Consider the following 72,089-nt stretch of genomic DNA (forward strand, 5'->3'; position numbering starts at 1 on the left):
AAGAGTTGCAACGATAGAATAGATAGTCCGTCACTCAATGCGTGAGTGGCCATCTGCATAAATATCAGTGTATTTAAAAAAGCAAGTGCCTGTTTTTTGGGTAGATTGTTATCTTCGAATAGGAAGGAAGAAAGTATGTCCTTAAAATTTAATTGAGAAATTATTCATGATTAACTTAAAATTTTCTTAAACAATTTCTTGTAAATGTAAATCATCAATGTAATAAATCATCATTTAATTAGATACATCAATCAAACGTCTTTAAAATTGCTTGCATTTATGAACTTGTCAATAAAAATGAAACACCTTATTTGTGCAAAACCACCAAATGGCTTGTGTTATGTTTGTTTTTATTTAAAATGTTTGCTTTTGTCTACCTTGCTATTAGTTAGTGATCAATCTTTTAGATACATCCGAACCACTGTAGTATAAGTACGAACATTTTAGACACATTTTTTGCTATTTCAATGGAGTTCAAGGAGTCGATTTGTTTTAATGCTACTAATTTTTTCATACCGTATCTTTGTATTGTGGTGGAAATGAACGCGTTTTTTCATACATCATTTCATGTACAGTTTAAGTGCCAAAGTTTCTTTGCTATCTACAGAGAAAACCTTTTATTTTATTTTGTTCGCTCATGACTGGTCCGTTTTCTGTGCACAACATATAGCATACTGTACTTGCGTGTATGCATAAACTCTATGCGCTATTTTTCGTTCGAAACAATTGTTGCTCATTGGCTTATAAATGAAATGTTAGTTTTTTGCAGTTTGTTCCAATGATTGACAATAAAACTAAACATCGATCAGTGATCATTGATCGCTACAGCTAATCACAGGGCAATCGTGCTATCGAATTGATCTTCTCTTCTTGCATGCATTAACTTTTGTTTTTGTATTTTTGGTTAATTTAGTCAAAACGTTACACAGTAAGTGTTAGTTTACGCTTTGTTTTTTTTTTTAAATCAGATTGAAAAAAGTCAATCTACTATTTGTTGAAAGGTTTGGAACTGTTTCAGTTTGGAACACAACGTTCAGTTGTATTATATTCCTTATTTTGTTTGTTTGTTTTTTCATCAGTAAAACTTTTTGCATGTGTGATTTTGGAGAACATCAACATGTATAAAAAAGGAATCTATTTTCGCTACACTTTCATTTCAACGTTACGCTCGGCGAGAGCGGTCTGTAGAAGGACACGACGTTTAGCTATGCTTGTAACATTATTTGTTTCCTTTTGAAAATCTGCTACGTCTTTCTCATGTGCAAAAGATAGCTAGATAAAGATAAAAAGTCGAGTAATTTGTTAACAATGCCTTTCCATAACGATACTGCTAATGCGTTGAGTGGTCGCCAACAGAGTATTGTGGCAATCTTCATCATAAAACGTCTAAAACTATACAATCCCTGTGACGATACTATGATACAGTAACAGTTTGTATGATGATGGTGCTTCTCATTGCAACCTATGGATTTTACTTGCAAGCAGGTTCTTTCTATCCCTTAGCGTATCGGCATTTCTCTATGTGAAACGTATCCAAATTTAACAATCTTTTCTTTACAGTATTAAGCTGGCTTCCCGTTGAAAACAAACTGTTAGCAATCTTTCGTCAAGTACGTAACGTCCTTCAAATACAAACATAACGAATCCTGTTTTCCCTCTGGCCCCCGGCATCCCATTCGCTATCCTAACGAAATCTTTAAACTCTACATTTTTGCGTTTTAGTTTTAGCTTCACAGCTGCACACCTTCAAACGCCTAGACATGCTCCATAAGTGCCGTATTACACCGCATGTCAATCGGTGCGCTGCATCACACATACTGTTCCGGTGCTTCTTCATCCTTGATCGTGGTGTAGTGCACCTTCTTCGAGACGGAATCGACGACCGGTGTCAATACGCCGCGCAACTTATCCTTGCTAACGTACAGCAGTCCCCCGATGAGTGCCAGCAACACACAGCTCAAGCATACGAGCACAAACACGAGCGTAGTGGTGTGGCCAGTTGCGCTTCCACCACCACCAGATGACGACACCTGCTTCCGGCAGCGTCCAACGTTCAGTGTGCGGATCGGTTCCCGTACCTGACGATTACGCAAGCACACCAACCCGTCCCGATTGCGTACGGTAACGTTCGTCCGATCGAGCCAATCGAACAGCGGATAGAGACCACAATCGCACACGAACGGATTGTACGTAAAATCAACCGTGAGCGGAGTGGTGCGGCCTGGCTGTGCCTGAACCGCATCAAGCAGGCTGAGATCCCGCGCCCGCACGGACTCGAAACGGTTCCGCTCGAGATCCAGGAAACGTAACCGGGGCATACAGCTGAGATTGAAGTTAAGCTCGGTCAGCAGATTATCCCCGAGGTGCAGATCGAGTAGCGACGGTAAATCGCAAAACACACGCTTGTCATTAAACTGCACGATCTCGTTCTGTTCCAGGTGCAGCTTGACCAGCTTGGTAAGGTTGCTGTTGACAAAGATGTCGTGCAGATCGGCCGACAGCTCGGCCGACGTGTTGTCCGCGAACGCGTTCGTCAGATGCAGCTCCTGCAGGTTGATGAAGTTCGAAAACACCCGCGGATGGTGATGGTTAAACTCTTCGTCGTCGTACCGGGAGATGCTGAGGTTGTTGTGGTTCAGTATCAGGCGCCGCACGTTCGGAACGTGATGGTACGATTTGCCGCGGATCTCGTGGATGTGGTTGTTGCTCATGTCGACGATGGTCAGGTTGGCGAGATCGTTCAGTGCGCCGAACACGTTCCACGGTAGCTCTTTGACGTAGTTCCCGTTGAAGATGACGACCTCGGTTTGCAGCGGCAACCGCTCGAGCACGAGCGTGTCCCGGAAGCCCGTGTTGGTACAGTTCACGACGTACTGTGTGCGGTAGTTGTACATCTGAAAACCACAGCTACATTTGCCCTGGAAATCACGTCCACAGTCGTCCGCTACGGTGAGCGTAGTCAGGAGGGCTACTAGTAGAGGAACAAGCAGCGTTCGTATCCTTCGGAGTTGCGCCATCTACAATGATAAACAATTGATGTAACATAAGAAATGGCATTGGAAGCAATAATCGCATACAATTAACACTTTTGTGATAGCGGCGGGTGTCCACCACCATCATGCCTAAATGTAGGCATAGGTTAGGTTAGGTTTATAAATAAGATTTTGTAATTTTAAACAGCAATTAGTGGAAACACTTTTTAATCGTAGCATCTACCCATTGTCTGTAATTTAGCCGAAGAACCCCTCAAAAAAGCTGCAAAGAGTTATACAAGATCAATAACATAAGGACGAAAACATATTCCACAATAGCCGGATTGTAATGCTCCCAAAAACCAAAAAAAAAGACATCCATATACCAGAATAAGCAAACCACCATTCCAAGTACGCCATCGGTTTCGCGGTTAAACCATTAGACACATCCTGTGAAACTTCCGGCCATCGATAGGCGTTCTGTGTTAATCCGTTATTACTCTGAGCGACGTAACGGGAGCTAAATGACAATAATTAACATGTTCCCATTTGCGAAGGCATTTAGGGCAATCAGTGCAAATTGCGTGCCAAAATGAGCTAAACAACTGTTCGCACTGCTGACAAGCCTCTCATTGTGTTCAAGTCATGAAAGTCGTAGAAGTGGTTCGATAACGACGATTTTCAGTTGGTAGTAAAACTTTTATGTCTTTGAACGTCATAACGGTTTTAAAGCAATACCATTATGTGCATAATGCTAAAAAATTTGCTATATTGCTAATAAAACACTTTATCTAAAAAAAAAACGGTTCCAAAATGGTCTTTATCGCAGAACATGTTATAGATGGTTTATTGATATGATAGATGAATATTTTTATAGAAGATAACAACATCAGTAAAAAAAAAGCTATTAGGATCGTTCCCCCGAAGGAAGGGGATGATAAAATTAAATCTGAAATTATTGGAAAACAATTTTTGGCAAAAACTTCTGTTCCATTATGGTGAACATAGTTGTTTTATATAACTAAACAACTTCATTAGAATTATTTCATATTTGGTACGGTTTCATTCGCTTAAATCAGTATCTACTTTTTTTGTATTGGTTAGAACATCATAATGTTCAATGAAGAGAACTTCTCGAAAGCTGATTAACATTAGCTGGAATGAAATCCAGAAGCCGTAAAATTTAAAAAAAACCATTACTCAATCGCCGATACTAATCGATACTAATAGTATCAACACATCCGATTAACTGTCAATTAATCATGACTGGTTGGCTAATTGAAAAAAGGGAAACTAGTTTACAAAATTCACAAATCCTTTCCCCTCGTTTGCGGTCATGTATTGCACGTCCATAGTGTTTTGCGCGCATTTCTTTCTACCTCACCTCATAATTACCGGCAATTTGTGCAAACTCGTTCATCGACATTGGCCACCAAACAGCAAGCTAATCAGACAAATCAGGCCATCGATCGTTCGCACTGTTCGGGTCGTACGCTGAATGAAACACCACCGCAGTTGCCTAATTTGATGGAATTTTGATTCAAACTCCCGCTACGTGGGTTTTGGCGTGTGATAAATGTTTGGCCGGTCAAAACCGATCGGTGGATGTGTGCGCTGTCGGTAATGAATTTTTCATGCGAATTATCCCACAAAACCTTTTACCCGCACCCGGTAAAAGTTGCGAGTAAAATGACTAACCTCGGGTCGAGCGGTGCTATCTTTTAGCAGTTTTGAGTGCCGAGAACCCATCGGTGAATATTTTAAGATTGGGGCTCTATATTGGTGCCGTGACGATGAGAATGGGGAGGCACTACTGGCAAAATAATTTTCTTCCACCATTATCGTTTCGAGCCCGCAAAACTAGACCGCGTGTTGTTTGTGTTTGCGGTACAACCTTCAAAGCTGGAATATGATTGCTTACCAGCCTGACGTGTTCTTATGCATAGTTTAGCGTCATAACTATTTGCTAGCCGCAGGTTCGCCGCTCAAGGTTAATTAAAATAACAATATCGCAACACTGTTGGGTCGACTTTCGGCAAACCCCACGTCGAGACAAAACACGTGCTCGCGAGCTTCATAAAAACCGTTCCGTGTACTTCATTTCATTACTCGGTCGTTTATAAGGGCGATAAACCAACAGGACGATAGAACCCTTTGTGGAAAAAGACAAAAAATAAGATTATTCCGGGAAGGATGGATGGAAAATTTGAAACTGTTTCACAGCTTCACTGACAACAGAAAAATGATGCACAAGAAGCACCTCGTTCATCATAGTGGAGCACCACATATGGTATACGACGCCTGAACACAGCACAAAACAACCTCACCCACACCGGCCAATAGACACACACAAACGTTTAAACTCTCAAGAAAGGCACTTCCCTGCAGCAAGAGCGCAACCGTACGAAGGGTTTCTTAAAGATGCGGAAGGAGTTAAAGTTTATTAAAGAACATACATGTTTCAAGTTTAATTGGCAAAATTCGGAACAGAAAGGGTACCGAACGCGCCGTCACACTGCTGGCGCCATTTTCCCATGTGGGTGATCATCGCATATTGTGTTAGGGAATTGTGGGGCACAAGCGCGGGAGGAGGGAAGGTTAAGGAAAAATGGTCGTGGTCGATGGTGCCAACGTACGATGATGAAGGTGATGACGGTTGATGATGATGATGTAGGTTGGTGTGTTGCTTTTTGTTCGCTTCTTTGCTTGTAGAGTAAGCAAAGGTTAAAACACTTTGATGTGAAGCTCCCCCCCCAAGCTTCAGTATATGTGTCCTCTGTTCGATGGGGCGTTTGTTGTTTTTTTTTCAGAAGGGCGTTATACTAACACAATGGGTTGAAAGTATTAGAGGCTTCGTAATCTATCTCCAAGGTATAGTTTTTCATTGGATTTGGCAAACATCTTTTACACGCTTTGCACATGAAAGTATTAACGCTTTGTCTGATGATTTGAGACACACGGGATGTCCATTGCAGAAGTACTGTGAGTGAGTATAATTATTTTATTACAATCTAACATCTAAGGGGTCTATAAGGGATATTGGGTATGTATAAGGTACTGATCTCGTAACAAAATGATTTTGATACCTGTTGTATTGTTGTTTGTGTTTTAGGATTCAACTTACAATATCAGAACCGTTTTTGCTAAAAGCTATGCAAACTTAACCGGCTGTACGGAACAAATTATTATTATTATATTTAAATTGGTGTTGCTTGCTCAATGGGCTACAAAATATTATACATTCCACTGAATAATAAATAAGTTGAAGAATCGAAATCCACGTACTGGACTAGGGGATTGATCCTCCACTGACTACTGGACAAGTGAAATATGATAGCACGTAGCTTTTCAGTATGCAGCAATAAATCTGAACGAATATACTTCATAGCTCACACTCATTGCATAGTAGTTGACAGTTTAATAATTAAAAAAGGGAATTTTAAATCAATTTTTTAAAATTAGAATAAAATCGAATAAACGCAAAATTTCATAATCGTATTTTAAAAACAATAACGGACATGCACTTTTCACGTATTGTAATGCTCGCAAGACACCACGTACACTAAGCATTCATAGAAAAAAAACGATGAACAATGTCACTGAAATTGAAGAGTTGTTAATTTCTTGAACGTTCAGAAAAAATGAAAAAATGGCTAAAAGCAATCTATCAAGGCATAACAATAAACATCAGCAGATCGATTAAAGCAACGAAACAAAACAATCAACGGAAATCATTGCTTCTTCGAAAGTAAATCAAACAGCTCCTATCATATCCAAAAGATGATGAAAAGATACTGTTTTCTATAAATATATTCGCCTCAAATAAACAAGGATCAGATCGTTAGCAGAATGATGAACCATTTGAACCAATCCCAGATTCTGCTTGCCACTCTCGAAATGGTTGCGGAGGGATACAAGCCAATGCCAACTGCAACGGCCGCCGTGCTCATCCGTGCTAACGTGTTGTAAGCACAATTTCCTTTTCCACCGTTAGCAAGCTTGCTACTACGTATCCGTCAATGCGAAAACATTTCAACGGTCGATTCAATGGATGAAAAGTTTGCCGCAAACTTCGCTAGAGTAAACAGACCAGTTGGTACTGGATCTTTTTTTTATTGGTTTTGTTGTACCGAAGAAGAATAAATTTCGCTACAGCAACCAACAGCTTCCAAAATGGTGCGCATGGCTGCATGCGTTAGCACCGAAGTTGTAATTGGCGTTACTGCGCGCGATACATTTTACCGACAAGTGTTATTTTTATACATTGACGTGTTGCTTTTTTTAATTTAAATGGGATCTTAATTGTTAAAAAAAATTGTCCAGTGAGAATCTTTTTGACGACTAATATAAATGTATAAATATAAATGGGAGAAAATTATGAGCCGACCATAAAAACATTACTCAACATAAATGACCAGCACAAAAGCAATTTTAATGACTGTTGTTATAAAAGCTGGTCATCATGAACTACATAACTGTAGGATGAGTATTTAAATGAAAATATCCTCTACGTAACGAATTAGTGAGATTTCAATAATATTATTTGGTACCGGTACAATTGAATTGTTAATCTGACACAATTTACTAATCCACCTTTTTATGGTAAATAAGTCGACCTGCTATACATGGCCCAACCAAGCAAAGCGTTGCGGCTTATGGGATTTTGAATTTTTCACCAAGCCAAAAAAAATAACATTCAGAAGCCCACCGATGACTCGCAGGGAAATGTGTAAAGTTAGGTTCATTGTAGTGTCTAGGAATACATCTTCCCACAACCCAACGTCCAACGACCCTCCCCGCAACACTACACCGCGGAAGTAACCCTTTGTACCAACAACCGGAGGCTCTTCAATGGGCAACCGATGGAGGAACATTTCATTCGAAGGCGTGTGGCCGTGACCGTGGTGGAATGGTAAACCATGCACCCAGCACTATGGCAAAGTCCTGTTTGAAACTTTAATGAAAACCGGAAAACAATGCCGGATCTAATAGTGGGAGAATCGTGGCAAAGCATCCTGAAGAAGTCGTACAAACTTTCGCCCAGTTTCGTACGGTACCGTACCCAAAAATAGTGAACCTAGTGAGCAGCAGTGAGGTATAATGGTTGGTGGTTTAGCGTCGTTTTCAGGCATTGGGATATCCGTACATACCCAATCCCCGGTCCCGTGCATAAATCTCAACTTTCACATCAAACTGCTGCTGCAGCCCGAAACCAACAGCAGCCGAGCAAAATGGGTTGCCATCTTCATACCAACGCCATAAGGTGTGGTGCTCTTCCTTTTCTGCTGCTGGAACATGAAGTGTTCCGGTGGGTGGCCGGTATTTAGCAATGCAAACTACAACGGAATAATGTAAATGAAGAGAACATCTCGCACAACCGGTTGTGCGGGAAAGGTAGGTCCGTTTGGATAGCTTGAAATGTACATTCTTTCGGTGTTTTTCATACGGTCCCAACGCCAGATGGCGCTGGGGATGCAAAAACCCTAGAAAGGTGAAATTTGTTTTCCGGTTCAAAATCTATACGCTTCGTGAATCCGAATGGCAACGGTAGGCTGAAAGTGTTCAGACGATCCAAATGTGTTCCAACAAGAAAGGTTCTTCCGTCTTTTGTGATTGTACTTGATTTCTATGTTGGTTTTTCCTGTTTTTTTTTTTCCTCACCTTTTTTAATTTGTTTCCTTGCAGGTGAAAGAACAAGGTAAAGATGCGCACGGAACAATCCCACCAAAGTTAGCCAACGAACCAGGTACGGAAAGAGTGACAACAAAACAAAGGAATAATAACCCTTTTGCTCTCGAAAAGAAAGTTCAAACAGGATAAGAAAACAACCAAATCAAGTTTACTTTGAAACATTTCACGAACCGGATGGAGGCGCATGGTGCTTTGTACGTTTGCACGTGCTTGCATTCATAACACAGAGGGGATACACACAACCGTTCCCAAAAATCTCTCCCCAATGCAAAGGGCGATGTGTACCGGTGGTACTGACGCTAGTGCGTGGTTGTGGTTGGTTGTATGACGTAGTTTAGGTTGTTTAGGAATGTTTCTACAAATTCTACCTTGAAGGACTAAAAAAGGGATCTTTACCCAGCTCCTTTTTGGCATACCGCCGGAGTGATAATGCAGGTCAGTATGAAAGAAGCGCACTAACTTTATAAAAACCCGGGTATGTATGTGTATGTGGTTGTTGGTATGCAATGGTGCCGAATGATATGTAGCAATGGAAAGTGCCAACCCAAAGCGTGGGGGTTAGGTTTAAAAATCCCGTACAGTGGTTAGCTGATGGGGAAGGACGTCATTTGCCTTCCGGTCTGTTTTGCTCACGCCAGTCATGAAATTACCGGCCGGAAATTTGCTAGAACGGAAATTAGATAGATTAAGTGGTGAAGGGAAAGAACGAATCTTCGAAAGATGGAGCAAAATGTTAATGTAGGCAAATGGGAAGGTCGGACCGTGGGCGGACGCATTGGCAATGGTAATGAAAATCAGCTCAACGATCTGTTGCTCCCGCTGGAAATCAGATGTGTAGGTGGAGAATATTAGAATCATTTGGGTAGATATAAAAAGGTTTATTAATATAACAAAATAAAAATATGTTTTATTTTAAGAAAGGAATAGCATTTGACATTTTTTCAAAACAAGATTGCCAAATATTTATATAATATACTATCCCTATTTCCTAATAAATTTCCATATTTTTAGAATTAAAATAGCTTGTTGACAGATGTTGCTAGACCTGTTATGTGACACTTTGCTCGAACATTGAGTCGATAACCTTTGATTTTTATCAACACATGAAAATTAATCAAGATGCTAACTTTATAGTGATCAAAACACCAAAATTGCAAAGAAAGTTGTTTTAAAATTAGAATTTTATAACATTTCAATTTATATTATTTTTTTATGTTTGAAACAAACCTACATCAATAACAAAACTTTAGCGGTCATGTCGGGCCTCTTTTCAAATCGCAGTGGAATACGCAGAGGTAGATGTTGAATCTCTCAACTTTAAACGAGTTTTTGCAAGATGACATCGTCCCGATGGACAGCTTTCGTTTGAACTTGAACTCGAAAATACTGTAATTAGCAATACAATGATCAAAACAAGTCTAGAGATGACTAAATCGGTAAAACTACATTTCACCTGTGTTGTATATGTGCTCAAGTTCGTTTAATGCAGTTCAAAGAGAATTTTAAAATGAAATTTTGAGGAAAAAAAACTACTACACGCCATTCAAGTGCTTGTTCTCCAAACCATCTCTACCACGACTTTGATGGCTTTCTTGCGCACCAGGAACCAGCGCTAATGTGAAAAATTCACTTCGGTAGCAATAAATGCCTTATCCTACTACTCATTCAGGGATCTAATAAATGGTCCCCACCGAAAGGAGAGTGCAGAGAAGGAGAAGGGAGTGAGAGCCTTCAACTAAATGAAAACACGTCGATTACTCTTCAGCGACGTGACGCGTCGACCCGTGACGACAAAATTACACCACCCACCGCTGGTAGTCTTCGGAAAATCCTCACACACATACCCTCGCACAGTCACTGGTGCGGCCGGGGTCACCCATTTCGAAAGGGCACGGCAGCGTTTCAACTAATCGACCCAGCGTAAACGTACCGTAGCCTCTTCGGTGTACCCAAGCCGTTAGTCAAGATGCAGTTCGATGTTGAAGGACGCCCGCTTGGGTCTTTCGTCTACCATCAGTCTCCTTGCGGTCGGGAACGTAGCTGTCTATGTGCCACAGCCGGTACCAGCTTCCACAGATTTACCCGAGCGGCAATGGTCCGAAACGAATTATGGTGACGCCGGAGCAGAACTGTGTTCGCGTTTTTAATTCCGGTCGTGCACATCTGGTAGCCTATGGAAGGGTGTTAAATTATACCAAACGGTGGGTGCGTGGGTGTGTGTGTCGGGCAAAGTGTGTGTCATGGATAAGTTACAAACCCTCCGGAAAATTGGTTAATTTTTCATACGCTATTAAGAGATGCTGTATCGCATTCGCAGCAAGATAAATGCTTATTTTGCAGCGGATGCTTGAAGAACTCGCGTTATGTCGAACCGTTCCGCTGTCACGGTAATATCACTCTAACTGATCAGACTACAGACGCTACCGAGTTTTGATTTAAGGAAACCTAATAAGCTAATAATTCATATCTGACTCATAATGGATTGCAGGAGCTTTAGTTTTTGGTACGCATCGAGAAAGTAAAATCATTGCTTACTCGATACTATGGAATCAGTTCTTAGAATACGAGAATACGGTGTTCAATACGACCAAGCACACTTTCTAAATATAATATATAATATTTAAAAAAAATTTTAATATTCGTTTTTTATTTTACCGGGATCGAGTTATTGGAAGCTAGGTTTCAAATGAATATTTACAACTATTTTCTTGCAATAACTCTCTCTTTGTACCTCTTCACGACCTTCAAACGTTTATCAATCGCGTCGCCCCAAATGTTTTGGCTGGTATTTTAATAATTTAAGGAAAGCTAATAATAAACTAAATGCCAATAATAATTACCAAATTTGCCATTTTCTTCAAAATACATGGAAAAGATACTCAGAACCAATAGTTACGGACGAATAAATTCCGCAAATCCAGCAATCACTTCCTGCAGAAAGACTGAAATAGAATACCACAAACAGGAAATAATAAAGACAATTGTTATAAGCCAATAGCAAAAGACCATCCGAATGATAATAATCGTTATTTATGTCCAATATTGTGTAATCAAAAAGCCTACTACATCTTTCCAGAATTACAGGTAGAAAAAAACACGCAAACCTTTACCTCTTTCTCTCGTGACCTATACCATGTAATTACCTACACAGCTCTTCCTTACACTTTGCGGCAATAAATTCTTAAAGCACTCCTCCTTCCCTCGTTTACAAAAAAAACCATATGGCGTGCTGGACAAAATGGCCAAATGTTCAATGTTCCTTATCGCTGCACAATTCCACAACCGGTCCAATAAGCGTAAGCGTCCCCGGGGCACGATTAGGTCTCCTTAATGATGGAGTTCCCCTTCACCTTTACTCTTCCTCGCTTCCATTCCCCGCATCCTCATGCCGTTCCCTGCTCTTCACCGTGCTCTGCCGGGAATCCCGCTTCAAACGCGCCCAATGTGTAGCATTCTCTATTGACTCTGGGAAAACAATTCCATGCCTTTTCACTAACAAACCATTACCAGGCAGAGTGCCGAGTGGACGCAAAAGCAGAAGTATATTTGTAATGCCACGAACAAACCGTTCGAGGCCCAACCGTTCCGTTGCCTTACTGTCTCTTTTTGTTCGCCTACACTAGCGCTCTCCCTGTAGTTGACTTTGTTGTCCCTCTCCCAGCCGGTGACGCTCGTCGTCTGCTCCGCCATCCATGTTTGGGTGCCATTTGTTGAGTGTTTTTATTTTCCGTACGCGTGACAGAATTTCCCATTCCAAGGGGCATCGGACTTTGCATGGGACAAGATCGGGCCCGGGGTCGGAAAGCTAAAATGCGGATTACAAAATACTGACTTTCCATTTATTTCTCATTCTCGGTGCATGTTGATGTAGCTTCAGCATACGCAAACACACGCATGGCTTTAGACAAAACGCTACCAAGAGACCAACGCCGGGATGGAAAGGTCCCTCACACGAGCCCAGCATACGGTTGCCATCTCGCATGTGCCCCGATTCGTGCCGGAAAAGTTGTGGAAGGATTTTAACATTCTCCCGGGTATCTTTTTCCCTTCCAACTACTATTGGGTGGTTTGTTGGGTCGTCTGGCAGCGGACGCCATTAGCATATCGGAGGGAATTGTGTTCACGCCTATGCGCCCCTCGGATCCATGATTTCCAAAAGGGGTTAGTTTGGGTGCCATTTTAAAAGAGCATTAATTTAGACTCCATCGGTGGTTTGACGGTGGGTGCCGACTTGCCCATTCACAGTTCTGGTTTCGTGCCGGCAGGAAAAGTCGTCCTACAATTGAATGAAGCGTACCGTGTTCCGGTGCGCCATTTGCTTATTGTGCGAATCCCGATGCATACGTGCTTTCCGGTAGCTGTAATGCTGTTGCTTAGTGAATGTACCGCTAATGAACAATCGTGTCCCAAGAAGCTTATTGTACGATTGGGAACAGCATCATCCAGGGTTTTTCAATTAAACACGTTTAGTAATTTTTATCAAACAAATAAGTTATGCATATTTTATTATTTTGAAATTGCAAATATTTAAATATGTCAAAAATAGTACATTATCCAACATCCGAGACCAAACAAATAAAAAACATTAACCAATAAAATATAAAATTGCAACTGCGACTAGACATTTTTTATTCACGTCCATCCATTCACGGCAATATTTGTTAACACTGCTTTGTCTTTTATAGTAGCAAATTCACTCAACCAACTCTAATTGCTCGACCTGTAATTATGAAGTAATTGAAGTTCATTTTTCTCCCCCAACCTAACCTCCATCCCAAGGGAGAGTTTTCTTCCCATTTTGACCAAGCTAACAGTGGTCCCTTGGTGGTCTGGAAAATGGCTAACCGGAAGCATTAGAAACCGATTTTCCGACCAAAATCCCTGATGTGCTGGCAAAATCTCGAAGGACCACACGACTGGGGTCTCGAAGGCTGGTGCAAGAGTGTTTTGCATTGGAAGGAACAGCACCTACAAATACCTGCAAATTCGCTTAAGAACGTAATACCAAGGATAGTCACGCTAGCTACGAAGAATGGAGTCACTGAAGGTGAGCCTAGTAGTGAAACTCCACATAGTCGAGGTGACGCTTTTGTGTTTGACCGACCCGACACATACCGGGGGATCGGGGGGATTATAATTGAATTTTGTAGAGAAAATTAATTCTAAGACCGGAACACACGCTTCCGTGCGGATGAGAGAAACCCGGCAGCCGCGGTGGCAAGTGAAACATCAGCATGCAGAGACGGAACCGTCTACGGCAAGGGTCATACAAGGTTCACCATGTTGGCCTTGTACGGTGGGAAAATGGAAACGAATTAACAAATGCTTCCGGGCGCAACCGTGTGGACCACCCGGGGAAGGGCGGTGAGTCCTTCCGAGGACTCTGTATATGTTGCGATTTAAGTGATTTATTCATCGCTTGTACATTCCTCAGCGGACATTGAGATTATGTTTTCATTGTGTTCATCGTTTGTGCCCGAACGGTCAGCTGGAGAGGGTGGCGATATTTTTCGCCTACCGTTGCCATGGCTTTCTATTATTATTATTATTATTATTTATTCTTAAATTGTCTGCCTCTGAGGTTGCACAATGTATTCTTAAAACTAGGGAAGGGGGAAACAGGAAAAGGGACGAAATACCAGGGGAGGGGGTAGGTTAGGATAATTAGGAGAATTGGTCATTGGTATCTCGTAACCGAGTGCGGAAAAGGGAAATGGGAAGGTTGAAATCGAACAGTTGGTGCACGAAATTGAATTTGGAGCATGCTCTAAGCCAGGGATCGTTCTGACCGAAAACCGAATGGCGGGAAGGGATAAAGATAGGAGGTCTGTCACGGAGTCGACGAGAAGGAACATAAAGAGGTAATGAAGAAAGAAGAGAGGGGACATCGAATTCCGAGGAAAGTAAACAGGCGATGAAGTAGGACTGCGCATGCGAATGGCGGGATTCAATATCAGTTAAACCCAACATTCGGCAGCGGAGAGAATAAGAGGGCATAGGGACGGAATATCCCCGAAGAAATCTACGGACCGCGAGTCGCGTAAACTTCCGCTGTACCCTCTCTAATCTCTGCATACCGGTCACTCCGGCTGGTGTCCAAATTACACTAGCATAGTCCAAAGTGGAACGAACCCAACAACAGTACAGTGCCTTTAAACATAAAGGATCTCGTATTTCCGAGGCCAGACGAGTGATGAGGCCTAACGCACGGTTCGCTTTATTGACAACATGGTCAATATGAGCGTTGAACGAAAGACAATCATCGAGCCAAACCCCAAGATCTTTCACGGTAGATTCTCTGCTTATCTGGGTACCACATAAGGAGTAATCCCATGTCAGCCGACCCACAGAGGACCTACCGAACGACACTACACAACATTTCGGGGGACAGAGTACCAACCCATTTTTTAGACACCAAACAGAAAAATCATCCAGAGAACGTTGGAGAGATTGACAGTCAGCGGACGAGGAAACAGGAACAAATATTTTTATGTCGTCAGCGAAAAGAAGGTGTCCATCAGTCGGTAAAACATTGATGCAGTCATTAATAAAAAGAACAAAAAGGATGGGACTAAGAGCACTTCCCTGCGGAACACCAGACAAGCCCACAAATGAAGAGGAAAGGCAGTTCTCTAATCTGACTGAATATGACCGATTCGAGAGAAAAGACCAAATCCAGGACAGAAAAGGACTACCGAACCCGAGTTTCTCTAATTTTAACAAAAATAAAACATGAGGCAAGCTATCGAAAGCAGCTTTAAAATCAGTATAAATCGTATCCACTTGACGTTTACCAACGATATTGGACATGACAAAAGACACAAAACACATGAGATTTGTCGAAGTGGAACGTTTGGGCATAAAACCATGCTGATTCGGGGAAATGTACTTGGATACTATAGGAAGGACAAAGGATTGAACAACGGATTCACACACTTTTGACATAGAACAGAGTATGGCGACACCACGAAAGTTGGATGCTACTGAACGATCTCCCTTTTTAAATATAGGGCAGATCCAGGAAGTTTTCCAGAGAGTTGGAAAACTGCCCTCTTTGAAAGATCGTGAGAAAAGACGAAACAAGATTGGGACAAAAATATCACTACGCTGCTTTAAGACACAAGATGGTATGCCATCAGGTCCAGGTGAGAAAGATAGTTTTAATTTTTTTAGAGCTATGGCAACATCATTTTCGCTAAAATATATTGTATTACAATTAAACACGTTGCTTGGTGTGTAGTCCAAACCTTCAGAGAGAGACACTGTACTGCAGCATGGATCAACGAACACACTCGAAAAATGCTTCGCAAACAATTCACAACAACCGGATGGCGTATCAGCCACATCATCGCCAAGGGAAATTGAGGAAGGAATGCTATTGGATTTACGTCGGGCATTTGCAAAACGCCAGAACGATCGAGGTTCAGTTGTAAGCCTGGATTGAAGGCGCAAAAGGTATGACCTATAGCATGCCCTGTTATAGATACGGTATGCAGTGGAGGCGTACCTGTATACTCGAACTGCATGCGAGGAACGGACCCGTCTTAAGGTACGGAGTGCACGCTTCTTATCAGCTTTTAGAGCTTTAAGAGTTCTGTTGGACCAAACCGGATTGCGAGGGGGAGGTAGGAGAGGACAGCACGAGGAAAAGGATGAAAGGATTACATTGTTCAGTTGAGATACAGCGATGTCAATTGAAGAAGCAGCTTCGATGAAGTTAAGGTCCGAGTTCTCTAGAATTCGTTGTAGTCCAATGTAGTCAAGTCTTCGAAAATTGTAACGTCTGCCTTCATTTCTAATCGGAGTCCGATGACTGCGGCCGTTTGAAGTCGGTTTGATAGCTGGGACGTGCAGTGTCGCGTCGATTGCCGGGTGAAAATTGTCCAAATTGAGCAACGGAGTCGAGGATTCAGTAACAGAGCATAATGTTTTCGCCATAGGATTGGCAAAAACTAAGTCGAGTTGTCGGTTCATAAAATTTTTCACACCCGAAATCTGCGACAATCCGTTAAGAGTCATGCCGTCAGTAAGCATCCCATCGTTAACGGATATTATGCTGGGAGTAAAGCAGTTTGCATCTGTTAGGGACGCGACCCAGGAGAGAGAAGGAGTGTTGAAATCGCCAAACAGCAACAGCAAATCAGAAGGTTTCATCCTATCCAGGATCACGCTTACGCTCTCGTGCAAGGCATGCAGGATAGACTCACGGTTACTTCGATAAGGCGGCACATATATGACACCGATGAACATCGATACTTGGTTGACCTTCAAGCGTACCCAACTCAGTTCAAGAGATGGGAAGGTGTGTGTAACATTTGAAGTGTTAAGCTTAGCGGAGCAAGCGATCAGTACTCCACCACCACGAGAACAATTACTATTATCAATATTTCGATCGCAGCGGTAGATAATATACGAGTTGTCTGTGAAGAACGAGGATGGAATAGAGTCATCAAGCCAGGTTTCCGTTAGTACGATCACATCATAGTCGGACTCGACAATAGCCATACGGAGATCGACGAGTTTAGTGCGCAATCCTCTTACGTTTTGGTATAACACGTGTAAAGGAGTGGATACAGGTGCTTGGCTTAATGTGGGTGTGTTGATGATGACGTCTGTGGTTCGGTGTGTGATGTGGGATCGGTGTGTACTTTCACATGTGCTTTGGTGAGTGCTGGATTGTCGGCATGAGGTTGTGTTGAGTGCTGTGGGTTCACCAGTCTGGTGTCTGGACCGGTCTGGAGCAGTGGACCCAAATCCACGGGTGTATCGCAAGGATGAGTAATAGTTGCAGGATACCAAAAATTTGGCACATTTGTGCGTCGATCGGTGAATTCACGGTATACTAAACCGGAAGGCCAGGTTGAAGGATCCAATGCCTTGCTTTTGAGCGTAGACGACAAACCCACCTTGAAGGAGATAAAGGTGAGAGTGCTTATATCGCGATCCTTAGGCGATTCTGGGCTGGCGCATCGGAAGGGAATAATTTTCATTTGCTAGCGAAGTGCTAGCGAGAATGGATGAACCGGAAAATGGTCGTTCCTGGTGCTTCGAGCACCATTCGAGATTCGAGCAAGGTTTGAGAGTAATTTATGAGAAAATACGTTTACTGGAAGTATTTCCGACATGGAGACCAAGTGGTATCACTACAACTATTGGCGCATGTTTTGGTTTCACTTTGAAGTCAATATATCTAGTGAGTTTAAATAAAACTTCTAAGATATATTTACGTTGTACTATTGTATTAAAAGTTGTAAAAGATTTTATAAGTTCAAAGCCATAAACATTCAGCTCACACCGATCGTTCATATGGCTAGAGAAGGATTAATATAACCAAATTGAGGAGAGATTATCTTCGGTAGTTTAGATTGGTTGTAGCGATTGATAAATAGATGTTAACTATCGCATTACCGTCAACGCCATCATTTTACTTCCATTTAATCTTTTTTTTAATCTTAGGGGCTGGGTCGTACAGTGTCATTCTAATGACGTGACCAACCCACCGTACTCTGGCGAGTTTAATTCACCATTCACCATTTCACCATTAACGAACTATTTGGGAGTGCATGGCACAGAAAGACCTGTCAACAGATTTTTATTGAAGAGGCTTTGCAAAACCTTCCTACTGTTGGTGCTCTACAGTTAGAAATAGCTTCGGTCAGTGATAATTGAAACACGAAATTGAGCTCTGTTAAAAAAACGAATCGTACAGAGAGCTGCCAATGAAAAAGTAAACGAATCGGCAACATTTGAATATCGTCGTTTGTAACGTGTTGTTCTATTTTAAGAATTTCGAAACATAACAAAGTGACATTTTTATGACTTGTGAAGTGAAGTAAAAAAAAAACTAGTATGAAACAATATAAATAGAATAACGGTTGGCGATTGTAATGGAATTGTTTTTAGTTTACTCTGTCAGCAACTATCCGACACTAAGCGAAATGTTGTATTTAAATTAAACCATAATTGATGTTGATTTCAAAAATGTGTCGAACAGAATCGTTAACATATTTCCATAAAAAAATGCATATGCGACAAAAACAGGTTATGATTTGCTAAATCAGAACATAGAAAAAAACAATTGCAGTGCATGTTTCGTGTTGCTAGTGAAGTGGATAGAATCGAACCGATTTTTCATCACGGAACAAACGAATAGAACTAGTAAAGATGAGAAGACCAAGAAAAAAATAGAGAAATACATAAAAAAATGAAACCAAGAGAAGAAAAATTGAAAAACCTCTCACCGTGAAAATGACAGTTTAGCGAAACTGAAACGAACGAACAGGTCTACCCGTTGCTAACAACGACAGTCGACAGATAGCAAACAACGTTTCCCCCCACCACCGTCTAGCTGGGGATGCCAAAGGATGAAAAAATGAAAAACCAATAAACCAATGGCCACGGGGACCGCAGTGTGCACTTGAGCATGCATAGCAAATGAGCAGTCAAAGCGCATGCTGCGCAGCACAGAAGACCATCGGGCCGTGTGACTAATGTTAACGGACCCGTGCTAAACCGAATCATCATCATCATATCAGCTGGCGCACTAATTGGACAGATGTGTCGCCTCTGGTGTGGTGGTCTCGAGTTGAGCAGCGAAAAGATAATAGCTGAAAGTGGTTTGCTGACCTCCCCCATGGGCCAGCGAGAGCGGAAAAAGTTTTAAAGTTTTGAAACCATACCCAACCGAACCGAACCGCCTCTAATAGTGGCCATAATGGTATTGATGTGCAGCGCTGCCATACACTGCCTGGTCAATTTTGTCATCTATTCGTTAACCATTTTTAAACATGGCTATGGTTGTGTGGTTTAAAAAATGTCATTCTCTCTCCCGCTCTGTCGAATGCTGTGACTGGGATGCACTCGAAGTTTTTTGCAATGCAAATGCAAATATATCAACCGAGGAGGAAAAACGATTGCCATTATGCTCCCCCTAAAAAAAAAATGGGAGGGAAATTGCACTTTCCACGAATGCTGCCGAATGGGTCAAATTATGTTTAGCTCAATGCATAACGATTGCTCGGTGGGTGGAAAAAATATGAATTGCTCTCGCTGCTGAGATTTGGATGGATGGATGACAAACAGCTTGGCATAATATTTATTCGGTGCAGTTATTTGCATTACAATCGAACGTTCCACCCTTTGCAGTGGAATGCGAATTTCCATATTCCAAACAGTGGCAAGCGATGTTGCAACAATTTACCGGCGGAAACATATTCGCAGAGTGTTTTATTAGGTCAGTGAAACGTGAACTATAACGAATGAAAGAATGTGGGAATTCGATTCGATTTAAATGTAGAAACACAAAGTGTTAAACTGATTAATCGCGTAAAAGTTACAAAAAAGGTGATTGAATGTTTAAAGTTCAATTTAAGCAAAATAGAGATTCCAAAAGTCTTTTGAATATTAAAAAATTACAATAAAACATAAAAGACAGATAACCAAAGAGAAATTACAGCGTAAATGAACTAATCGATATAAAAACATCGACATGAACAATAAACCACAACAGATTTCACTAAGTAAAACAATACAATTGAGACATCCTTACTGTGCATACCTTTGTCCAAAAACCTGCTGCTATTGCACAGCTGTGTGACTTCTGTGGAACCAGTGCATTTAACCCCCCGTAAAACCCATTGAAACATAATAGAACATGCCGATGACTGGCACGTACGGCACAACTAAAACGCCCCATTTACGGTCACGATGCACACGCGTATGTTGCCAACGTGCCGTGCATACGTTGCATGCTGGCCATTTGTGTCTGCCTGTGGGCTCCGATTTCGGTTTCGGGTTTGTGTTTGGTCCGTGCTGTTTTTTTGTTGTTGTTTTTGGCCGCAACCTTTCATGAGATGCAACCAACAAATGGAGTTTATTTTTTGTTTTCTTGTTTCATTTTTCTCCACCGGTTAACGCCATCGCACGGTTCATCAGCCTTGTCCGTAACGTTATACGGTACCCGATGGGTTGATGGATAGTAGTAGTTCATGATGCCATCAGCCGGCATTTTTCTCGTTTTAAGAAATATAGTATAAATTGAACTGTTGGATGAAGTATGTTTCAGCATGATTTTCCAACACCTGGGGAGTGTTTAGCTTTGATGGATGCGATTTTAATAGGAAAATTACTACCACCAACGTTAGTGAACAATCTTCAAAACTCATACATTTTGAAATCGCAGAAAATAATTAAAATCAAAATAAAAACGAGTTTTTTGGACAGCGTAAAATTGAGAACATCCACGTAACCTCTAGTTTACCGCATGAAAGAAAAAGCATTACGCAACCCACAATCCTTCCAATTTTTCGGGTCTAAAACGACCTCGAAATCTGTTAAAATGATCTATGCTGAAAAAGATTCATGCATTGCATTCATCCAAGAGATCTCAAATGCTTTACTTATTAAATAGAGGTGCTAGATACGGTTCTAGACCTAGCAATCAGTAAAGAATATGTATTCATAGATTTTAAATTTTTTTAGTAAAACATTAAAAGCAGTTTTGTGAGAAATATTAAGCAATAGAATAACAAAAAAATCGTCTGATGAATGCAACACCCATATGGTGAAATGATTTTTTTTTTTGCATTCAAACTGATCTTCCAGAAGGTTTCTACACGAAATCCAGTCCGCGCGTTAAAACGAGTTTGACAACACTGCTACACAGCACCATTAAAAAAATTAGCTATTTATGGGTTTTAATTAGGCTTCTAAAGGCTCCTTGATGTACAATTTAAACTTCTATGTATAAAACCAACTTGAAACAGCCATCATCAACTTCACAGCGCAGGCAGGTATTTAGCCATGCTTGCAAAATAAAGTACAACTTCACATCACATCAATGAGATCATGCAAATGTTGGTTTCATCCACGGTAACAGAGCGTAAAACAAATAGCATAACAACGTAGCTTCGCTCACTAAACCATCAAATCAAAAGACTTCCCAGCTGCCCACCAGATGTGCCGCTGCTGCGGTGCGTGAAAGCCAACGCTGTAAATGCTGTTTACCCAAAAACTGCACCATCCTACACACAGGGTGCCCTTTTTTTTCGCTGGCGTTGGTCGAAGCGTTCCTGTAAATGCGCTCACGTCCGCGTATGCAGGTGGTGGTGGTTCTTGTACGGGTCACAGCACAGAAAAACCGGCTCGCCCACGACCCCACCAATGGCTCTCCGCAAAAAAAAAAACAAACGGCTCTACCCTTGCAAGCGAACCACCAGCCAGAAGAAAACACCTAACTTGGGCTTCAAAAAACATGCTCCTCATTAGCGAGCGGGTGGTGTGTGCTTGCAAATTTACTTTATGTTGGCAGAAATTTGAGTATGCTCAGTGAATTGCAATGGAATTTTGTGCGCGTATGCGAGTGTGTGTATGTCGTTGAACAAAAAATAAATAAAAAAAACCCTCATCAAAGGCGAAATATGCTACCATTAAAATCAAACAAAAAGCACGAAGAACGCAATAAGTTCAATGCAGAAATAAAAGACATTAATATGGAAAACTCACCATTTTCATACAATTTGTTTACACTGGTAAGACAACGCGACGTCACGGGGGTTTCTTTCCTGTTTCCGTCAAGCGAGCGATGCGATCTTTCGTTTCTGCTTCTGCTTAAGCTGCTTCGACAAGCAAACGATCGACACCCGGGCAGGTATCGTGTTGCTATCCGCAGAGAACGGGTGCGGTACTTCCGAATGGTGTCACACCACAAACCAAGATGAATAAAATCACTAACCCGATCCCCCTGAAAATGCACTGACGACACTGTTTACTTTGCTTTCGATGGAGCAGCCTCGGTGATCATCATTCTCGCACTTCCACACTGTACCACCGTGTTTTGTGATGAATGGCGTCGATAAAACCAGCAGAAACCACCATAGACAAACTTGATTATCTACATGCAAACAAGCTTAGCACGCAGTCTGTGTTTTGGGGTAGGAAGTTTTGAGCCACCCTTTATTTGGCTAAAGCTTCCAAGCGCAACATACACACTGGCGCTGCACCTCTGCACACTCCAGTCAGGTGATGCTTTTGGTGGAGTTTCTTTCTCTCTATTTTGTCTTAAAATATTAACACCACTGCTGACACTTTGATCAAATTGTGCACGGATGAAAGAAACTTCAAACCGTATGACGCACGCACGCACAGGCAACTTTGCAGACAGACGCGAGTTGTTCTCCGATGGTGCGATCGAAAGCTGCTTTGCGTGTGAGCACACCTTACCGAGCAATCCGACAGACACGGTCCGACAAACCCAACGTGTTACTGCCAGCACCACACACACAACCACGGTGTACGGTCCATCTTTACGCACCCACGTTACGTTTGTGCGGCACGGTGTTGCTGATCGTGGCTCGAACCTCACAAACTTGTATGCGTACCGTCGTAGGGGTTGAGGGTAGTTCTCAGCGCGCTGATAGTGCCAATGATGATGATGATGATGTTCACTACCACCACCAGCGAGCGGTACGGTTTCGGGTTCGTCCGGTTCGAGCTAGCAACGGCCACGAACTGCGACACGGCGAGACTCCTGCCAAGCACCACAACGCAACATCAGGGGTCGCGCTTTGGACGCGGCGAGATACGTTGCTTTCTCTCCACATGGCACGCTCATTCTCTTGTTTCCCGCGTTTTTTTCTTCGTACGTTGCATGCTCTCCGCTCTGTATGCCCGCGAGAGGGAAAACCGGTTTTCCATACAGTCGGCGAAACCCCGTGTGGAAACGTGGATGCTCAACTGCACCGGCAAAGATGAAACATAAATGTATGCTCTCTCGATCATATGTTTTGTCTCGCCTGCTTTGATGCTGTGCAAACAACTTTTAGGGAAAAAAAGGAACAGAAAGGAAAACACAGCACCACAAACAGGAGAAGAAAATGATGCTGCACGTGATTGCCGAGTAAATTCCACAGAAACGCTTCTCAACGGGACAGGGTTACTCCGTTCGTTTTATCCATTGCGTTTATACATGTGTTGCTCTTTATTGTGGTGAGAACTGATATCACAAAAGTACAAGTGTGTTTGCTTACAGGTGTTTTTTTCTGTTATACGGTAAGATCCTTAAGAAATATACGTACTAGTGCTGGTTACGGGAGAATATTTAACCATGAAACAATATAAAGTTGACTTAGTTACAGGCAGAAGTAGGTAAACATCACTATCAAAATAGGAGAAATTACTTATAAGTAATTGCAGGGCATTTAAAAACATCAAACAATAGCTCAAATAAAAGACAATAAATGATTTGGAAACATAAAACGAAGATAGGCTCAACTATTCAGTGATTCTAATTTGTCTCCACACTCCAATCGATTCCTTAACTCTCCCATCGTTTCCATCGTACGTTTCACCTAACCAGGTTTTCCCCCGTTTGTGGCACGTGGTTGTGGTGTGTTCTTACTGCTATACCCTACCTAGCGTTTGGTGCAAAACTCGCTCAAAAACCAGCACAGTAAGTGTTAAAAGTTTGGTGCGTGCAAAACTTCTCCTTAACATGGTTCATGGTGGTCGCCATTTTCTGCTCCATTAAGCATGCATAACATATTGTTGTTTTTTTTGTTCCTTACCAGACGACAGGCTTAAAGTAAATACGAATATGGCTATTAACGACGTCTCTGTTGAGGTTTCCCTATGACTTCATGGTTTTGGTTCTACTCCATATCGTTCTCTCTTCATTAAATACGCTCCAGGACGCTATCACATAACACCCGACCCGAGAGTACATATTACGAAATTGTTTGCATTTATTTGTTCAGGAAAATACAGCAAATTTCCCAAACAAAACAAATGTGAGAAAATGGGGAATGATACAAATTATATTATTCTATACACATCACTCGAAATTGGTTTACGTTCGGGGCATTTTGTTTGCTTTAGATCCATTAAGATAGGTTTGATATTCGATCACTAGTCCTTTCAGCTAAGTGTTAAATATGTTTTCAATTTTCCACACACTAACTGTCATCCAAATCCTCACTTTTCATCATTTCATTTCGATTCAGGTATGGGCATTCCTTTTTATTTCATCCTAAACCGCCACATTTGTGCTGCTCCGGTGACGGGTGTCCAAAAACACACACACACACACGAACACACCATTACTTCGTCCTATGCGTAATGCACCTGGAGCCGGAATTTTAGTTCATAAATCCTTTGGGGCGTATTGCATTCACCGCTTGTGTTTTGTTGCCTTTCCAATTCGTTAATATTTGCTTTTGATTCCGAAATTTGATAGCCTACTCGCACGTGGACACTAAATGTTCTCTATCCTACCGAGCAGAGATTTGAGCATGAAAATAATGTTAAAGATAAGGAGATAAATCTGTAAGCTTTAAATTCTCATCCAAACTCTTTGCCTAGGATGCAGTGCGGTAAGATATTGTGTTGTGTGGATTGGAGCAAATTTGTTTAAACTGTAAGATCGATTGCAAAGTCAGTGTGTCGCGTGGGGCATTACTAGCATTTTGTTAACCATAGATCATGATCAGGATGGATCGTGCTGCTGCTGATGTGTTATTACATACCTTGTAGTTATCATGTGTTACACGTGGATACTGTTTGATTTATGTTTGATACTCGTTTTGCTGTGTGCTATTTTTTTCCTATTTCACTTACTTCGTTACTTTGTTTGGTATTACTACGCCGCTTAGACATTTTGTTTGTTTTCTTTGTTATATTTATATTGCATCTTGAAATTCCGGTTCGACTGTAAAATAAAAAATAAGCCTTTTAAGCCTTAAATAAGGTACTTGACACAAGGTGATAAGTTGTTGAAACAATTGTTTCGTGATGTTCCACGATTTGGGTTAATATTTGAGCCATTTACAAAAGAAATACCTTCCTTCTGAATGTGTAAAATATTTTTATGGATAACTAACAGATAAACTTATGGTATAATATAGTTGAACGATTTTTCATTACGCGTGCTTTACTTGTTCTACAGCTTGGACAAGAAATTATTGATCTGGATTAGCATCGAATACGATAATTTAGTCCGAGCATGGTTGAACGATAAAACTCCTACAACAAAAAACATGTGTTCTTTCGTTGGCATTCTCAGTAGTGCTTAAAAAACTAAATCTGAAGGATTGAGATAGCTTCTTCAACGATATATACAAAACTTATTTACGTATGTATTTCTCCTAATACTCCCTCCGCGCTCACAATTGCAAAAAGGTGTCCTTCTTGCATACAATAGTGTCGAATTATTCGTTCTTCATCGACATGCCAGAACGAGCACATTAACAAAACTTGTTTTAATCTTTTTTTTTTAAACAAAGTTCGGAATTCAGTAATTACTTCAATCAAGAATTACAGCGTTCAACGAATCGAACCATTAGAAAAGTGGAATTTCAAATGGAACGCAATTCATCTGTGGATGTGAACGATAGTATCTATTTTGAACCAATTTTTCGCATTTGTTTTTAAAACGTGGTTTGTCACTCTTATGTTGGTTTTTCATCGTTTTGCCTCAGCAGCTTAAAATGAACTTCACGTAAACGGTATTGCAACAGCGCATATATATCGCAAACTAAATTAGTCAATAAATTGAAACAACCTTTATAATTTGCATTCTACTAATGATGCGAAAAGATTTTTTCGTTCTACCTCGAATTCAGATACCGCAGACCGCACACAACACAGTTGATGGACAAATGGAGCGAAAAAAATGTTAAAAACTGTTTAATTTACACTCAGATTCATTTCTAAGACAGAATTCGATGATTTTGCCCACGAATCCCCTCTACAGGTGTAACGCTACGGCTAGGCAAGTCTAGGAGACGATGCTAAAAAAAACAAACAAAAGGTACAAGATTCCCTGTCTTATAAGAACTGTCAGCAATGGCCAAAACTAGGTTATATCTCTCACCTACAACAAGGTACTTGCTACAATGTGTCCTCGTGCAATTGATTAAATGTCAATTAGCACAGGTTGTGTCGTCGACCCTTAACGCGACTGACGAGATTGATGATTTTTAGTGCCGGTCCCAGCTTTAATCCCATATATTTCATCATCATATCGCTGTTCAGCAGCAGCAGTGCTTTACCGTCAATTTCCTGGAAGAACACCCAAACATATTAATATTGCGATTAGTTTGATTGTTCCAAAGCTCAATCAACAGTCTTCGGTACGACCGAAACACTTACATGCTTCCGAAATAGGTCCGCATGGATAGCGAGTGACGGATCCTGTACAGCAATAAATTGTATCACATCCTCAATCGTCCAGTCGGTCGTCTGTCCGCGGGGCATCTGTGGCATTGCAGGACTAACGGATGGCACTAAAGGCATCATGCCCGAGGGTGAAGCGTTAAAATAATTACCCACTCCACCCGTATTAGCACAAGCGTGTGGTCCAACTGCATTTGCCATCGTTTGATACGGATTCGATGACGTTGCTGCCACCACAGGTATTAGTGAACCCGGCACAGAAGTCATTGCAACTGCTGGTCCTAGCGTACATGCTCCCGGTATCATCGGTGAGATGATCGGTGCAGGATGGTACGGTACGGCGGCAGCAGCAGCAGGGATTGTTACGGCGGATGTCGCTGCAACGGCGGCAGTTGCTTGGGCCGCCCCGACAGGTGCCACGTGGCCAGATTGCACTTCGATTTTAATCGCCATCGTACCGGTTGTGGTTATTGGCTTGCCACTGCCGCTGGTCGTCGACACGGTGGTCGGCGATGTAGGCTGACTGACCGGGGTAGCAGCGGTAGACGATTTGTGTTGATTCGTCGTGGACGATGTGGCCACTGTCGTAACGGTCGATGAGCTAGATGTAAGCGTTTGATTTGCTCCTAAAATAAACGAAAGAAATAATATTATTCCAAACATGCACACACTTCTTTTGCTTATTTCACAATCACAAAACATACCGGACGTGTCCACTTTAGCAGATCTATTGCCCGCGGCTGGTTTAGACGCTAGTTTCGCGTTCATTGTTGTGGTGGTCACCGATGAGCTTGGCTCATTGCGCTCCTTCTTGGCGGGCAGCGACGATGTACTGGTGGGAGCCTTCCGTTCTTCCTGAGCGTTCCGATCAGCACCCTTCTGCTCGCTGCTACTTGTCACAGCACGACGTTTCGGCGAAGGACTCCGTAAATGTGATTCCTTATCCTTCGTAGACTCTTTCGCCGGTCGCAGCTCATGGCCTCCAGCGCTGGTTCTTCCCGTGGCGGATGCTTTCGGTGAGGATGCAGCCGTCGGTGGTGGACTGGCAGCCGCCGTTGCCCGTGGTTCCGTTTTGATCGTACGCTTCAAGGGTGATGAATGGATCAAACAGTCTTCACACTGTTCCGGACCCGGCTCAAGTGTGATGAGCTTTGGACACGCCTGACAAGCAGAACAAAGCGTCTCCAAGAACTCTGAAACGCCCGCGTTTGCCTTCTGTTTGATATAGGCTGGTATTTTGACCGTAAAATTCTTACCAGCCGCCGTTACGATATGCACATCTCCATCGAGCCCGAACAGCAGCGGCGATAGCAGCGAGTGATCATGCGAAGCCGCCAGCACTTCCTGCAAACACAGCTTGGCCAGCGTCTGGTGGTTCGGTGCGGTAACCATCGACGGTAGCTTTGAGCTGTTAATGTGTGGCCCACCGCGACATCTGCTGTGAAAATGGGCTGTTACTAGCGTGACAGGTTGCATCGTATCGGGCGATGATTCAGACACCATCGCAAACGACGATCGGCCAGTTTTGGATCGATGACCGCTTCCGTCCAGCTTATTCTTCTGCCCGGGTGGTTGCATCGGATGGCAGCTTGTCGCACACCAGCCGACCGGAAAGATGTCGCGGGAATCATATCTGCACCAGTAATCGAACGCACCCCTCCACCCATCGAACGTTACGTGGATCTGATCCTCCTTTACCTCATTGACGGTAGCGCAACAGATCAGCTGCGGATTCTTCTTGTCCACCGCTTCCAGCTTTTGTCCGACCTGAAACAGGTTACATTTCGGGGTCGGTGGTTCCGGTACGAAAATATAATCCGGTGCCATCACGGCACCGTTTAAAGTTTTCGACAGGAACGTCGGCCAACTGCTGGCGTTCAGCCGGAATCCTAGCGGGGGTTTTAACATCTCGCCCGACTTTTCACAGTGCCCAATCGGATGGATTTCGTTCGAGTCGACCAACCGCCAAAAATCGTTCTTGTTATCGCCCCCATCCAGCCGCAAACGAAGTCTCGATCCGAGCACACCCACGACGGTCGCGATACAGGTCGAGGTGATATTACGCGGATCGAGCGCTTCCAGCTTCATGCCGATTTTGAACTCATTCTTCGGTGGACCTAGCGCCTGTTTGAAACATTCCGTCGGTGCCGGCACGCTGCCCGATTCTCGCAGATACTCCGACCAGTCGAACACGTGAAAGCTTTCATACTGAAAAGCACCGGCCTGGGTGGTAGTGATCGGGCTAATGCGTGTCGTTGATTGACCGCCTGATCGTCCTGGTGATACATTGCCTCCACCACCCTGACTTCGACGCCCATTGCTACCGTTACTGTTAGGGCTGTTGTTGTGATTATGGCTATTTGTGTTGTTGTTATTGTTGCTTCCGTTCATTTTCAGTTCATCAACCGGGTGCATTAGGCTGGGAGATCGTTTTTTCTGATACTTCTTCAAGCAGAAGGTTGAACAGAAATTGGGATTGGGAGCGTTCGCCCGCACAACGTTATCGCACTGTACGCACGTCCGCTGACCGTTCTTTCGAAACTCCGTAATGCACGACTCCGAGCAGAACGCTCGTGTATTACCATCCATCGGTAGGATGTAGTTCAACGGATTCTTCTCCTCCAGACAGATGCCACATTTTTGGGCGCCTTTCAATCCATTGCTACTGCCCGCAGATTGTTTGCGATCTTCTGTTTTGCAAACATCACCACTAGTGCTGGTGGCAGCTGAAGCATTTCCGGTGTTTCCGTCCGACAACCGTTTCAGGGTTCTGGTACTAGCAGCATTGCTGATACTACCGTCGTCGGAACCACTGTTTACCTTTTTCCTATCGTGCGTTTCATTCGACTTGGATGAACTGGAGCTGACCGCAGATGATTTTCCTCTCTCATCCGGCTCACTGTTGGTACTGCTCAAAGCAGTAGAACTGTTACCACTCGAAGAAGCGGATTCGGCACCTTTCCTATCCGCAGCGGATTTTTCGGGCGTTTCAGCAGCACCAGCCATGGTGCAGTGAACTCGTACGTGTACACAAAACTCAACCACCTTCCGACAGGGAAGTGAGGCTGGAAATCGATAAAAGCGACACTTTACGCTCGACAGGACCACAAAACACCACTTCACCAGCACCAATGCCACAGCATGTAGTTTCTTTTTAAAGGCCCGCAGAGTTCAACCAGCCCTCATTGTGGCATTCGCAGGATATTTCCTTTTGTCTACCAAACAAACATGCACCAACCGGCGCACTGATGGCGACCTAAATAATGGCTCTCTTCACGAGCAAACCGCAATCGTGCATAAAATGGTTGCGATCGCGAATTATATCCGCGCGATTATCGCACCACCGCTGCACCACTTTTCCGCGTCGCAAATGCAAACCCTACGCTCCTCTGTGTGTAAGCGACCGGGATGACGCGCGCTCTTCTATCGCTGAATCAGGATCGTTGTTGTGCCGCGATGATTAAACGTTTCTCGGACGATACCTTTCGGTAAACTCCTTTAGCACCGTTCACTGGCGTAAATGTGCCATTGTTTGAATTGTTATTTCAATATTGCGCACGGAAATTTGTTGCCAATAACTTGCACGACCGAAAACGCAAGCCTTTTTTTCTGTTGCTATTGTTTTTGAACTAGTGATGGGTGCGGTAGACCGCCATTTTGTACCTGCAGTTTTAAAGGAAAATAATTTTATGTTTTCCATTTTTATATCGTAGCAGAGCTAATGAAAGACTATTTCCTTTTCAAATGTACAAAGATGATTATTAAAACAATGTGTAAAATAAAACGCAATTAATTAATATTATTCTAGGCGCACCAACAATAAAAAAGTTTGCCCATCACCACATTGGATCGATGATACCAAACAGACGCTGTCACCTCTTTTGCGAGAATAAGAGCGAGATAGTCATACTCAAAGAAATGAAAGAGAAGTTGCAAGGCAAAACATTTGGTTTATAAGATTAGGTTCAGATGTGGAATGAATGGTGAGGTTCAGTGTCTGTTCGAAATTTTATTAGTTTTTGTTCTTACTTGTTCAAACATTTCATTATTGCACAAAAATCAACCTAAATGTTCAAACCTGTATCTTTGAAACATTTTTAATTGATCCTGGTAGTTAAATAAGAGTAGTGCAACGCGAAAAATATACAGCTATCATTATTTTTACCAACTACCCTGTGATGATGAAAAGTGTTGAATTAATTTATGAAAGTGGCGTTAATCGTTAATCGGCGTAGAAACGATTTCAACAATAAGGATCATTCAATAAAGAATATTCCTGAAAATTTAGTTGGTTTCAAAACAATTCTTTGCACCACAAATTGAACAAGGAACATCTCTAAGCTTATCAAAGCAGCAAAGCATAACTGCTGTTTTGATTAAAAAATTACATTTCGAATAATTAATCGCAATTAGCAATATGTTTCATAATCTATCGACGAAAGCAAGTGTTAAACTGGTTTTTAGTATAGAAAACATTGGAATCAACATATCTTATGGGTAGAATAACAACATTTTTCATTAAACAAATGCTTCCCGCGTGTTTGAGAGCATTCGTGGCAGTTTAGTAGCAAGCTTCCGTATCTTTCATCCCGAAAGCACCCGAAACGCGTAGGTGTACTCACTCCACGGTGTCACTGTATGTGTGGCCGTTTCCGGTCGTGTCCATCGTCGGCGTCGTCGTCATCGTTGTCGTCATCGTCGTTATCGGCCCGAGTCGTCGAGTCTGCTGGCGGGATGGAACCCGCTGCCAGAGGCCAAACGTTTATAAAAAGGGTATCCACGATGTGGCAGTCCTCGATTTGCTGGAAGAACGTCGTGGAAATAACACTTGTTGAACCTGGAGGGAGTTCCAGACTCGCCACTCGACCGTTCGTGCGCTCGCTTCGGTGGCGAATTCTAACGGTGTAATTTTCAAAAAAGTCAACTTTCCGCACGCCATTTCTGTACGGCCACGTGAGAAAATACGCATTGAAAGGGCCTGCAGAAAAGTGATTAGATTCGGGCTGAAACGTGCATTATTAAAAGAAATCAGGAAATACGCTTTTGTGGAATTTGCAAACGGTGCAACTTGTGCTATGCTTAACTCGCTTCCTGATTAACCGATTTTTTGTTTGTGAATAGCTTAAAAAACTCCGACCGTTAAACAAACTTCTGCAACGTACTACAGCCACTAGTACATAAGCATCCACACCTGTTTTCCCGATCTGTTTGCACCGCATAATCTTCCTTTTAGCAACATTCCGACGGTATAAAGTCCGATACTTTAAATTCCATCCCCCAAGACCACGTGGGTGCTCTGCTGCAGCATTGTTTCGGTGTTGTTACGGTGGGGATCTCCAAGCGCCCGGTTGTGTAAAACAGTTTGTCAAACTTTTGTTGTGCAAAATACAGCAAAAAGTACGAGAAAAATACCTTTACGTGAAGTTTATAATAAGTGTGGAAGCAGTTTCATTTAACCCAGCAAACAAATATTGGAAGTTTTATAGTGTTTGAGAACAACTAAACCGGTGAAGTAAGTATAGATATGAAAATAGGATAATATTTTATAGTGAGCATAAATTAATAACATGAGAATGAACAGAATATTGAGGAGATAGTACTTTTGGAAAAAAAGACCATGGACCGATAGCAATCGTAAGCTCGAATATAAAAATAATCATTTATTACTCATTTTCAACCCTTATTATAAAATTTATTTTATAAAAAACTTAACTACTAACAACACGTTTAGTTAAGCTTTACTTTTTTGTTTTATAACATCGCCTTAGTTTGGGACATGGAAATGCGATTAAAGTAATAAATAAAATCTAATAATAAAGATGAGATAAAAGCAATAAATTAAAGTAATAAATTTGCCTATTCTGCGCCAAATTCTTCAAAATGAGAAAAAAAGTTCAAATGAAGAATTTTGATCGAGCGCTCAAAGAAAGTGTTTTAATGCAGAGTGTTGTACTTAAAAGTTACATGACATTAACCAACAAATCCTACAAGAAAAAAACCACATTGAGGTGACGTAAATATCAACACTAACTAAATCTATTTCGAAAAGGATGTGAATACTACGAATGAAGTAATTACTTATTATTCATTTGATATAAGCACATTCAGCATATTTTCCGTCGGTAAGACACTTGTTATGATTTTTTTACCATAATTCAACTCAATGTTAAAAATTTAATATGTTAAAGGAGTATAGGGTAGACAAATTTGCCTCTAACCTATTACTTTTCGATGCTCATGCAAAATTCTTTACCTTTGCCACCATTTTTTTTTTCTCAAAACACATAACTTTGCGTTTTGCGTTCACTAGAGGTTTAAACTTTTACTACATTCGTATTTTATAAATTCAAACATAAAAAAATAAAGATGAAGAGAGAGAGAGAGAGAGAGAAAAAAAACAAGAGGACGAAAGAAAAAGAGAGAGAGAGAGAGAGAGAGAGAGAAACAGAGGGAAAAAGCAAGACACGAATTACCAAAAAGCTCGATTGTGGAGAATGTTTACATTCTTTTTGGGCAAATATTTCCACTACAGAACGCTGATGGTAAATGTAGCCTGGCTAATAAAACATTCCGATCGTGTGGCAGAAAATTCGGTACGTTCGATGGTTTGGGTTGAGCCATTTTCCCTTTTCATCTTTTTACTTTTTCACCTTATCGGAATGCTGACCAAAAACAATAAGCCAGCACCATGCCGGGCAGATAGGCATGGGGAGGAGATATTTTAGTAAAGTGCACCACAAATTAATACCACTTCAAATTGCCCACGCTAGTGGAATGTAAAGTGCGGATAGGGCAAAATTGTATACGTGTATAGAGGAAAGATAACGAGAACTAATTTTGGACTAATTTTCTGATAAAATTTCAAGAAAAATGGCGAGAAATGCTCAAACAATTGTATTTATCGTTTAATAAAAACCGACATTCGGGTAGAAATTTCATCCCTTCATTAGTGGCGGCTTAAATCTCTCTCAGATCCTAATAGAAAATATTATTTGTTTGGGAAATGTGGATCTCTTTCACTCACAAACCCCTCCAAATGGAAGTTATCGTGCGTGTGAATAGTATTTTTTCTCCCAAACCCCCAACTTCCGTCCTGCTCATGGGAAAGATTTACATACCGGCACGTCGGCATGTGTGGCATCTTGGACGAGGTTCGTGTCTGAAATATGTTACCCCTGGAAGCAACCACCCTTCGATGTGGTTTACCAAGGTAAGAAATTATTCCCGTGCTAGAAAACTAGCGTTCACTTACTGCCCAGGTCACGGCACGGTGGCATTTTCCCGGCGGGTCAGCTAGGTGCGTACGTTTGGAATTTGATTTGCGGCTGTACTAAGCTACCGCCCCAGGTAGCTGTGGATGGCCGAGGGTGCAAGTGGGACGCTTCTATCAACCGGTTTATTTAAGGTTGGAACGTGCACAAACCAAATGGTGGGGCGAAATCGTTGGCGAGCAGATGCAAGACGTCCAAAAATGTGAATACCAAGCCGTATCGATTGATCGTATGTTGACAGCTTGTGGTCAACCGAGCTTGCGGACCGCAAACACTAAACAAGCAAACCAGGAAATATGAAGGTTACTCTGTTAAGTAAGGAAAAAAAACGCCAACAAAAAGAAAAACAAAACCCAAATTTTTCCTAGAGCGAAAATTTGGCGCTAAATTAATTTACGACACCGGCAATTGCTGTTACCGTTTTGCTTCCCATTTGCACAAAACGATCCAAAAATATCATCATTGGGTGCGTGTCACGATGTCAAATCGGGGTGTTTCCATAGCAGTCTTTGCGAGGAAAATGTGATACACGTGAAACACTTTGACAACAATCAAGGCACAAGCGAAACAAGGTGCGAACGAGGTTCCAGCGGGTGGAACTAAAATGTCATTTAGGTACTGCTATAATAAGAGTGATGAAAAAGGGGATTCAAAATCATTTATAAAAATCATACGTACTTATTGTACTTGTATTTCTATGTTTGAAGAAGTTTGTATTTATTAATTGCACATCTGTATAGTATATTGTGAATCGACCATAAGGATATGAAAGAGGTATAGATTGTCGATCATATACCACCAGACAATTAAAATACGGTCTGTTCTTACCTTGTGGTTGAAGTAAAATTCACCTCTACTGATCGTATGTATCTCGTATCTCGTAGCTTAATTTTAAGCTGCAAAGTTAAGGTAAAACCAATTAGCTCAATAATGTAAATAATGCCTCTCATTGAGATTCTACAATGGAGTTGTTTCAAAGATATGCTTCATTTTATACCTATTGCCGTGTGATCGGCTTCATGGAAAAGATACTTATTCCTTGCTGCTAATTGTGTATTGTCTGGCTAAGATACTTATTCCGGGCTCAGAAATGCTAAATCCTATATAACCGAGTCTCAATGTTGTACATTGAATTGCATTCTCGTAAGAGCATTATTAAAGCATTTGATTGGGTTAAAACAGCTCCTAATGCCCAACCTGAGCAATGTTGAACATATTATATCAATTTCTGAGAAATATTTTCTCTCTTTTTATTTTAAACAACCTCATAAAGCTACAGAACATTTATAGTCTATCGCTATTTGACTGAAGAAACGATATTGCGGCCGGCGCCTTTTTTTTTATCCAATTTATTCAAGTATAGTAACTTGTGTTTACAAATCTTTTCACTATTACATATAGGATATACGACCGTAATAATAAACTTAGCTACGACTTCAACCGATCCTGTTCCGTTGTGTTAAAACAACAACACAGTGAACCTTTTCGTGTCTTATACTAGACATGCCAAATGGTTACACATACATACAAATGGATACACTTTTTCACCGAGTCATTTAAATCAAAAACTCAAAATACAACATCATCAACTCATATAATGTGTGACAAACAACACCGATGTTTCATCTAGATTCTGGTTCGTGAATAGCATAGCAATGCCAGTGCTAAAACCAACACGACCATTTAGTACGCATCTTGCATACCGAGTCAGTCTAATCGAGATTTATTTATAAACTCCCTTCGGTTAGCCTACGGAGCAGTAATTGAAGTATAAAACTTCCCGACCTCCGTCGGACCATTTTTCCCACCTGGCCTGCCTATTTTTCACACGCAAAAGCCTTCCTGGTGGTGGTCCGGTCGCTGTGCATTAGACTCGATGAGGTGAAACTTTTAAGCGAACTTCTCCACAGAAAGCGTGAGATGATTATGAAAATCGATTTCAATATCCCAGCTCTCTCCCGAGGGCTTAAATATTGCTGCTCCCGGTTTTAGACCGTAAATCAACTGGTTTTGATTGATTTCATGACGCTTTAGTAAATCTTTATGGAAAAAACACACACACACAAATCTGTCCCATTATGCACACAATTTCCTTTTGCTGAAACTTGTAATGGTAAAGTTTCCTCACGGGTTTTGAAGCATCGAACGAGCGAATCTTTCGTTCAGAAATTTCCCAATATCATCTATTGCGCCCGGCGGTGACGCAGAGATAGTTCGCGCGAGTCATAAAGTTTAATGAAACGAACCCGCGGGCACTTTAATCCACGACACCCGAAATCATCGACCCGAAACGATACTTCCGAATGGTGCCGGAAGGAAATACTTCTTCGGTTGATGAAACTGAACCCGTCTTGTAACCGGTCATCCAGTGTTCCAGGTTGCTGAAGAGCCGTGTTAATCACAGGCATGCTGCCTTCACAACCACGGTGTAAACAATTTTCACCGTGTGCTGCAACGGTGATTCAATTTTCCTCCCATTACAGTCCGGCTCGGCGAAATGTCACACTTACGCTAGAACGGTTCGTTAACGTGGCTGCGGCCGTTAGACGCGCTAAAGAGTTAAGCGATGATTTAAAAGGGACCGTGTACACACGGCCCAGGATGGCAAATTTCGGTAATGGATGGTAGCTTCGATGAACCGATAAAAGGTCGCCCGGAATATGGACAATTTGCATAGGTACGTCATTGATTTTTTTTATCGAAGACATCTATCAGGACTCACTAATCGGCCAATGGATTGAATAAAACTCAACACACCGGACTTCTTATGCCTTTTCATTGCCGATTAAATTAACGTCCTTACGCTCTCAAATATGGAAGACCGACAGGGTTTTGCAGTTTATATTTTAAGATCAATCAATGATGCGCATGAACGCTTATAGATTGAGGAAATTCAATATTTGAAGATAGGTGAATATATTTTATTGGATAATGATTTTAATATTTATTGCTGTTTGTTAAAATGCTTAAAATAAATATAAAATGTTGAGATTTTTCTATGGCCAAACTTTACATATTTACTTCGCATGTTGGTTAATGCTTTAAAAGAAGCTAACGAAATGAACTTTCATATCCTTCCGGAAATGTGACATCATAATATTGATATTTTTGAAGAAAATGTTCAATATCGAATGCTAAAAGGCTTCTGTAAATATCAAAGAAATATTATTTATTGTTTTTAAATCTATTACATGCTAATAAATACATAAAAAGGAGAATTTAGCTGCAGGTCAATTTCCTACGCTTTCCAAGCGCACTTTCACTGAAGAAGCAGCTATTCCTCAGAAGCCTTAATTCCACAGGTGTCGCATTAAAAGATTATCCCTTTGCTCGTAAATTTTCCTAGGCGATGAACATTAAAAAAATAAAAGGAATATAAAAAGAGCCACCATCCTACGCTACACAAACAGTTATCGGCTTAGTGGCCGCTAACAAATAGATAGGACGGAAAAGCAGCCCTGCTATGGGTGACTTGCTGTTAGAGAAAAAAAGGCATGAACAAAATAAATGGGTTAAGCTGGCGGAATCCAGAGGAAAGGCGTAAAATTCTTCTCCATTTTCTTCACTTTTAGATAGTTCATAATCTCAAGGGAAGAATACGCTTATGCCAATTCACATTAACGGATATTACAAGAGGAAAAAACTGCAAAAAACGAATGAACTGTGAAAAAACACCTCCACGAAATTCTCAAGGACACAGCCACCGCAAAGCGAGAGAGTGTAACAAACACAAAAGTGGATCATTACATTGCTTTGCACCGTTGAGTTATCGGTATAACTTGAGCATATGATAGAGAAATGAAAATTTTCACCTTTTCACCGGACAAGACACTGGGGTTGCAACTGCTGGCAAAAAGTATACGTTTGGAATGTGCAATTGCATTCAAGAATTTAAAAGTTCAACAGTCTATGACAGTGAATTGTTAGATTAATTTCCTTTTCAGCGTCTAGTATTATTTATGTTATGATTGCACAATTTCAATTTTATTTTAGAGGCATGTAAATCCAGTGAACATTTCCTTCTAGTTACTTATCATCGTTAAAAACATCCGGTAATATTAAAAAAAATCGTATATTTTGGGTTGAATTTAAATCTGTTCTACTGTGTTATAGCAACGTTAATTTATATTAACGTTACATTTATTATTATTTTATATAATTGATCATTATTGAAATTTATTTATTTATGTGATATGGTGACTAAATGATTGTTTACCATCACGATGTCGATGGAGACGCCTGGTGGATCATGAATGTACCACATGTTATTGAATGAGTAAAATAGGAAAATATACTTATTTGTTAATAAAAGTTAATTACTACTGTCCATGGAGATATCATTAATAAAATATAAGGTGCATAATCGATTTGTATTGTCTTATGTTTGCATACAGTTGGGCGCAATTTAATAGTAAATTCTTCCTTTCAAGAAATATGGTATTGTTTACGCATCGCAACTGACCTTGTTTTTAATTATTTCGTTAAGCTTGAGAAGCACCATTAAAGAAAATTTTGTTAGTTGTTGTATAAGTTTAATGTTTTCAATCTATTTTTGTCATAAGATCGCACCAGCGCTTCAACGCGATTCTCTCGAAATATCCTCCTTTCACATGATGCTTCACTAGAAAACAGTATCACAGCAACAAGTGACCATTACCGGATAGTCGGACCCACGTGTCCATTCCTGGAAATCTAGAGAAACATAACGAATTTAAAATTAATCCGATATTGTCAAATGCAAACGAGGTACCCGTGGCTAGCAAACGCGGATGCTATTAGCTTGCGAATCCGGTTTTCTTTCTCCTCCATTCCTCCATTGCATTCAAATTTCATTCCATTTTGTCCACCATTTTCGATCTGTTTTTCTCTCACTCGTTCTCTTTCGGCTCGACTTTTTGTTTTTTTTTTGTTTTCGTTCCTTTGCCTCTGCGGCAATGCCCGAGAGATAATCGCACAAAGTAGATCAGCATCCCCGATTGTGCCATTTAATTCGCTTCACGTTCAGCCGACGGAAAATTGTCTCGTGGTTTCAGCGCGAAGTGGATAAGATAGCAAAGTGATCACCACCACACGGCCAATCTCCAAAACCACCAAGTTGTGGTTCGGTGGGTAACCCGGCCAGGTGGTTTTTGTTTGTCTTCGGAAGGTGTAATTGAATTACGGTTGTGGTCAGTTTTTGCCTCAATTTTCAAACGATTTCAAGCAAGACTTTTGCTCTGAGGTTGATTTCTTGGAACACAAGCAAAGATCAAAACGCAACAAGCGACAAAACAAGTCCAATAAAGTCCGCTTAAAATTGGTCACCAAACTTTTCGCAAAAGAAACACCAGACACATCTTTAAAGCAATTTCCATACAAGTTTCCTTCTTGGCGAAGTGCAGTCAGGTGAGGGATTGAAAATAGAACTTCGGCGTAAGTCACAGCAGCATACGGTGCTCTACGTTCGCTCTGACGCTTTGCAAGTGAGCAGTAGATTAATCAAATTTTCCGGTTCACCTTCACACGTACAACTGTACAGCGGTGCAGGGGTCAAGCAGTCCACTTGTACAAAACCGTACGGTACGGGATTGCGCTCGTCCACCGTAACCGAGCAGAGGCTCTCCGTGCCGAAACGACCAGATAAAGTTGTTATTATTATTTATCTCCTGTGTGGCTCGTTTCCGGAGCCCGCAGTTGACGGGCTGAGCAACTTCCAGCATCTTGCTAAGCTCAAGATTACGACGAAACGCTCGTCTGACCAGCGGCCGGTTGAGCCGGATGATAAAATGCTTTACTTGCCGGCAAGTCGCTACGCATTCCTTGGAGGTATCTTTCCGTCTCAAGACTGACCGAAACGGTCCTTCCATTCGAAGGCCTGGCAGTCTTATGCCATTTTTGTTGTTGTTGAGAGCATAGTTAACCCGAGAAAAATCCCACCCAACTAAGCTTTATTAACCTTACCACTTTGTATCGCTTTGATACGCTGTCTTTTTCCACCATTGACTTTCTCGCAGACCTGATCCGATCCGATGGCTTTGTACGCCCGTTCGGCTATGACAGCCATTGAAGATGGTTTCGAAGCCAACAGTCGCGTCACAAATACACTTACCCAGCCCAACTGTTGCACACGATTTGCCCTGAAGATCCAATAAACTCATTCAGTTGAACACTTTTGCTAGTTTTCGCTATCGTAACGCTACTTCTCTACTGTTTTTTTTTTGTACTAAAAAATGCATTTCGTTTCTACAAAATCTACGCGGCAAGGGCATGAAACGAACAAAACTTTCCTGCTGCAAAATTCCTGGAAGATATTTCAACTCCACCATTTTTTAGGTGCTCGGTTGTGTGAATTTGCTATTTATACACATACTTTTCTTTTAGCCATAAGCGAGATTTCTTTTGCTTGAACCAACGTCACTTGGCGTTTCACACGCCATCGGGTGTTGCGTTTGTTTTACTCTATTTGATTTTTAAACATTTGTTTTACCTTGTTTCCTTGGACTCGGTTCGGTTTGAAACGGTGGTAGTTGAAGGGGTTATTGAGCGGATGTGCTTTTGCTGCGAGCTATGAGCTATTCACATAGCGGTCTGTCTTCTCGCAGCAGGAAGGCAAATTGATTGAATTGTGATATTTTGTAAACTTTCACTGGTGCACGGAGTGATTGTGTTGAAGTTGTATTTTAATTTACCAGAACGTAGCATGTGTTATGTTGGTCTTTAGAGACTGAGAGAGAATATTATTTATTGAATTTAAGTTGTAATATTTTCTTTAGATACTATATTAATTTTAAAAATACTAAATACACAAAGGAAAATGGATCGTTGAAAAATGGCTCATCATTCTTTTAACTATCAAATACATTCTTTGCTGATTTTAAATAGTGAAACAAAACCTTAAAAACGATGATCCTTCTTAAAGTTCATCCTACCGTCGTGTCAATAAAATGTCATACTGTCATGTATGGCATTTGCGAGATATAAGTCGTTGTCAATGAGCGACAATTAGAAACGGACTCTAGGAGGCCGTGCTTTTCACTTTGGTATTACGCGTATCGAAGTAACCTTCAGTATTGTAAGTTGCATGAAATAAAGTAGTTGGCATAAGAGTAATATACAACACATACCTTTAAGGAACTGTTTTACCTTCACGATGTTGACCGTGAACTTGTGGGACTGCTAAGTAATTAAACAGAGAGGCTATAGGAGTATATAGAACCAGCACTATAATGTATGCGCTGAAATGGAAAGCGGAAAATGCATAGCAAAAATTGCATTCTTGCTTGCTCGCTATACAGCTGAACAAAATGAACAATTTCATTAGAATGTTTCTGTAGTGCGGTTGCAAAGTATCTACCTAGTCATAACATTATGAGAATTATATTGACTAAACGTGTTATTAAAAGTTCACTGTGGCGTTCATCTAATGCACAACAGATTAAAGTGCAGCTCGAAAGCTCTTGGTAGATTGGAATTCAAGTCCATATGAAAGGAAGAGCAATAAATAAAACTATTTAACTTGGAATGGAATAAGAGTTATTATTACTATACACTACGGTTCAACCACTGGCGGAATTATTATTCGCGAATGAATGAATGACTCGTGGCCTATTAGTGGCGGCGTTGCTCTAACAAGGGTAGCACCTAGAATGGTGACACACTTTTGTTTGAAATGTGCTCCCTTTTGTGCCTAAAACCATTCAATCGATAGCGCCTCAACGCTCAGCATGTGACGATGACGTGTCGACGTGTCGGCAACGAATTATACATAATTATGTGGCTAAAGTAGTATTGCCATTCCCTTCCAATGTGCTGGGCTTACAAAACTCTCCAGCGCCAAACAGCAATAGTGTTGCTTTATTGTGTGTCACAGACTTTCCCAAACCTACCCGGTCCCCGTCGGTAAGTGCTTTCACTTTCCGAGGTTTTAGGCAAGGCTTAGGTGGGTTCTTGTGCGACAGCATACAATACGCGAAATGTTACAAGCATTCGGTCCATTCTGAACCCTCGTTGCCAGACAACTCCTTTTGACAATCTCGATCTGATAAGTGAGAAGCGATATTGATTCGCGCAAATGTTTACACAAGCAAACCCGGGCGGTGTGTGGGAAGAAAAGTTTGGAAGACGTTCTAGTCAAAAGTTACCTGTTACTATGGAGAAAAGGGCACGATAATTCATGCCTTAATAAGTGAAGTCACTAAATCTGCCTTGTGGGTGACACAATGAGTGTCCTGCGCGGAAGATTGTTAGTGATTTGTTAATGGTCAGAATAATGAGCTTACAAGAGGCTTACGATATAGAATACATATATCAACTCGATTCATATTGTATGTTTGGTTGCAATAGAAATCTCTCGTTAAGCATGTCCCAATTTTACTTCGCTAAGCTTCCAATTAGTTGCCAGTGAAACATGTTTGAATGGAATGGCCCAAATAATAACCTTTCCAAAAACTAATTACAATCTACGGTGAAGTTTCAGCACCCTTACAAAGAGTGATTCCGAAGGAAGAATAGGCTTTACTCATGAATTCCCAAACAAACCAAACCATTGACATTTATGCAAAAGACACAAAACGCTATACCGCAAAGAAGGTTTGAAGGATGACCGCCAACCACTACATTTGTACGTCACAAATCTAACACGTTGCCGCTCACGCAAACAGACACATCCTGCCCTAGAATCAAAAGTAAAATTAACATCCGGGATGCGGTTTTAACAACTTTCCAATCGGTTTTGTGTACCACCGGTCCGATTCCGATTTGTGGCAAGGCAACACAGTACAGTGGGCACAACTTCGTATCACTTCAGCAATCGTTAAAATGAATTCAGGCGAAATGGTTCAAATCTTCTACCACAATTCTTTCGCCATTCAGATGTAGACTGTTCTCGACGCAAGTTGTGAAACTTTGCCTAATTCTTTCCCAACAATTTACACCAAATTCCGGGAACGATTTCAATTTGTTGGAATGGTATAATCGTCGTTCATGGATAGTTGGTTCTGGACTTTACTTTTGTCATTGGTTCCTTTTTTGTTTGCTCGCGGTAAGGAAATTGCCATCTCGATTACAAGGATAATTATCCCACATGTTTATTTTTCGCGGTTTACCACGCACCAAGATTTAAGCACGCGAAATCATCACTAAGACTCGTAAGTGGCACAATTTGTTGAAGGACCTGTTTGATGGGATACGTTGCACTGTGATGATGAGTCCCATTCCATGCCCTAAGAGTCGATTCGTACCAGTTTCGGCCATCGGTTTTTGAAGTACTTTGAATTGTTGTTAAACCGAGAAAATATCTGCATATTTATTTAACTCCAGTTCACACTTGATTGCTTTCCAATCGCGTGCTAAATCGGATGCTTCGCGATCTTCACCTGCATCAAATGTCCTTTAAACCACTCACGGTCGAATTCTGTCATCTACCAAACCATTTACCCTGATCATTCTGATGCACGCCTTTACAAAAACTTCTTCACGATTTTGATCTTCTACGACTCGCCTCTTCATATGGGCAACCTCAAGAAGAGTTTCCAAAATGTTTCGTACAGTGTCGGTATGATGACATGACCATTCGAAACCAATTCGTTGTATGATAATGTGCGATGTAACGTTGTCGCTCGACGAAAATTAGGCCAAAAATACTTTATTGCATTTTATTCCCGAACGCGCCTGAAAGGTTTTCAGTCAGCTTTGGACAAAATCATTGTGTCAAACGTCATTGTGTGTACTGGGAGTAAACATGTTCGACCGTCGTGACAGGTGATCGCTTAACAGCCAGCATCATCAATGCTTGCTAGATACTTGCTGTAGGTCAGAAATTCGGAATGGTATAATTCAATGAATCGTCATAGAATGACTTATAGAAGATAGTTCCTGAAATTTTAACCCTCCATAAAGAAATAATACAAAATAGGTTTAATATCGTTCTTATGGATTAAAGACAACATTATAGCTTTAATCGATATATTGATGCTGTATTCAGATTTAATCAAACCTGACTACCACCAAACTAGGAAATTGTACAATTATATCAATAAAAATTAATCGTTATCTTTTTAATTAACTGTCATTTAAAGCATGCCAAATTTTCATTTTGTTTCAACATTACCAAATGGTTACTAACAAGCATAAAAATCTTCTTATTTTAACGTGCCTTAGTCAATGCGAAACCATGTCAAAAGCTTATTTATCTTTAAATCAAACCCCACAAGTTCGATGGCAACGAAATAATGGCTCACAAAATCAGATTGAACAGCAAACAAGAGCATCCGACTTAACAGCTCATCCAATCGAAACCCGATCGAAACAACCTACGCATACGCACACGGCTGATAAGGAACACCGCGTCCTCGACATTGTCGGTCCCGTAGACTTAGATAATTTATCGAGCGAATTACAGCGAGCGTCTTCACGTCTATTTCGGGTGGTGGTACACTGCTTTCCGTTAACTGCCGTCGCTTGCGCTTTGCGGCCAACTGTTACCCCGCGGAAAGCGTGACGTTCTGCAGGACAGCTATGATCTAATTAATAAAAACCACCGATAAGACGGCGGTTATGCGCACATTATGCGTAAATTGCACGCAATTGTCGCGAGAATTGTTTTTTCGTGCGCTCCACTCAGCCGGCCGCGAGTAATGATGACATAAAGAGCTTATCGGTTGTTTTTATACCGCGCCTCTAGTACCAGCGAGATATTGCCGAACGGATCATAAAAGGCATTGGCTTGGCAGTTTTTGGTAAATAATCTAACTGACCATCTGGGTATGCTGCGTTAAGGGCAAGCAGCAAAGTGTTGACACAGGCTTAATGTACCGTAAGTGGTGCGTATCAATTCGAACCGACACTCGATGATGAATTGCAAACTGTTCCCTATAGAAATCTCTAATGCTTCGTCCCATAAAAGTGACACATACTTCAAAGACAAGAAGTCATCGGTTTAGTTGCTTCTGCCGTTTTTTTTTCGCTGGTTTAAAACTTCTTGCCAAAGCTTTAACAGCCTTGGGGCATGCAAACTTAGTGCCACTTTGAATCATCGCACAAAGGCGAATCGTTTCATTGGCTGCCACAATTAATACGAATTAGGCGATAATTTGCCACAAGGCTCGAATGCTAAGTTTACCCAGTCGGGTGAACAAGTAAGCGAATATTAATGTTCTCAAACTTCTGCCCAAGTATCCATATCCATCCCTAATGCAGCTCAAAGTCTCCAACTAGTTACTTACTGCCACATCTCGGCGCCCCATTGATGCTCCAAAATCGGGGAAACGACTACAGAGCCATCAACTAAAAAGATACCGGCACAAAACCCACCCTGTTCATCAGCGCCATTGCACAAGCCATCATCAAAGAGATTAAAACTGATTAATTTCATTTACAGCCAACTGTCAACAAGCGCTTCGGGCGAGTTCTCGCTAGCGCACGAAAAAGTCCCGAAAGGTAAATAACTTTACCGAATCCAACATAGCAGGGTGGGTGCGACTAAGTTTAGTGGCATTTTTCCCTGAATCGCACCGGGCATGGCAATTTTTCCAGCGCTGGTACGAATTTTACCACGGTACGGCGGCACTGGCATCACTCTGGAAACCATCGATTGTTGCCAATTGTTGCCCGTGAAGCATGTTTGCTAATTGTCTGCAAACAGGCAAAATGCGTATTCGAATATTTCCATCCAGACTATGGACTTCGATTTCATTTCGACGAATTTGATCGCGTGTAATCTGAAATGTCAACGGTTCGTTTTAAGCTTCGAGCGAAAATCGTTGAGCACGGCAAAAAGAAGGCGAAAAAAGTAAGCAATCTCGTGTCGTTAGAATAACGCAAACTGGCGTAATATCTTATACATGTTCGTGCTCATTAGACGATTGTTGCAATACGTATTTGCATTAGTGGAGTTTATTTTTGGATAATTCCAACAGTCGTATCGCGAAGAACAATTCACCACCATGAAACCCTGGAGGTTGGTAAGTATAAAATTGCTTTATTAACAGGCATTACCCTGATCCATTCCATTAAATCAACGCAAAAAACGCCGCAAAGCACATTCCACTGCGTCCGAAACTCGACTCGGACGAAATGGAATTCCCGTGGTATTTTGAAACGATGGGATAAGTAAAAATCATACCGTAACCATAGAGAACATTCAACAGTCGTACATTCCTACAACGGGGCTGTGCCAGCTAGCTGCCTTGACGTGGAATCCTTCCACGTACAAATGATTGTTTGTAATTGAATTGGCAAACCGAGAGCTTTATGTATCCCGCGGTAGCTTCTTTACTGTGTACCGTATTGGGTCGGGTGCAGCAAAGGTGGCTGTAATTGATTTTACGATACCATCCATCTTAGTTACTAGCATCGATTACTGATCTAATGAAATATGAATACGCACAGAAGCCACCGATGAAAATTTTATGAAATGTAAGAATGTAACAATAATACAAAAAAAATTAAATATAACCGCATACAACATTCGTTCACGTTTCCGGATCTATTTAAAAGTTTATCTAAGTGAACACCATTGCGCTACAGAAATGGATTCAAAAAATATAATAATTACGATAAAAGAACAGAGCAATTTAAAGCAATGTTAATATATACTATGTAAAGTCCTTTTTTATTATTTATTCACTTATGACCACAGACAGCCTCTATTTGTCAACTAACTCTACTATATGAAACGCAACAACCTACAACATAACAAGTTATAAACAAGTTATTAAAAATTTAAATGAGTTTATAAGAAATTATAAAGAAGATAAAAAGTATATGTTGCTTTTGATATCCTTCTTCTTCCAACAGGGCAATACATTTGCATTAATGCTTGTAATGAGAATGTAGCATAGGTACAACGTAGAAAAATTGCTGCTGTTGGCACCAAAACCACTCAGGATGTATTGGTTCCTTGTTCCTGATTGTCTTGACTAGCGCCAGGAAACCTTCACTTATCTCAAAGGACATTCTGCAAGGTTGTTGGATCCTCGAACGCTACGAAGGAGCATAGTATATGATTTTAAGTTTGAGACCAACTGCCAAATAAATATTCTAGTGAACCTGTTCTCAAGACGATCCAATGCTTTAGCTATCCCCACAGGTTTGAACACATCAACAGCGCTTTAACTGTTGGAGGAAATAAATTATTTATCTCATAGTGTAAAAAATGCCAAGGCAACCAAATCAGGTGTTGTACAACCAACACCAAAACCGTGCGCTGATAAGCGCTCAGAAGTAAATGTAACGTCCATTATCCGTAACGATTTTTAAGTAATTACATGAAAATCTCCGTAATGGTTGCCAAAGCCAACTGCTGCGTAACTCCTATCGCTCATTATCGCAATCCTACAAGCGCTTAACACATACCAATTAATCCGACGAAATCCGACCAGTTAAACAGTCGACAGGAAGGAAGACAGGAAAAAAACGACTGGTCGGTCGTGTTTTTTAATCCTCATTAATTATCGCTGAATCCATGTCCACGTTATGCGGGTACGGGGTTTTAGGATGAAAATCTAGCTTTGCTTTAACTTCTTTAGGTTTCAATGGAATTTAATATTTTGTGCTTACACTCATCCTCAAAAACAGAGCAATTACATACCAAATTTGCGCTGAACTTCATTTTAAAGTGAGTGTCAATTTATTTCCTCCGTTAAATTGGTTTTAAACGACCTTCATGTTGTTATCTCCTTGCACTGGAATCATACAGCTTTTTCTTCGATTTTGGGCGGTGTAATTCCACCACATTGAATATTCATTTCCATTGTTCATGAAGATGCTGGACGAATTACCCTGCAAGGAAATGATAAAGCAAAAATCAATAGCACCACAAACGCCGGCGGTAGAAACTAATCCACCAGTAGATTGTCCTGCGGTCGCAGCGAAGGACAAGCGAACAAATTCCTCTGTCCGTCGCTGAACCGATACGAATGAATTAATCTTTTCTTTCCGAACAACGAAGGAAAAAAAAAGGAAACGAACGCTCGACAGCTAATAATGGACCGGATCGAGGACTGGGCGGGTGGGTATGGAACCATCGCATAAATTACGGCACACAGCTGCTGTAAATGGTAAACCAAACGTTAGTTAATCGTACTTTGAATCAGCCCCTGTCAGCTGGTAAGCAACTCACAGTGAGGCTTGCATTTTCCACAGCAAGATGATAAAACGATTGTTTATTTAGGTAACATGATTACAGGTCGAACAACCACTACAACCTGCCGGCTAATTTGTTTCGAACTAAACCGAACAGTTCGTAAAGAAATTATTGTTCCACGCTGTGTGGACTGTTTTGGCCGGCCTCACTAGACAGTCACACTTACTTACAGCTGCACGATCAATAGTGAGGTTGACACCTTTTCCCATTCTCGTTGCCAAGTCCATCTATTACCTTCCGAGGACAAGTAAGCATTGATGTCAACAAGTTGTTAGGTTGGCTCTGCTGTGGTACCCAACCATCGGCGAACGGCAAAACGTGCATCGCATCAGGCCACTCTGGCTTACACGGGATGCAGTTTTCCCCTTTACTTCCCGTTTGTAAGGGGTTTGTTCGTCGCAAAAACTTTATCCTGTCCTTTACTGGTACACACTATTCCGTTGTTGAATCACTATACCCGTTTTGTTTACGATAAGTAACACAATAATCATGACAATTTATTTTTCTTTCAACCTTCCTCAACAATCTCCCAGCGTACTAACGAAAAGGGAACTGGTTAAGGTTGTTTTTTTGAGCAAGCTGGTTTTTTTTTGTTGTGGAACATTCTCTTACCTCTCAGTTTGCGTCCTTTTTTTGTTGGATCCGTCCATTGTTGTGGTGGAATGAAGGAACTGAGCAGCGGAAACGATCATGTTTGCTATGGGGTGATTCGTTTTCCCAGCCAGGAAGTGAGCAATTTAGGACTTTTGTACTATCGTTACTACGTTCCATTCGTTTGCCATTCCTGTTTTCAATTCTCGGTAGTGTTTTTGTTTGTTTTTTTTGCCAGAGGTATCTTGGAGAAAAAGGAAAATGAAAAAAAAACTATGTTTGAAGTGATCCAATGTACTGAAATTGCGTACATACGCGTACTTATACAACTCGTAAATAAGAGTTTTAGTTGAGGTGAGAAGCGTTATGTTATGTTTATCATACGCATGTAATATTTAGAATTATTGTTTTCCATATCATACATTTAAAATAAAATTACCTTCTTAAATGAATGCTCGAGAATTATATTTGAATCTATTCCCTTGATTTGTATCCCTTGATACTTTGAGAATCATTGCACCCAGTAGCCGTATAATGCCTTTTATCAGATGGATATGTCTGAATATTTTTATGCTTTCCATGTGCTAACATTTAGGTCAAAACAGCGTTGATCATAAATAAGAAAATTAATAGTTAAAAATAATTGTACGTTATTCCAAATGTCACTTTAACCGTCGCGCCTTCCAGATATACAGCAGTTGAGATCGTATCGAAACTGATACACGCAGAGATCTTTTAGGGAACTCACTAATCGTGTGTGATTTAAACTACGAATTAAAATCTTAACTCAACACGAATCGTAAGAACATAATAAAATTATTCTATTACAAGAAGACATATTTAGTTTAAGCGCTTTTACAGTTGAAATTGAAAACTCCAAAACAGTTTCGTAACCAAAGCCAACATGAGTCGAAACCGAAGACTTTGTTGGCAATTTTCATTTCCTGTGACCTAAAATAGTTTCACAATCACAACCATTTTCTTAACCACTTTCAACAGATAATCGATTTGTTATGCTTTTGTACTTCCTTTTTGTTCCAACCGTACCTCGGTTTCGGTTCCATCGTAACAAGAATGCTTTATATTTTTTGCCCCACGAAACTAGGGAACGAAGTCTTACAGAAATAGGTTACTCTCGTATTGTTTCGGGATAAGTTTCTAAATTACTTTACCGCTTTTGCGCAACGAAATCGAACACCAAACAAGCGCTAGCAAGTGCAGCTAGAGTGCATTCGCGTTGACCGGCATAACCGAGCCATTGTAGCGTAAGTTGTTCCATCAGGACTTATGGATCTTGTCGACGGGTCGTCGAGAAAGCGGCACGGCTAAGCTCAAGCTTTTCAAAATCCGTCGGCTTAAGTGTTAACATCGTTGTAAATTCTCATCACCATAAAGCAGCGCACAAACGGATGCAATAACGGTTGCATTTCGATTAATTTGCAAACATTACGAAGCCAATGCTTCCCTTGCGCTTTGTGGACAGTGTGTCAACCGATTTGTCGCTGTGTTTAACGATTGTAGATATTATTTCAAAACAGCAAGCCAACGTATTTTTGCTCTTTCATCTAACAATCATCAATAGCAATTGATCGACTTATGTGCTAAACAAACAAAAACAAAAACTAAAAACCTGTTGGTGAAATGGTCTATCAATAAATCAATTTGCATCTAGCAATCGACATAGTTCCAAGCGAGAAATAAACACATCTGGTCAGACGATCCGTACCGTTTATTTTTCTCGTTTTATTTTCAACTCAAACTCTTTCATCACAAATCGTGTGCGAAACGAGTGTACACTTTATCAATTTGCACCACAACCTGTCCATCCATCGGGCGATCCATCAATGGGATCACAAAATAAACTTCGCACCAAAATTGCCAACTGACGCAAAACGAAACACTGTTTATCGTACGGTGGCATTGGAGAGATGGCCACGTTTTGGTCAAGTTTTTGTTTCTCTTTTTGAATAACTTATTTCCTTATTTTGGCAACCCACACGTAAGTTGCTTTATGAAAAGTGAACAAAACAGCGCCCTAATGTTTTTTTTTATTCTGAAGGGACGACAGCCAGGCCGTATTGCTAACCGCCCTGGTGTTGTGTAGTAAACTTTCGGCTTATGTCACCAAAACTTATTAGTCTGAGTGGTTATAAATAAAACACGTTTATATTCACGCATTTAAATTACGCTTTATACAACCAGACGTTGCCTAACTTCCTGGAATGCCAGACTTCCGTCAAATTGAAACATTTTTTTTTGCACTACAAGATTAGTTGTTGTAGCTATGGCGATGTAGCTATGTAGCTTAATGACTAAAAAAAGAGTAACTTAATTTGATTGTTATATTATATAATTGTTGTATCTCATAAACACCATAACCGTTACATTCCTTATTTTAATATAGCATTCCAATGGTAGAAGGTCTTGCCTTTTTTGGCTTTCCTTGGCTATTTACCAATCAATTTAAAACGGGTGCAATAATTTTCTAAAGAGAGTGATTTACATCAGTTACTTTCCTGTACAACAACTCAAAACCATCCACGAGAGAAAAAGCACCAAAAAAATTCGACGATCGAACGAATGCTGAGGTGTTCCCCAACACGGGTGCTCTTATTCGGGCATCTGATGTTTATAGCTCACGCAAATATTATTCATCGAAAAGCAAACAGCCCCATTGGTTGTCAACGACCAACGGGGATGCGGACGATCGACAAATATCACCTATCATCACCTGGTTCACTATTTATAGCAACTGCATGCGGTGGTGTGAACGGTTAGTTTGCTTGACCAGCGATAACGATGAAGGTCCGTCGGTAGTGCTAGTGTTACTCAACTTTCGAAGAACGTCCTTTGCAATCATTAATTTTCGGGTGCTTTTGGTGATTGTGTTCGCTTGTGGGGATACAACAAGATCAATCTGTGAGTGAAACAATTGAGCAATCAATATATACCTACTTTAATTTAAGCAATAAACAAACTTTTCTACTAACACTTTTCGCTGTGCTTAACGAATAATTCGGTATAAAACTGGCTTTTTGTACGATTAAAATTGAAATACCCCTATAGTGTTTTAGTGTTTGGGTGTATGCTGTAGAATGTGTATGAAGGTCAGTTAAAAATTGGAAGCATATATTTTTAATGATCCTTCCTTTCCATCGTAGACCGGTGCGTGTATTGGTTGATGATCGGTGCGAGAACGGCGAAAACGGCACATGTTATAAGGGTGTTGTTTTTCGCATGAAAAATGCGTTGTTAATGGTACGAACGCTTCAATGTCAATGATTCTGGCACGATGGTTGGTAACGTTTAAATCATATTAAGCAAATTATAGTCACTTCCGGCTGGGTCGAATCGCTGGGTCGGTTTTCGCTGGGTGTTGTACTGCTGTTTTTTGGGCCCTTTCCCACAAGTGCAATTGAAATTATTTACCTCTTCATACCTGTTGATGTTGAATAATTAATCGAGCAAACATACACATGCAGGAATACGTTGTTTGATCCAGGGTATGATTGCAAATAAAACAATATAATAACCTGCAATTGACTTCAAAGCGATCGACCGATGACCGCCAGAAGCATACAAAAGTCGAATCTAATCAATACAAACTGTGTTCTGTAGCATTTCAAATAAAAAGAAAGCTAGTGTTTTAAAAAGTTAAACAACACACTGTTTAATGAATAACATTTCATTTTACGGCCAGAGCCCCAAACTCCCAATGTTATCGATATTAATAACATATCAACAGTACTGTAATTTAATTTATCACGATTCTATCGTTTCCTACCAGCCAACATAAAAATACCCCCCAAAATGCTGGTTATTATAGGTGGGTTGTGGCTTATTAGGTGCAATCAACAGCGATTCCACAAATGGACCCAAGGGCAGCGTATATGGTTTCTCTGTAATTTAGGTCCAGATTGTATTCAGTCCGGTCAAAATCAAATATTTAATTGAATCTTTTCACTTTTCCTACCCTGCTGTATCGAAACCGATACGCCATGGTGGTAAAGGTTTCCTTACTTCATTATCCGTTTGGTTGATCTAATTTTCACACTGGCACCATTACATTTTGGGTCTTTTTCTTTTGGTTTTGCAGCAAAATGAAGGCAACCCTACGGCTCTGGACGGCGGTGATGGCGTTGGTGTGCGTGAGCCTGCAGGTGTCCGCTTTACCGTACAGTGACAGCCGTGTTGTACAGGTAAGTCGAGCATGTAGTGAACCAAATCTCCTAATAATATGGACTAGTTACTATTTTAAAACAAACTTTATTATTCTTCAAAAGATACTGGTGCTTTTCCGTTACAATCTGTTATAGAAGATCTGCGGAGAGGCCTAATTTAATTTTTGGATTGTATTTATTATTTACGATTTTTAATTGTCATTACATGACATAAAGTAAAGCTGATTATAAATCAATATCTTTTTCAAAATACTAAAACCGATATAACCGAGCTTTAGAGATTTTCTGTCAAATCAGTATCAACATTTTGGCTGCTTACCTGCTACATTGAAATAATGTTATATTGAATTGAATATTCATCTAGCTTTGCTTGAAATCCGCTCTTGAAAATTATCTTTTATGACAAGATGTTGTAATCTTCAATGGCAGATTACGATTCGGTTTTATTTTTTTACGAGATGCTATTCCTACACAAACCGTACACGTCTGTTACATTTCCTTTTCTCTCATGCGATTGCTTTACATCTGACAAATAAAAGGCACCTATAGCGCATCTGTAGTGTAGGATTCTGTCGCTTTCAGCAAATCTGTCACCCAAGCAATCAGTCACCGCTACGTCCATCAGGCGCGTGGATACGTTGAATTGCCTAAGGTGCCGGCGAGTGAAAAAGAGTGAACTGACGGTTAATTAGAACAGCTAGCATGGTTTAGTGGGCGTACAAGCGGCACACAATTGTACAGGAAGATAGCACTGAGGCGTTTTACAATCGATTACAACTGTTTCCAGCCCACTGGCGAGCGAGACGAAAGCTAACAAACGAATTCACGCATAAATGCAAAATTCCCTTTGCTATTGCGTCGTCAGATGGTACATTCAAACGATCATCCACGGTTGAACTAATTTCCCACAAAATCGGATTGAAGAATGTATGCAAACATACTGCACAATGGAATGGTTTGCCAGGGCAAATATGTTAGCCTGTGCGTCGGCAAAGAGCGCTTTTGCGCTACAGTTACGTTAATCGGTCTGAAATTAGTGTAGTGGGCTCGAAATTGTTCATTTGCTGGATACAATCAAACAGGTGTGGCTTGCAGCTTCTGAACGATAACGATGAAAACCCATTCGAGCCCTGTCTGTCCCGCAGTGGATGCGTAACGGTTCCTATCGTCCAGAAAACCCAGCAGGGATACTACGGTCGGGTTGTGTTTATTAGCTTTTTGAAATATTTGCTCACCGCTGCAAATCGATTGACATTTCAGTCGACAAATATGTCAGCACCACGACCTTAGTGCTTCTCATCCTACCGGTTTGAGGAGTCGTACGGTCCAAGGGGTAAAGCACGAATATTGTTTCTATTTTTCAATTAGCGATAGGTCAACTCTTCGGTGCGTGTTTACCGTACCGAGCATGGGTTCCATAGGTGCAGAGAGAATATTTTAAAAAAAAAATCAATAAAAACTTGTTAGCATTCCAGAAACATTAATGAATTTATTTTTTTTTATTTATTTTTTTTGTTTGGTTAGAACGGCCTGGCCGTATCGACTGTGAATTTATTTATTGGCAGATATATATTTTTTTTTTACGTAAATACGTAAACGTAAATTTATTGGCAGATATTTTTTTATGAACAAAATGCATAACTTAATACTGCTGTTCCACATGAACAATTAAAATGATTGAATTGCAAGCTATTTCGTCGAGGAAAAAACGACATCCAAATCCAAACAAAAAACAATTACTCCTCACGGGCTTTAGAACCAGGCACAGTTTTGCTATGCGACGAACACACAAACGTTTGTCCTGAAGCATGCAAGTTTACAAAGTTGAAATAGAAACCTTCGCAGAATATTCAGCTAATGTCTAATTTCCCCTGGCTACTGTGTGTGCCATCATGAGACGACCACCTACCTCCGTACCTGTTAAACAATGGGCCCACCCTCCAGTCCACAGACGTGTTCGCTAGCGCTACACTAGTAATGGTCGACCCGCGTTCAAACGGAACCAATCCTGCTGTTGCACCTGCAACGGACAGTGTTTATGTGATTTATTCAACCGGTTGTCCTCCAGCTACCGAAGTGCTTTGGGAAATTGTACCATTTCCAGTGCGCCGTTCTACGCTGCTGACTTCACCTGCTCCCATATCCTTCGCTAGGTACCCGACAGTACCTCCGCGCGAAACCTTGAGGGACGGTTAAATGAAAATGGTTACAACTGCATCCCAACTGCATGCATGGGGAAAGTAGCGTCCGGCTAGCTGAAGCTTTCCTCTCACCAACCGGGGTCACTTTGTTCAGTGGAGTAGCATACGGGTCTCGCTTTAGCGATAGGAGTTTTCCCTTAACCGATGACAGGCACGTGTATTGGAACGGTTATGCGGGCTCTTACAATGGTTTCACTCTGACAGTACGTACAGCCCTTGACAGCCAATTGTCTCTACTGAAAAGGATACTTAGAAGGCGGTACATTGCGATAAAATTAATTTTATGATCCAACCAGTGAAGGTGATGAGCAGAATGATATAGCAAATGGTTTGTAGGAAAGCAACAGGTTTAAAATATCTTTTGCACTTGTTACGAAAGAGCTTCTCGAAAGCTTATGAATTGATGTGACGTAAATTGATTGTGATGCAGCAGATCTTAACAAAACCTAGAACCATCACGGTATGTTAGGCATTTTGGGACAGAATAATAATAATACACTCAGTTGGACAGCTTTGAATATACGATTCAAGAAGTGTTGGCCACTTAATGGAATTAATGCAATCCCGCCTGAAGGTATGCTATTTTAATACACTTTAAGCTTAAGCTTCAAGGCAAGAAAGATCTTTAAGATTGAATCTTAAAGTTACCTTAAACTAAATTACAAACATGACGCCATCAAGCACCTGAGTAGAGTAATATGAGTACAATGAATAGCGTGCTTTCAATGCATATAACGAGGTTAATACATAATGCAATAGACCGCATCAAATGCTTGCAGTCAAAAGATATATTAAGGTACATGGAATGCATGATCTAACCATTCAGTAGGCATTTAATATGCAGCGTAAATAAGCAAACAATAATTAAATTTTTGTATATGTTCTCCCATCTCGCATTCCAATATATAACGCTTTGTTAATAACTATTTTACCATTGTTTATGCTTACTTTCACGCTGGGCCGACCAAATCCAACAGGAAAACAGCTTGCTCTCGCTGAAAAGGACGAAACCGTCGCTGTCGATCGTTAACCCGCTGGATGTGCTTCGGCAGCGAATCATTCTGGAAATGGCCCGAAGACAGATGCGCGAAAACACAAGACAGGTAAGCGAGCAATGTGTTGGCTTTGGCGTTATTATGGGTGGTGTTTTTTTACGAGGAGCAAGAACAGTAGAACCAACGCTAGTAATGCAGCGAATACGATAAGACCATCACCCCATAGGTACGTTCGAATGGGCTATCAATGTATCACGTGTGGAGGTCACTCTCATCATCACCCTTCATGGATATTTAATATAGCATTATACCACCGAAACATCGTTGCATTTGTTATGGTGAACTGGTGAAAGACCATTAGTTTTTTCCGCTGTTATCAATTCTCGCTGTATGTATTATTTGAATTCTATTTGAATTCTGTATCTCTTCGGTAGCGTGATTGTATTCCTTACAGTGGTTCGGAGGCCAGATTCAGGCTGTTTTTGAAAATCTTCGATTAAAAACGTAGCATTTGTTTCGCAAATTCCGGAGTGGGGTTTGCTTCAACCAGTCGTACTACGGATCCTTCCTGGTAACCATTATTTACTTGCTCAAAAGACCCAAATACAAACAAATAGGGAAGCCTTCCATCGTTCCGTTAGCTGTCAAGAGTCGTTGTAATCTGATGGTTTTATCGAGAACCTACGAACAAGCCGATTCCTTGAAATGCTACTGCTCTAAACAAAACACGTGAGGCTACGCAGAAAGGTTTCATAATGATTTACGTAGTACGATAAGCTTCTGTTTTTCGGGTTATGATTATAGTGTTTACGTTTACTTTGCGCTACGTGACGTGTTCGCTACCGTACCGTGGTCCATCTTAACGGCAGAATGGTGTAGTTTGGTTCATTTATTCATTTCACCCACAAACATATAAAACCCTATCCACACGTATCCGCTGTTTCGGACTGCTATTGCAGGGAATATATTGCGTTGTAAAAATGTATTTCAAAGTGGTGGATTTTGAGTTTGCGCTGCTGTGAGTACATTCTGGTGCCATAATCAGCAATATTCCATTATGAGATATCTTGCACCGATGGGCAATTATATTTGATTGGCAAAAGTTAACCGCTATACCATTTTTTGACCATTTGATCCGGTATTTGATTACGGTTCGTAAGGGTTCGAAATCCTTTCACACTTGGAGGCGAAATAAATCTTCTATTATTTCTTTGTGCATTCCTCGAAAATACTTAATTTCCACAACATTCCACATTCCTGCATGAGACCCAACGTGCTTAAGTAAAGTTCCAAAGCAAACGCTTTCGCAAATCCTTTATCCAACAGCGTACCGTTTAGCGTGCTCATTGATACGTGCTTTGTTAACAAGAAACATCACAGCATCGCTAATGCATCTGATCTGTGCCACATGTTGTTCTAATTGTATGGGCCTATGTCAGTCATGCTATGGCGAATTCAATTACTCACACGCTACGTGGCACACTCGAGAAAGGTGTATGGAAAGATTAAATTGATGACGCACATCTCACGATATCAGAAATTGCTAAAAATGAACAAATAACTTTGGATGATTTATTTTGATTGCTTCATCCCACAAGAGCACCTCTACTGAATTGTAATATTTTTATGCGTGGCATTGTTGAAATTAATAAAAGCAAAACCATAACCAGAATGTATGAAAAAAGGAAATGTGGGCACTCACTACTGATCAGCTACATATTTCTCTCTTTATGTGGTTTACTAATGTTATAATGTTGTAAACTTGTAACTTTGTTGATGAGATAGCAATTGTTGCTTGGTATCAATAAAATTAATAAGCAGGTCCTTTTAGCCAATTAACCCATCTTCTTGGTTGATTTATTGATTATGTAAAGAACCAACACTCCGTTTTTTTTAAAGTAACTCACATTAGCAATATTACATACATAAACGAAACAATTCAAATTTGGCGTTTAGAGCTCTTACTCTCTCTAATATCTCTTAGAGATATTGATTTACTAAATGCTTTTTATATCGGCCCGGTGGCATGATGATAGCGGCGTCGGTCTTCACACGATCGGACTGGATCAAAATCCCATCTGGACGAATCTCAGACTAATGTAGCAAGGACCCCTACTGACCATCCGGCTACGTGGTAAAATTTACTCTAATAAGCCAGAAATGGGCAGGCATGACCTTTAGCAGGTCGTTGCGCCAAGAAATGTGAGAGAAAGAGAGAGGGAGAGAAATGCTTTAATTTAAAAAATTTAATGAATATTTTAGTAAAGTACTGGGCGCCTCCATTGAGCATTGGGCGCCTCCATCTCCCATAGACTGTCACCCTGCAAATAGACATTTTTCTCAATGCCTACACCGATTTTTTATTGGTGTTTGTTAAACAATGAATTGAGCTATTTTGAGCTATTTCATACACTGAGCAGCCAAAATTGAGCTATTTCATACACGCGATTCAAACGACAAGCCAGTTTTTATATATTAACTTATTATCGCATTTCATCGAATTGCATTGCGAAATGTCTCACTGAGAAAAATCGCTGCATATCTATTTGCACGGTCATATGAAAAGCATAACGATTTCAGACAGATGTTAGTTCAAAAAAATCATTATGTAAATAAGTGGTAGGGTCTTCATATAGGGAAAATTATAAATCAATTATAAAGAAGTGGAATGCTTCTCTATATTTACGCGCACTATTATTCCTGTCCTATCCTGAACAACGGACAAACGACGGCGCTCTACCGTTAGCGCTACTGAACACTTCTGCAGCAAATCAGCCCAGACCGCAGAGCGGTTATTGTCCCTAATAAGTAAGTAATTATGCGGTTGGAGCATAATTTCCTTCCGTCCGGAAAATTCTACCGTTCATCAACTTTTAGAACTCTCACACGCTCCCATGTGGTGTGGATTTAAGCAGCATCTAGCTCGCCGCACTCACCATGCTGGGTGACGGAATGGTTTGAATAATAGAAGGATGTTCAGCCACTACTTAAAACGGAGAACTGTTCTGTCCGATAATATGAACTGTTTTAGGTGACGTTCTTTAGGACTTGCCGGTTTTTGATATATAATGAACATCCAAATAATACTGTTCCAGTTTGCACATTATGTGGCTTTTATTTTGCTTGTAAATAAATACTAAGTAGTAGACTATCTGACGCCTTTCATTTTTACGAAAGTAGTCACAGTTCAATTTTTATTCGGCGTAAATCCTTTGGGAATCTCTTTGTTGTTTTGTAGATTCTACAATTGGTTAGTTGTTATTTAGCTCAGTTCAGCCAGGTAAACAAACATCACCAAAAGCTTCATCAGCAGTCTGTTGAAGCTAAATTCTAACGTACTCTCTCATTTCCTTAAATCGGTTTCTATATAGTCGTCTACTAAAAGTCATTATGGCGTTAGTGTTTGAACTCTTTCTTGACATCAGAAAGCGTTACCAAATTATGCGCAACAAACTTTACCAATAGAGGTATGAAACTTTATTTATATCAAACTGAAATAATACGACCAGAAGCGCTTTTTGTCGTCAAGTGCACACTATGTTTTCGCACAGAATTCAAGCTTAATGAAACGTTTTGAATCAAAACTTGTTCCAGCACATGTTTGATCAATCTGCATTGCTGGACACTGCATATAGAAGCGTAGAATCACACAAACGTTCACCTTTCGGGGTACCTAAATTCTCTTGAATAGATTTTTGCTGTTAGGTTGTAACAGCCTTCACCATCGTCAGTAAAATGTCGCTTAACAAACACCACATTGGCAAAATCCATTAACATTTCGGTATGATAAATACAAAACAAAAATTGATCGATTGAAATTAAGGAAATTTGTTTGATTGCTTTTCGGCAAATATCAATGGTGCTTTTGTAACGATTTTTTTAACCAGCGTATTTTTCGACGAAAGAAAAGTTTTCCAGAAAATAAAGATTCATATAGAAACACATTCCCTAACGAAAGCGCTCCAGGCGGCAAAGACGCTTTCCACATTTTTTTTCGCAAGCAAATTCAATTCCTCAAGCGATCTGCCGGTGCTTTTTCCATTCGTTCAAAGATCCACAAACAGCATCGATTTTGCTCCGTGTCGCTTGTAACCCGTTTGCATCGAACTCGACTTGTCGAAAGCATTCGTCACCGAAAGCACATCAGCGGAAACTGGCGTTAAACGATTGGAAACACAAGCAGCAGAAGAAACCAACCTCGCTAACCTTGTTCAAATTCAACGGCTCCATTAAACGGTTTATGTTTATTTGAAACGATTTTTGTTTTTTTTTTGCACGGAGTGCGAAGCTTTAAGCATATTTTTTCTGTAGTTTTTTTTGTTTTGTTTTAGAGTTGCTTGCTCTTGCACACAAAAAAAATGTCACAGGTTTCGGACCGCTTTTGAGAGTGAAAGTATGACCTTAGAAAATTACAGGTTTTATCACCTTCAATCCAATCCAAACTTTGCTCCTCGAAAACGGGGATAAAAAACAGCAAACAGCGATCCGTGTACTTACGGCCAGCAAGCATACGTCTCTGTTTACGCACGCAAACATCCCATCAAACTGTAATGATCCCAATTTACATCGCAAACCGTCACTGCTGTTGTTGCTGCTGCTTGTGGACGTCAGTGACATGTAGAACAGCAGTTCGGTCTACGCGTTTAGGATGTGCGAGCATGGCATCATTACCAGCTGAGTGTAAAGGAAATGTAAATTGTTATTTTGCTGAAATTTGACACGATTTCGATTTGATGGGAATGTTGCTTATTGGAGGTATGTGTTTCGTTTTTTTTCGTTCAAAACCTGTATGGGTATGTCGTATTTTTGGCACCAATAAGCACCGAAAGAAGGAGAGCGCTCCAAACTTCGTTTAGATCAATATTTTCATCAAAAATTACCTAAGTCATTTGTTTGCTGTTGTACCACATCAACATGAATCATAGTTACGTTTAGTTAAAACATTATTTTCCATAAACAAGAAACTAACTTGAATTACTCTCGAAGAAGCTGTAAATGTAACTCTGGAAGAAGAACTTCTACTTCCGCTGAATATCAATAACACGGTATGAAGCTTAGAATTCTGCTCTCCCGAAATGAATTCACAAACAGTTGGAACTCTGCATGCGGTGACACATCCATAAGATCGCCTTTAACTTCGTTTTATGATTTATGAGTCACTGCATTTTACTGCAATTATTTACCAATATATCCTAATGGCAATGTCAAATAACATTCGCTTCCATATAAAAATCGATCCTACCGAACCGGATCCATCTTTTAATAGATTCTCCGAAATCAATTCGAATTCCTCTTCGAAAACAAACATATTTGTATACACTAATATATACTATATTAATATACATCACAGAGATTAAAAAAGGGAAAAAAATATTGTAGAAACTTGTTTTGGATCCCAATCCCAATGCCGGACTTGAGGTCCAGACGATCTAGATTAAAGAATGAATCCGGATTGATCCAAAGAAGGATCGAATCCTAGAATCCGATCCGAATCCCATTGCCCAATGCTAGTTCCATGTTGTAGCTGTTATATTTCCGATTTTATTGCCTAATTATCAACTCGTCAAATTTAAAAACTATTACCAAATTAACAGACAATTTGTTTTATATGCAAATTATCCCACCACATTGCTTCTTGAAGCATAATTACCGTCAACCAATGATTAATTGCTATTTAAATCCTGTATGTCTGCTTTGCATCCGTTAAACGTTTACACCATTCTAACCTTCAGGTGTTCTAATAAAGTCAAAGAGAGCAGCACAAAAAAACGCTTAACAGAAATTTAAAACACTCCCGCACCGTATACCAAGAGCGTAGCTAGAATATCTCGCCTGGGAACTGCGGTTACGTACCACACACCGCCCATAATACCGCCAATTGGCTGAGTTAATCAACCACGGCTAATGATGATGCCGACCGGAAATGATATTTTCCCATTTCCTTCCTTCCATGGTTCCATCCGCAGTACCTGGTCGTACGGTACAGCAATGAGATTATTTCTCGTGGGATACAGCCCGTGTCAGGAAATGGAATAAAAATCAGTTGCAAGTGTACGTCCGCGGCGTACGAAATGTGTCCGCCTGTCTTGCCACGCGGCTCGCTGTGGTAGAAGACAATGCGCTAAAAAGGAAATGATTGAAAAGGCAGCGTGTTATTATACAAGCGGGAGTAAAAATGAAAGTTTCTGCCAGCTTATAGCATTGTCACCAGAATACCGGAACCCGGGTGCAAAGAACGATGAGCATGAACAAGGAAAATGAGTTCGGGATGCATTGCAGCGTAAATTTGCACGATGGAAACACAATACACAAAGTGCAGTGAAAATGGAACGCTCCAGGAATCTGTTAAGAGTTTTTTCACTACTATGAATAGATTCTGTTAATTCAAAGTGTTCGTGATTAAAAAACTAGAAACATAGATGAACACAGATAAATTACAATTAGATTCGAAGCGATATTTCTTCACCCTGAAGTAGTTAATAATTATTGCATATTTTACTTCATTTTACATCCAGGTTGAGCTGAACAAGGCGCTACTAAGAGAAATTGGAAAACGGAGTAGCAATTTGTATGACGGCTCAGAATACCCGCTGGACTCCACGTACTACGATCGGAAGTTTTATAATCAGCATGCCGCACCCAAACTGAACCATGCACGTCCTGCGGAGGATGAGCTGGAAGCGATGGTTGAAACCCTTCTGCAGAACAACCGTCTAGCTGCAAGGGAAGGTAATTATGCCAGCAAACTGCAACGGGCGCACTCAATCAATGAAAGGCAAACGTCCGCGTCCAGGATGAGCTCCGATCAGATGTCCCCGCAAGCTCAGTCAGCACAGTCCCATCCGCTCAGCAGCCTTTTCAACAACGAACAGGAAGATCTCAAGACTAAGGATCATGCTCTCAGACAGTCAGCCGTACCGGTGGCCCAGGAACATGACAACACGAACGACAACGGTGAGGACGATGAACAAGAGGAACAACCGGCTAATGGTGGTAGCTCCGATGTGTTAAAGGTCGTTCAAGACGGTAACGACCTCCTGGAACCGGCCAACCATCCGTCGTCGAGCGATCAGAGCAGTGGAACCGAATTTGGTCCACGGTACGTCTACGGTATGTACAAAAACCGATACGCCAACTAAACAGAAACAAAACCGATATGCCACCATACTATTGACGACCCACTCGACATCCTTGACGTCCTCTACTGAAACGGTTCTGGAACTAGTACTATCTTCAATAAAAAAAAGCGAGTTGACAGCAGGTATATTGTATATCCTAATTGCCAAACAGAAGTAGAAAAGAAACAAAAAAATCACACATCCACTCACAAACATGTAACGAAAACGGGAACGAACGGGGCGGAATTTCGTGATCGCTTGCTATTTATTAAAAGGACTAATAAAGACACACTTACAACATAAAAGGAGAATAACAAAATAACTACCAAACCAAACAAAACAAATGCGGATCCATAGCAAGTGAAGACCTCTATTTACACAATTAGATACTGTCGTAGTTGCGTTGCGCTAGGTTGTGCCATAAGGAAAGAAAGTTGCTAACGAATCATACAAATAGTCTGCCTAATTCACGCTGTACCACTGCTTACGTTTCCCGCTAGATGTCTCGCCAAATCGATCAGTGTATCACTTCATTTGCCGAATGCCAAACATGGTGTCTGTGGGTTTGATGTCCAGTTGGGGGTTTGTTGGGGGAGCGAAAGAGTATAAGAGCTAGAGAGAGGGAGAGATAGAGAGAAAGAGAGACAGAGAGGGGGAGAAATTGGCTAAGGATACTAATCAGCATGTGTGACGCGTTTAAGTAGATTAAAATCAGGAACTAATGACGTTGATGAATGCTGATCTGTTTGTATGCGTTTGAACCGTTTTAAGGGAATTTAATCAATCTTATCAAGGAAATGGAAATGTATTAATTCCTCTTGAAATTGCTTTTAAACCACGAAAGCAAAACCATTCATTGTACCAAGAAAGGAACGCTGCACGCATGATGTACAACTGATTTGAAGCATAAAATAAGTTTTGCCCATTTTCCGGCGCTATTCACCTTTTCATCAGCGGTTTAATAATCCCGCCAATATTCGGAGCTCTGATATGTGTACCCAAAATGTTAAGATATGCTGAACCGTTAAATTACCCCAGACAACATCAAGGTAACTCTCAAAACCATCCTTCTTTATTAGATTAACTGTTAATCAAATATGTTCCGGCATACCAAGCTCGCAGAGTAACTGTGTGGGCTCCCCCACACACGGCGACGGAGCGGGCACGGAAGTGACACGGAACCATTTGGTAGCCGGTTGATAAGCGTTAGCGCTAGACAAAGCAAATGCCAAGCACGCCGAAGCGAACGGATGGACAGGAAGATGAAGCAGCACGCACCGTTTCCATCTTTATCTGTTCAGTTTGTTGTTTAGTGTTTTTTTGTTGATTTTTTGTTTTACTTTTTACAACCAGTCCATCCATTTGGAAGGTAAATATGGAATGGGTGGATAATACGGAAAATCTACTGCATACATCTACATCAGTGGGGGGTGTCCTTTTTCAGGGTCTTCCTCGCTTCTTTTTGTTGCTGCTGTTCAAGATCGTCATATTTGCCTGCTGTGATGGGAAAAAATAATGCTACAGGTTGAATAAATTCCACTCTGTCGCTGACATTTCTACCAAGCCGAGGTCGTCTAATTGTTCACAACTCTCATGGGGAGAAAAACAAGTGAAGCTTTTGCCTGCTTTGGCCCGGTTTGGGTTGAATTTTGAGACGCGATTTTTTTTAAATTGCCCCACCCAATGTATCTTCCGGATTTGCAACACATAAAGAATCGTATTCTTCACTCTCCCATCTTTCGGTTTGTCCGTCGAAGCATACCGGCATAAGCACGGTTGCCTCGAAAAGATAATCCCACCCCACCTATACCTTTCACCCACCAAAAGTGCAGCAGGTGGAAAATTACTCGTCCTCGTCCCCCCAAAATAAAAAGACACTAGGCGCAGACAAATGAGGAAGGCGAAAGCATATTTTGCCATTTTGTCGTCGGGAAACGAGCGTTACCACGCGATGGTGGAACCTGGTGCGGGAACGCCCGCTGGAAAAGCGATCTTTTAACGACGACAAAGGAAACATGAATGAATTGCCGCCTTACCGGGGCACCTGCCCACGTGGCGGAGGACCTGCTGTGTGTGAAGAATGCGTGCTACATCGTCATTTGACAGGACCGGTTTATTGATGCCGGGTGCTGCTGCTTTGCACCTTCAGCTGACTGTTTCACATTTTTACTTAACGCTGGACGAATCACCCCGGGGATGTATGACTATGAGTTGCTAGATAGCATTGCACGAGCCTTCGCGCACGTTTCATCTTGTGGCTGGCAAGACGGTGCGTTTGAAGCTGTTCATTTCTAATGCGTACGTTTAGCAGCGGTATAAGTGGAGCGAATACTTTCCTCCTCTGCCGTTAACGTCAAAGGGCGTCGTGATCGTTCTAATTTTGTTTTGCTACAACCTTAATAAAAGGCTCTATTGCTTGTTAAGCGTTTTATGTTTGTTAATTTTTAGATATAAAAAAAATCATTTCTTCAGTTGCTTGGTATGACTCTTCAAGTGTATGCCATTCAGACGATAAATGGACGAACAAAACAGGAAGGACAGAGCTTTTCGAAGAGTGAAGGCAAACTGCTTAGCCAGAAATTGTTGTTTATTGGTAAAGTGTAAACAAATCGCAAACCACCAATCAATAACACAAATGAATAAATGAGTTCTTGCTGAAGCCACCAATATCCCATACGTGGATAAGCTACCGATCGTATGTAACATTGACTATAATATCCAATAAACGCTGACGTCCCTTGCTGCTGGCACATGAGGACTACACCGTTTATTAGGTTTCTCCTAGCGAAACTAACAAGCCTAACGAGAGGAAGGATAAATCTAACAACATAAGCAGGTGATGTTGGAACAGTACAGTACAGAACAGAACAAAAAAAGGAAAAAACCAACTCACAAACACATACAAAGAAAAAACAACCAGCATCAAATAGTATTAAGTCCGTTAAAGAAATTTCATAATTCTGATTTAGAATGAAGAGAACCCGGTAAACTAACATGGAAAAAACACGGGCTAGTGCAGATGGCATAGAGGAACATAGAGGAAATTGGTAAGGATGCTTCGAGCAACAAAAAAGGACAGATCAAATGTAAATGACATTTAACCGATGAGCTTCTGATGATCTGACGTGGGAGTGATGTGAAGCGATATACAAACGAGAAGCAAACTATCTTCCGCACATGCAAAACTGCAACCGGAGGGATAAGCGAACAACATTTGCACACATGTGCACAAGGTAACGAAAATGGCGGATGGAGCAAAACATGGATCAAGTACGAAACCCTTTAACTGGCAAATCTTAAAAATTTATTACTAACAAAATGAAATGGCATCTACGCTTGGGCGATTGCTTGCCTCACACCATACTATACAATTACTGCGATGCGATCGTAATGCAAAAAGCATGCTCTATTGTACATATATTCTTGACGTATTGGAACCATTTCAACTTACATTCGACACACGATGCTCAAACCAGGGCAAGCCGAACCCGAAACCCATTCCGATTGACGAGCGAAGGCAAACAGCATATGGAAGAGGAAACATGAAACAAAAGGAAAACCCCAAAATCTCTAAGCCAACCTAAACCAAAATGGTATAAAATAAAGAATTTAATTTCTAAGAGCAGCATGTTATTGGGAAAGCACGAACGCCGAATTATGTCGTACCTTCTGATACATTGTTTTAAGTTGTTTTTTTTTTCGTTTAATATTTTGTTCGGTTTCTTTGATAAGCTGTTTAACTAACCATTGTGATGACATTATGTGAGAGGATATGTGTAATAAGGTAAGTAGACGTAAAGTAGAGAGCTCAAAGGATGATAAATAAGATTGATATTGTAAGTACGACTACGTCGAGTGTCTCTGGGATGATCGTTTGCTGATAAAATTGATGTTAAGATACTAAGTGATTTTCAAGATGTTGTTCATCAAGAGATTGTTGATGTCTAATTCTAAGATCCACACAGCAGTCATCTGCTGAGACATGAACCATTTTTGCAATTGATTGACTAAACTGATCATAAGTGATCGGTTCATTTACGATGAACCGTTGGGCTGGATGATTGCATGATAAAGAAATTCATGACATCAGACGAATAATAGTTCTCTTATGCATTCAGTGGACTGCGAAATGGCAAAGGTCCAGTCGGGTCCGATGTACATTATTAACAAATAGGAAAATAGTAACTTAAACAACATACTTGACACGGGCACTTCATCAGATTATTGTTGATCATATGAAAGGATCAACCAATAATATCTGGACTATCTTCTAAAGCCGATACAAAACAAGAAACAAAACAGAAAGAAATATAAGGTTTAGCTGTTTATACAGCAATGAGAATGGTATACCACCGTATACTTACCGATAAATAATGATTTCTTTACACCAGTTAAATAAGTTTCTTTTCGATAGCCAAGTTCTTCGTGCGCTACTAGACATAGTGTAAGCTAACATTTTTATTTTCACTATTTTTTGTTCAATCGGAGTAACTCTCAAACATCAGTCAACAGCAACACTAAACTAAATCTGTTTGTTAACTGAAAAATAAATCACAATTCTAGATGTTTTTCTTTGTCACAGTTACAGTGATTAATTATATATTTTAAGAGCATTTTATATAGATAATATCTCAAAAAATTCCCTCATTCCCGCTAGCATTCAGCTTGTACCAATCGATGCTCTTTGGTGTTTTTTACCGTGCGTAATGGTCCCTAATCTAAACTTTATCACCTTTAAACGTGACAGTGGACAAACGTGCAGATAAGATAAGATAATCAAAAAATAGTGTAGCAACCCTCTCACTGTGGGTATTTATTTGATGTCACACAGTAGTGCGACTCCACGCAACGTCCAGTGGCGCGGATTAAAGTCCGTCTCGAAATCGATCGAACCGACGTACTTCTGATCGGTACGTTGCGGCTTCCGGTAGATGGGACATTCGTAGAGCCGCGGATCCTTACCAGCAGTCGTGTTGATTGCGTAGATGTAAATCACCGGCATTTGTTCGTACAGTACCTTTGGTTTGGATTCGATTAATTTACCACTGCGACGATCCAACGATGCACCTGCAGAGAGCGTGCAATTAGGGAACGTTAAGCACACACACACACTTTGGATGGGGAAAGACAAACGGGCACACCTTCAAGAAACAGTCCGTAAACGTAAACACCTTCCTGTGGGGGATCGTGGATGTCTTCCTTGTTGTGGCGCGTAATTTGATTCTGCAACACTACCGAATCGAGGGCCCAGCCCTTGTGGGCTCGCGTTACCTCCTAGCGATGATGGAATCGTATCCCAGGAGTGGAACAAAATTTAAAATCAAATCCATATACTTAATCGAATGTTAAAACTTGTGAAATTGAATGTTTCCATAAGCTGGTAACTTACGATATAATTTATAGCATTTAAAATAGATTTTAAATCGAATGTGCTTTTATGGTTCGATAGGAAATGATGCATCGATTTATGTACGTCCAAATACCTTCAGGACATATACACTTCTTCTCGAAGATTTCAAGTTTAAGCTTGCCTATGTGTATACATCCAAAATATTGCTCAACCCTGCCTCAAGCCCTATCCATACTTAACTTCATTGCTGTTTCAATTAGTCATCAGTACCTCGGTACAACTCATCTAAAGCTAAATGGCTTTGCTCTGCTTTGATCTCTTGTGGTTACCTTTGGTACGGTAAGAAAAGTGCTTCGTATAAAAACACTTCATCAACAACGTCTCGAAAGCCGCTCTCGAGACGCACCTTTGTGAGCACAATCCGTTTCATCTCAGCGTGAAATGCTATAAAACGATTGAATTTTCCTATCAACCTACTTAAAGCGCTTTTCCTGAGGGTTGGCTGTCCCTTGCTCACCCTGGCTATGGTGTGCTGGATGTTTTAAATCGAAATCAGCATTGTAAAGCTTCTTTTCCACCTGAGATGCACCGGTAGATTGAAGACGATGGTAACTCAATTGCCTACCAAGAGAATTGCTTGCTGCCCAGCTAGCTAAAGCACCAGGCAAGGGCAGTCTGCTAAACGGCTTTAACCGCACAACGATCCGGATACTGTACACCCGATTGTTTACCGCTCGTTAGTTCTTGGTACATAAATCCGGCAACGGTCGGTCGGTTACAAGCCGTTGGTTTTGCAGGTAGGTACTGTGGTACGATACGTTGTTTCGCCCAACCATCTTTGGAGCACTTTGTCCCATACATCGTCACACAAACACACCCATCCGCTGTTGTTCGACATTGAAATTCTTCACTGCAACGTGACCTGCGACTTCGTTCTACTGCTGGAAGGAAAACCCACAAAACTTTAACATGAAACTCAAACAAACATGTACGCAGAGAGCAGTGAACTTTTACAGCAGCTTCACGGGTCTGCTTTCATTTCTAAAAGAATAACGTCAGGATGTGCCTGTTTGTGATGCTTATTCTAAACAGATTGGCAAACGTTTTTCGCTAGTTGATCCGAAAAAAGTGAGTAAGTCTTCGATGGCTTACTATAGATGTAAGATCCGAATTGGAACAAACAAACGTTACCAGATATTAACCCTCCAGATAATCAATGAAAAGCAACGATTCTCGATACGGTAGATCGTAATGATAGTTTAACAATTTAGCGATCAAGCGTGGTTTTTCATAACTTTGGAAAAAGGTAAACATGATAAACCGTCTGCAGTGAGAACGAATGAGCATAAATACTGCTCTACCATTCACGTTTCACAGGTAGGGATAAGAACGCAAGTCACGAAACTCATACGACAGCGGCAAAGAAATAAAATTGATCCCCATTAACGACTCCAGCACTAAGTCTATCAACATCGTCATCATCATCGTTATCATTATGATCGTAATCGACTTCATCAACAGTGTCATCGGCATTGTTGTTTTCAGTTACACCATTCTTCCTTCCAACATGATGCGAAGTAAATTGCATTTCAAAAGTAGCTCACACTTTACAACACCCATTTTAAAACAGCGTATCGCATGTGTTGGCCCAAAAAAAATTGGCGTTTGCTCTCCAGCGAAAGGAAATAATTAAAACTGCTCAACAAATGCTTAACGTAGCTCATACTAATTACCATGTCGCTACGGTTAGCTCAACCATCCGACAATGCACCAACCAGAGCACCAGTTCCGAACGTACGGGAATGGCGGAAAATGAGATGCTAATGATTAAATTAATCCCTCACACTGTACAGCACACGCATAGCAGGTGAAACGTTTGATGCGATTCGACGGGGTGACTACCGGCCCTTGAACGTCAGTTCATCACGCACACATTGTATGTCACAGCTTCAGTCGCACGACTTTAAGCTGACGTCACTAGCATGTGAAGAACAATGGGCACGTCTTCAAAGTATTATGTTGCTTTTAACGACCTTTCCGTGCTTGTCCTTCATGGCGTTAAGAGACTTTCACCTTCTAGCAGTCGGTCATAATGTGAGGGGGAGGAAAAAAGCTATAAGTGAGCTATAAGTGAGATATACATTTTGTTTTTCGCCGGTAGATGATATGTTTGTAGGTTTAACTTTTTTTGTAAAAAACATTGAATACCTTTTTGAAAGCCATTTTAAGTTAAATATAAAACAATGTGGATTGAATTTTTGTACAAATGAAGCAAGAAATGTTAGAAAGATTTTTTTATCATTTAAAATTATTAGTAAAATTTCTTCAAGAACAATGCTTGATAATTATGAGGGACATGATATGATTATATCAACATAAGGCTGTTGTTCTCCCAACCTTGAATCCCAACGTGTTTGAATTTTGCATTGACAAATGATCCACACCGAGAGTTTCTGCTTTGCCAGAGCAACTCTACAGCTAATGTTAATACTAAACACGATCATAATAATACCATCTCGCAAGAGGTATTGTCATCGTCTACGTGAGCGGCATGGTTGTGACACCGCAATCAGGTGTCTATCGATCGGTAAACCCAATAACCCCAACGAGTCAACGAATTATGAAGGTTGAGGTTGAGTGGATGCAATACCTTCGCAAAGTGGAAGTGCAAAATTTGTATTCCTGACTTATGACCAACCGAAACACACCTTTACCGCCACGTCGGTACATTCTTTACCGCTGCGTACAATTGCGGTAACGATGACGGTCGCCGTGAAATCGAAAACCAAGTCGAACAACAGCCGAGCGGTTGCTCCGTTGTAGCAGGGAGGGTCTATCGATGCATTGCTAGTGTTGCCCCGGCTGGGTGTCTATCTTTCGCAAAAGGATTGTGCCGACGGTTTACTTAAGGTAAACAAGAACCATCCCAACCCATCGCCTTACCTGTCGCATTGCGGTTAGGAAACCCTGCTGGTTGAAAAATCCCGTCATCCAGAAAACCTACGAGCACACGTTGTGGCGCACGGAAGAGAACGGGAAAAGGGAAAATCATGGGGCATAAACAGAAAGCGACATTATTGTCGGCATCATTTCCGGTGCCATGCTGCAACGGTATGCAGCCCGGGAAGCGTCGTTCAAGTACAAACCTTCGGCCGATCATTGTTAATCCAGGTGCGAAACTGTTGATTTCTCTCGAGCAGCTCCGTGTACCAGAAACCGAGCGTTGTCGATTCCCAAGAGATCTAGCGAAAATGGAAAGGGAAACGGAAATGTATTGGATTTTCAGGCAGGCATGAAGTTTAAGTAGGCTTTATTCTGTATATTCCTCATTACACAACATTGCTGAAAAGCATTGTGTGAGCAAATGAAGATGAAACAGCACCTAGCGATATTATTTATGAAAGTAAATATTGGGGAAATGAAATTAGT

At 40.9% G+C, this 72,089-nt stretch overlaps 4 protein-coding genes across 5 annotated transcripts in view; 1 reads left to right on the top strand and 3 right to left on the bottom strand.

Moving 5' to 3' along the window:
- Positions 1–350: 350 nt before the first annotated feature.
- LOC128310504 (SLIT and NTRK-like protein 4) lies at positions 351–22,652 on the bottom strand. Its single transcript, XM_053047156.1, has 2 exons — positions 22,167–22,652; positions 351–3,017 (listed from the first exon to the last, which is right to left on the bottom strand). Exons 1-2 carry the CDS (start codon positions 22,173–22,175, stop codon positions 1,809–1,811), a joined length of 1,218 nt encoding a protein of 405 aa, XP_052903116.1. The 5' UTR covers positions 22,176–22,652; the 3' UTR covers positions 351–1,808.
- Positions 22,653–23,640: 988 nt separating this feature from the next.
- LOC128297293 (polycomb protein Scm) lies at positions 23,641–30,379 on the bottom strand. 2 transcript variants are annotated; one of them, XR_008287239.1, is made up of 4 exons: positions 27,536–30,379; positions 26,808–27,457; positions 26,530–26,717; positions 23,641–26,446 (listed from the first exon to the last, which is right to left on the bottom strand). XR_008287239.1 is itself a non-coding variant. In XM_053032912.1 (3 exons), exons 1-3 carry the CDS (start codon positions 29,835–29,837, stop codon positions 26,583–26,585), a joined length of 3,087 nt encoding a protein of 1,028 aa, XP_052888872.1. In that variant the 5' UTR covers positions 29,838–30,379; the 3' UTR covers positions 23,641–26,582. The 2 variants fall into 2 exon arrangements, 1 of the variants encoding a protein (XP_052888872.1); XM_053032912.1 differs by having other exon boundaries at positions 23,641–26,717.
- Positions 30,380–52,915: 22,536 nt separating this feature from the next.
- LOC128297968 (uncharacterized) lies at positions 52,916–63,956 on the top strand. Its single transcript, XM_053033688.1, has 3 exons — positions 52,916–53,014; positions 56,175–56,300; positions 62,708–63,956. Exons 1-3 carry the CDS (start codon positions 52,916–52,918, stop codon positions 63,329–63,331), a joined length of 849 nt encoding a protein of 282 aa, XP_052889648.1. The 3' UTR covers positions 63,332–63,956.
- A 3,817-nt stretch (positions 63,957–67,773) lies between these two features.
- Positions 67,774–72,089, bottom strand: part of LOC128310428 (dynein axonemal heavy chain 5) — a 22,402-nt gene continuing 18,086 nt past the window's right edge. Inside the window, exons 13-16 of the mRNA XM_053047067.1 lie at positions 71,807–71,902; positions 71,604–71,660; positions 68,452–68,584; positions 67,774–68,377 (exon numbers count right to left, since the gene is read on the bottom strand). Of these exons, the coding sequence (XP_052903027.1) occupies positions 68,124–68,377; positions 68,452–68,584; positions 71,604–71,660; positions 71,807–71,902 (540 nt within the window). The 3' untranslated portion in view covers positions 67,774–68,123. The remainder of the gene's footprint in view (positions 68,378–68,451; positions 68,585–71,603; positions 71,661–71,806; positions 71,903–72,089) is intronic.

This window comes from Anopheles moucheti, chromosome 2 (assembly GCF_943734755.1).
Source record: "Anopheles moucheti chromosome 2, idAnoMoucSN_F20_07, whole genome shotgun sequence".
Classification (NCBI taxonomy): domain Eukaryota; kingdom Metazoa; phylum Arthropoda; class Insecta; order Diptera; family Culicidae; genus Anopheles; species Anopheles moucheti.

Excerpts from the sequence above, each read along its gene's own strand:
- LOC128297968 (XM_053033688.1), top strand. The coding sequence starts at position 52,916 with ATGAAGGCAACCCTACGGCTCTGGACGGCGGTGATGGCGTTGGTGTGC. Across the intron at positions 53,015-56,174 it reads GTGACAGCCGTGTTGTACAG|GAAAACAGCTTGCTCTCGCT; the intron begins GTAAGTCGAGCA and ends CAAATCCAACAG. Across the intron at positions 56,301-62,707 it reads TGCGCGAAAACACAAGACAG|GTTGAGCTGAACAAGGCGCT; the intron begins GTAAGCGAGCAA and ends TTTTACATCCAG.
- LOC128297293 (XM_053032912.1), bottom strand. The coding sequence starts at position 29,837 with ATGGCTGGTGCTGCTGAAACGCCCGAAAAATCCGCTGCGGATAGGAAA. Across the intron at positions 27,458-27,535 it reads TGCTAAAGTGGACACGTCCG|GAGCAAATCAAACGCTTACA; the intron begins GTATGTTTTGTG and ends CGTTTATTTTAG. Across the intron at positions 26,718-26,807 it reads CGGACCTATTTCGGAAGCAT|GAAATTGACGGTAAAGCACT; the intron begins GTAAGTGTTTCG and ends GTGTTCTTCCAG.